A 62,456-nucleotide genomic window follows, 5' to 3' on the forward strand; every position below is an offset into this window, starting at 1 on the left:
CCCTCCTCTCCCTCCCTCCCCCCCTCCCTCTCCCCCCTCCCTCTCTCACTCCCCCCCTCCCACTCCCCCCTCCCTCTCCCCCCCCTCCCTCACTCCCCCCTCCCTCCCTCCCTCCCCCTCTCACTCCCCCCTCCCTCCCCCCCTCCCCCCTCCCTCTCCCCCCCCTCCCTCTCTCACTCCCCCTCCCTCTCCTCCCCTCCCCCTCTCCCCCCTCCCTCTCTCACTCCCCCCTCCCTCTCCCCCCCTCCCCTCTCACTCCCCCCTCCCCCTCTCACTCCCCCCTCCCTCCCTCACTCCCCCCTCCCTCTCTCACCGCCCCCCCTCCCCCTCTCACTCCCCCCTCCCCCTCTCACTCCCCCCCTCACCCCCCTCCCTCCCCCTCCCCCCCCTCCCTCTCCCCCCTCCCTCACTCCCCCTCCCTCCCCCCCTCCCCCTCCCTCTCCCCCCTCCCTCTCTCACTCCCCCCTCCTCTCACTCACCCCCCCCTCCCTCTCTCACTCCCCCCTCTCACTCCCCCTCTCACTCCCCCCTCCCTCTCCCCCCTCCCCTCTCACTCCCCCCTCTCACTCCCCCCTCTCACTCCCCCTCTCACTCCCCCCTCCTCTCTCACTCCCCCCTCCCTCTCCCCTCCCCCCTCCCCTCTCACTCCCCCCCCTCCCCCTCTCACTCCCCCTCCCTCCCTCACTCCCCCCTCCCCCCTCTCACTCCCCCCTCCCCCTCTCACTCCCCCCTCCCCCTCTCACTCCCCCCTCCCTCTCTCACTCCCCCCTCCCCCTCTCACTCCCCCCTCCCCCCTCTCACTCCCCCCTCCCCCTCTCACTCCCCCCCTCCCCCTCTCACTCCTCCCCCCCCCCCTCACTCCCCCCTCCCTCTCTCACTCCCCCCCTCCCCCTCTCACTCCTCCCTCCCCCCTCCTCTCATCCCCTCCCCCCTCACTCCCCCCTCCCCCTCTCACTCCCCCCTCCCCCTCTCACTCCCCCCTCCCCCTCTCACTCCCCCCTCCCTCCCTCTCCCCCCCTCTCCCTCCCTCCTCCCCCCTCCCTCTCTCCTCCCCCCATATCCCCTCTCTACTCCCCCCCTCCCTCTCTCACGTCCCCCCTCCCCCTCCCCCCTCCCTCCCTCACTCCCCCTCCCCCCGCACTCCCCTCCTTTCCCCTCCCTCACCCAGTCACTCCCCCCCTCCCTCTCTCACTCTCCCCCCTCCCAATCTCTCACTCCCTCTCCCCCTCCCCTCCCCCCCCTCCCCCCTCCCCCCCCTCCCTCCCTCCCCCTCCCTCCCTCCCCCTCCCCCTCCCTCTCCCTCCCTCTCTCACTCCCCCCCTCCCCTCTCTCCCCCTCCTCCCTCCCTCTCCCCCCTCTCACTCCCCCTCACTCCTCCCCCACTCCCTCTCTCACTCCCCCCTCCCCTCTCTCACTCCCCCCTGCCCCTCTCACTCCCTCCCCTCTCCCCCTCTCACTCCCCCTCCCCCTCTCACGTCCCCCCTCCCCCTCTCACTCCTCCCTCCCCCTCTCCTCCCCCCCCTCCCTCCCTCTCCTCCCTCCCTCCCCTCCCCCCTCCCTCTCTCACTCCCCCCTCCTCCTCTCACTCCCCCCTCCCTCTCTCACCCCCCCCTCCCCCTCCTCTCCCCCCTCCCTCCCTCTCCCCCCTCCCTCCCTCTCCTCCCTCCCTCCCCCCCTCCCCCTCCCTCTCCCCCCTCCCTCTCTCACTCCCCCCTCTCACTCCCCCCTCCCTCTCTCTCACTCCTCCCCCCTCTCACTCCCCCTCTCTCACTCCCCCCTCCCTCTCTCACTCCCCCCTCCCCTCTCACTCCCCCCTCTCACTCCCCCCTCTCACTCCCCCTCTCACTCCCCCCTCCCTCCTCTCACTCCCCCCTCCCTCTCCCCCCCCTCTCCCCCTCCCCTCTCACTCCCCCCTCCCCCTCTCTCACTCCCCCCTCCCTCCCTCACTCCCCCCTCCCTCTCTCACTCCCCCCTCCCCCTCTCACTCCCCCCTCCCCTCTCACTCCCCCCTCCCCCTCCTTCCCCCTCCCCTCTCCTCTCCCCCCTCCCTCCTCCCCCCCCTCCCTCTCTCACTCCCCCCTCCCCCCTCTCACTCCCCCTCCCTCTCCTCACTCCCCCCTCCCCTCATCTCCCCCTCCCCCTCCCTCCTCCTCCCTCCCTCCTCTCCCCCTCCCTCCCTCACTCCCCTTCCTTCCCTCCTCTCATCCCCCTCCCTCCTCCACTCCCCCCTCCCTCTCTCCCCCTCCCTCCCTCTCCTCCCTCCACTCCCCCTCCCTCTCTCATCCCCCCCTCCCTCTCCCCCCTCCCTCCCTCTCCCCCCTCCCTCACTCCCCCCTCCCTCTCTCCTCCCCCTCCCTCTCTCACTCCCCCCCTCCCCCTCCTCCTCCCCCCTCCCTCCCTCATCCTCCCCTCCCTCCCTCTCCCCCCTCCCTCCCTCACCCCCCTCCCTCTCTCACTCCCCCCTCCCTCTCTCACCTCCCCCTCCCTCCCCCCCTCCCTCCCTCTCCCCCCTCCCTCACTCCCCCTCCCTCTCCCCCTCCCTCCCTCTCCCCCCTCCCTCACTCCCCCCCTCCCTCTCTCCACTCCCCCCTCCCCCTCTCACTCCCCCCCTGCCCCTCTCACTCCCCCCTCCCTCTCTCACTCCCCCCTCCCCCTCTCACTCCCCCTCCCCCTCTCACTCCCCCCCTCCCTCCCTCACCCCCCCCCTCCCTCACCCCCCCCTCCCTCTCCCCCCTCCCTCTCTCACTCCCCCCTCCTCTCTCACTCCCCCCTCCCTCTCCCCCCTCCCTCCCTCACTCCCCCCTCCCTCTCTCACTCCGAAACGTCGTGATTTAATTTAGTTGTTTCATTATTTTTACCTACGTGACTTTACCGAAAAAACAAAGAGTATGAATCCTTGCAGTCACGAAGCTTCAAATCTAGAAGGAGTAGACAATTCCCCGACTCTCACTTGTACCTCATAGAACTACCTTTGAGATCCCGACCCTGACTATGCCTGCTGCTGCTGTGTATTTGGAGTTTGAGGTCTCTCTCCCCGTGGCCGCATGGATTTTTTTCTCCAGGTCCTCGGGGTTTCCCTCCACATTTATAATCAACATGCGTTCAGATCAATGAGATTATTTTGGCTGCGATCATTTTCCACATGGTGAGCTATTTCTTGAACTGTCATTTATTGCCAGATCGCTTTTGAAAAATAATCTGAAAGGTCATTGGGCTTTATCTGGTAAAGTAAAAATAATGTAATTCTAGATTTGCAGCTTTCGTGACTGCAAGGATTCATACTCTGAGTTGTTTCGGTACAGTCACGTGGGTAAAAAATGAAATTAAAAATAAGAATTAATTTTAATTTAATTTTTTACCTACGTGACTTTACCGAAAGAACAAAAAGTCACGTAGGTAAAAAATGAAATTAAAATTAATTATTATTTTTAAATTAATTTTTTACCTACGTGACTTTACCGAAAGAACTAAGAGTAAAAATAATGTAGTTTATTTGCATTCATGGGAGTGATTTGCTGAGCTTAGTGCTCCTATCGTGTTGTTGTATGGTTTGTTGTTGTAACGTTACGAGCCGCCCCCGACTGGACATGTGAAAAAGTAACCCGTAAAAACAAAGTTTTTCACTATAAATCCTTTATATGCGTGGCATCGGTTTTATTTTATTATTCATTTCTGTTTTTCTTGAGTAAGAGTTTCATTTTTATCACATTGGTATTTTAAATTAAATATGAAAAACATTTTTTCCTAAAAAGTGGAAAATTTAGGAAAATTTTTTTCACGAACATAAATTGTCACGCATAACGAGTCTGTGTGCAAATGTCAGCTCGATTGGATCACGGGAAGTGGGTTTAAAAAACGACCGAAAGATTTGCACGGTCGTAAGCAAGCAAGCAAGTGAACTTAATATAAAGGATTTAAAAAGAGCTTTACAGTTCATCGGATTCCTTCTGCAAGAAATTGTTCTCGATCATTCCCCCCCCACCCGCCGGTCTCTTTGGTTTCGTCCAGGAATCAGAGACGCAACTCCCCCCCCCCCCCCTTCTTAGGTGACGTCACGACGTAATGACGTCACAAGACGCGTGCCGAAGACGCTCGCGGGGACGTCACGCGGTCACAACCCGCTCTACAATGACGTCACGACGGGCGCGTTCCTGTGAAATGACGTCACGCTCGGATTTTTTTGCACAGCTATTCATGCCATTTGAAAACTGTTCATTAAGAAGCATTTTAACGTAACCCTTATACACTCTGCCCTATTTGTGTCGTGAAGAAGGGGCCATTGGCCGAAACGTCCCCAATTATATTTTTAAGGCCAATGTTATTGTCGGATGTGTTTAGTTTTATTTGATTTACATTTCCACATGAGAAAATAGAGTCCTGGAATGTTCGTTGCATGAGTCACAATGATTATGTTGTTAAATCTGAGAGCTGGATTTTATCCATATTAAGTGAGGAACCAAGCTGAATGTGTACCATGTCAATCTTAATTTAAGCGTATCTTTTTTCTCTCTCTGGTTTTTTGTTTTCTCTCTCTGCCTGTGTCCTCTCTTTGGAATTTTCACACTTAAATTCTAACTTAGCAATCTTTGAAATATGTAATCAACCGGGCTATGCGTTAATTGTGTGTTGACCGACTCTCTGTGTTGCATTACATTACATTTCGATATTTTGCTAGGTTATTTAATTTTAGTGTGTCTTTCTCCTAATTTTCAAGCTTGCGTACCGTACCACGTTGTGTTCTCTCTCTGTATCTTTATGATGTCTGTCTGCTTATATGTCCGTCTATAGTTTTCTGGTTAGATTTTTGTTGCAATTTATTTCATACCTGATGATGATTGCTTGTGTTGCAATCGAAACGTCGTAGTATGCTATTATTTAATTTATTATTTTATCTTTATACGTGACTTTACCGAAAGAACCAAAGAAGTGTACCATGTCCTCCAGTCATTACGTTACAAGGCTGAGACCAGCACATCGCTACACTGAAGAAGCAAGCTTAATCAGAAGCAGTGGCTGACATGCGGATCTTACTCAGTCTCATGGGTGCCAGCTCAAGTGTCTGGACCTCCGATCCACCCAGGCCACCTCGCGAAATATCAATATGAAAAAGAATGTTTACAGCATGGAAGTGGAGTCATTTCCCCTGTTCTGACGGGAAACGCTGCGATTGTTCATAGACCCGGCAGCATTGGTCACAGGACACTGCAACATCGCTCACACATTACGACAGCGACGGCCAACTTGTTATGGATATTGGTCGCGAAAGCCCAAGTGTGAAACTGGGGTTAAGTCAGTGACCCCTGACGATGCAGTAGCCCCGTGGCATCGAATTCCATCTGAAGTCGCTCCCTCGTGAGACTCGAGATGCGGAGTGGTTCCAGGACAGAAGAGTCCCCGCCTCACGTTGGGTTCTCCAGAAGCACAACTGGGACGACATTTCGTGATCGAATCTCAAGCGTGCAGTTTTCATGACTTTTAAAGAGCTGTGAAACGCTCGCGACTCCTGGCTGCATTTTCCATGTGAAACACCGCACGTGTAGAGACCCTGACAATGCTGCCAGACCCAGGCGACAGACAAGAGCACAATCACAGACATGTTCTTGTATCTTTCGGGGGAAATAATAAAATAATAAAACAATTAAATTCTCACGACGTTTCGGCCACAACACAAGCAGCCGTCCTTAGGTGAAGAACAGAGCTGTCGGAAAGCTGTTCTTCACCTGAGGACGGCTGCTTGTGTTGTGGCCGAAACGTCGTGAGAATTGTATTGTTTTATTATTTTATTATTTCCCCCGAAAGATACAAGACTTTACCGAAAGATCCAAGAATATGAATCCCTGCAGTCACGAAAGCTTTAAATCGAAATCACAGACATGTGACGTGAGTTACATTGAAAACATTATTCTGAAAGAGGGCACAAGGGTTGAAAATCCAAACGTAACCACTTTACAAATGTAAATAACCCTTTACAAACATTTACATAAACGTCTCACCACTTGCGAAGTAGTATCAGCCACGTGGTCTTTTGCGAGTGTATTTCAGCAGTATTGGATCAAAACAAGCAAACTCTGGCCCGGTTTTGACAGCATCTCATCAGCGAAATTTGGTTTGCCTGAACCAATGCTGAACTATATTCTTGGTTCTTTCGGTAGTCACGTAGAAGGGAAATAATAAAATAACGCAAATATATATTAATATAGAACAATATAATTAAATATTTATATTACTTTATTATTTCCCTTCTACGTGACTTTACCGAAAGAACCAAGAATATGAATCCCTGCAATCACGAAAGCTTTAAATCTAAATTCAATGCTGAACTGCTGGATGTTTCTTCTTGGTTCTTTCGGTAAAGTCACGTAGAAGGGAAGTAATAAAATAATAAAAATAAAACATAATAAAATAAAATAATTCTCACGACGTGTTGGCTACAACGCAAGCAGCCGTCTTCAGGTGAAGAATGAGACACTACCAAGCTAGGAGCTTATATATACGCTGGGTTGGAGGTGCAAGAAGAGCGCCTTAACAAAAAGAATGTGCATATGAAGAGGAATTTAGCATATTCATGGAAAATGCGTAGGAGGTGGGTGGGGGGGGGTTTCATAGTCATATTATGCCCATGGATGTTTATAGACAAATCACTCTCTCCGAATGTTGATCGGTGGCCCACATCAAATCCACGTGCAGGTGGCAGCCGGGAAACTCGGCGATCACATTCCTGAGCCGTCACTGAAGAGAACCTCGGTTCAAATCCAGGTACGAGCCACCTGTGCTAAGATTGAGTTCTCAAGTGAAGCCAGTTGCTAGCCTCGGACGAGTCACCAATAACACTGGTCAACACACTTTCTCTGGCATAAGGTATTCCAACGGTTTTAAGGTAATTTTGGGGTGCCGATTACAAATCTGGCATCAGTTTTTGTCTATCACATCAGGTTTTTGAGATATCAAGATTGCATTTTCAATAAAAACTGCAGAATAAAAATATTAAATAAATGTGGATATCTACATCAAATGATATTATAAACACACTATCCTAAAAATACAGCACCATATTTTAACACTAAAACAGTCACTGACTCGCAACAACTTGCAATCATAAGTGACAGAGTTAATTTCGGGTAAAATCAATGAAAATGGGGTATGCCGATAGCATAAAAATGAGATGTGATAGAGCAAATCTGAGATAATCAGATTTAGAATCAGCACCCTGAAATTAGTCTAAAACAGCTGCAAAAGTCCAGGCCAGAAAAAATGTTTTGTTGTTGTTGACCAGTGTAATGTCACAATGAATTTGGTACATTTGCATAGCAGAGTGCGTGGGAGAGTGCAGATAAGAAGTCCCCTGAAAGGGTCTCAGAGGTAGTTCTATTACATCCCCTTCTGTGGGCTCTTCTCTAACATGGGCCGCTGTATGTCTCTCCGAGATGCGGTGGCATTGTGACGCGTTATGGATCCACAATATTTCATGCTGCACATTAACCGATGGGACGTGACCTTCCCTCAAGCAGACTGTGACCTCCGATCCCTTTTGAGAAACACATAGACACACGTCAATGCAGGTAACAGTGCATTTTATTACACAGTGACAAAAACTGAAATCACGAACTTCAAACTCGGTCGTGTCGTGTGGGCAGACCGAGACGTTAAGGCTTGGTGTAAACCGGCACCTTCACACGCTCAATGTTACTGCAAAAAAAACCTCGCCGCTTCGCACAAGGCTATGCTGTTCACCTTTGGCCGGTCAGCTAGGCTTGCTTTTTTTTTCATACTTTACAACCAAATAACGATAACAACAAGAAAAACAATAAAATAGGCAGGCAAACGCATGAAGCATAATTACTCTAAAGATAATGTCACGTCTCGGCAAAGCGGAGTGAGGCTGGGGCTAAGGGCACGGCGTGGCCAGACTGACTACTCGGAATACAAACTGCCTCCTACGAGGGACACGAGGAATACATCTACCTGCCTGGGAACGAACTCGCCTAGCGCTTTGTGTAGAAATTCTAGATTTGAAGCTTTCGTGACTGCGAGGATTCATACTCTTAGGTTTTTCGGTAAGTCACGTAGGTAAAAAATAGAAAGTTAATAAAAGTAATAAAGGAATAAAATAATAAATCACGACGTTTCGGAGGCCAACACAAGTCTCCGTCATCAGGTGGGACCGTCACAGCTAAAATTACTGCATCAAGTGAGGAAAATTCCAAAAGACCAGCCCCCCCCCCCGCCCCCTTAACGTGTATTTAAGGGCTGGTCCTTTGGAATTTTCCTCACTTGATGCAGTAATTTTAGCTGTGACGGTCCCACCTGATGACGGAGACTTGCGTTGCCTCCGAAACGTCGTGATTTATTCTATTTCCATTATTACTTTAATTAACTTTAAATTTTATTTTCTACCTACGTGACTTTACCGGAAAAACCTTGTGTAGAAATCCATTTGGCTCGTCGTGTCAAACGTCATCGTGAGTCTCAAGAAGCAGCGGGCAGAGGTGGGGGCATCGAGCTAGATATGGTCACGGACGTCACCGATTGGTCAAATTTGACCAGGTGACGCCTTCTGTGCGGCGCACGATGCCACGCTTGGAATACGGCTCACCCCACGACTAGGCCACGTGGCTTTGGCAACAAATCAACACCCGTGCCGAGAGCTCAACACCAACTCCACAGAACCCACGACCGAGCTCACACCCCATCCATTCTGTCGTGGCGACTTCCTGTCTTTCCGACAGACCTGTTCTTCACCTGAGGACGGCTGCTTGCGTTGTGGCCGAAACGTCGTGAGAATTGTATTTGATTGTGTTATTTTTATTATTTTATTATTTCCATTCTACGTGACTTAACCGAAAGAACCAAGAAGATGAATCCCTGCAGTCACGAAAGCTTTAAATCGAAATTTAGACTTCCTTTTGATTTATATGAAGCGGTCACTCCTGGTTTGTACCACGGAGAGTCACTGAAATGCACAGAGGGGTCAGAGAATCGGATGGGGGTCGGTGAGGCGAGAGGTCACATTAAGAAGAAGCTGTGAAGGCATCACGGCTCTAGTGCGACTTGTCTCTGGTAGACCAATCTTCTGGTGTCCCTCGCACAAAGGCATCAAAACAACATGACCCTCTACTCCATTACCCTGTAAATACATGGACAAATACACGCTGGGCTTGAGACGAGATAAGTCATGAATGCAAAACAAAAACCCTTCATGAAAAACAAACTTCCGTATCAAAATGTCACAACTTCATTGATAAGCCGACGTGAAAGGCAGGCCACCAACACACGGGGCAGCGACGCGTCACAGCGCGACGCGCAGGGCACTGTGGGTGATACCGCTCGCAGCTGTTTCGGGGAATCCCACAATGCTCAGCGAGTCTCGGGGGCTTGCCGTGCTCGGAGTGGGGAGCCGAGCTGTCCGTGCCGTGGCGCCGCGTTTACTACTGCGGAGCGGGAAAGTCGCGGTTCCTACACGGCACGAACGCGGGGCGACGGTGGCACGGCGGGGGAGTGTGGCCGGAACGTGATTGCAACGATCGCACTGTTAAGCGATTTTTAACCGGTGCCAGAAAAATATAAACACGCGAGAGACCAACTTTGGCAGCAATATCTCTTTCCCCATCATAAAATAAGCACATGCTCCAACATGCTTTAGAAAAGTTGTACGAGCACTGCCTGATTTTGAGGACCGTGCGATGAACCAGGCTCCCTTTGCCCGAGGTCCCTTGTGAAGACTTAATCCTTCAGTGTGGAGTCAAAGGACACTTAGGTTTACTTGGGCTACGGAATAATCGTGCCGGATGATGAATTGTATTTCTCAGCAATGTGCCATTGCCGTCTGCAGGGATTTGTTCTGCCCGAGGCGCTGAGAAGCCACTGCTGATGCGCAACTACGGGAAATCCTCGCTAGCCGGGCCCAACACGGGAGGGAAACTCCCGCCAACGTTCAGGTGAACGTTCAGGCACCGAAAGCGAGACGTTTTTGACTCCAGCAAGGCGATCGTAGTCAGGCTCACCTCTCAAATGTCTCCACCGTGTGGGGACAGGCGTGGTTCGGGGAGAGGGTTGATGTCAACGTGGGCAGCTCAGTTTCCAATCCGACCGAGGGATCCACTGTTGTACGCAAAACTCTTCCAGCCACTCCCTCCCTCCCTCCCCTTTGTGGGGTCTACCTTCTCCCTGCTAAATCGGAAACTAGAGCTCGGGCGAGTGGTCGCATTCGATGATTAATCAGCGCATTTGAGATATTTCAATTTGAAAGGTGCTTTGTAAAATGGAGGTCATTGTTATAGTATAAAGCAGAAGGAAATCTGAATTCACAACTCTGTATGTGGTCGATTATTCAGGCACCTTTAAGAATGGCGGCCACCCCCACATCCTCCCTCGTGAAGGCAGGAAACCCCCTACGAGCCACACCCAACGTGACGTGGATGATGACATCACTGTCCAGTGAGCACACATGGCTACAAAAGTGAGGCTTCCCCCCCAACCCCCCAGACTAATTCGATATTATCTGTGTTCATCGAGTAAACGAACCAGTAATTTTTTGGGAAATCGATTAGTTAAGTAACTGGATATCCCACGTGTAGCGCAAACATCTCGCTAGTTGAATCAAACAATGGCGGGCCCCGACTTGTTTAGGATATCCATATTCCCAGCTGCCACGAGTGAGCTTAAGCAAAGGGGGTGATGAATTCTCAAATCAAGGCCAATAGCAAGAATGAATCCTCATCCATAGGCAGGGCAGATGTGATACTCAGAATCGCTGCCTTTCCACGTGTACACACATAACGGAGTCTCTCCATCATCTCCAGCTGGGCCTAACAAAGGCCAGCAAAATTAGAGGGTTGTGGGTCAACTCCTGGCCATGGTGCTTCTCGCCAGGATGCCAGAAGGTTGGGTTATGGCCAGGCGAAGGTCAAGAGGTGGATTCCGGAGGCAAAGGAGTCTCTCTCGCTTGGTTAAAAGCTAAAATGCAATACAAGGAACGCAACTCTCCTCTCTCGTGTCCACACGCTTAGGCTGCCTGATGCAGAATGTGCAACGCGATTTTGAGGTTTTCTTGACAGTAGAACTACGTTTCTGGCACTAAGGCCACGACTTTCATCTTCCCAAATACAGCTCTTGTTGACGGAATGGCAGCCAAACGAGAGAACAGATGACCGAGAGGATGACAACCGCGCAGATGGAACAACGACAATTCTTGCGCACGAGACGGATTGTTCAATTGCAATACTGTTAGGCACGGTGATGGCAAGGGGAGCCCCTCATCCAGCAGTAGGTAGGCCATGGACAATGATGTTCATGTTGATAGATCAAATGACAAGACTGACATTCAGGCTGCCTTGGGACCTTCCTCCAGCTGCTCTTAAGACGTCTGGATGGATTTTTCGATTTAAAGCTTTCGTGACTGCAGGGATTCATCTTCTTGGTTCTTTCGGTAAAGTCCGAATAGATTCAGACGCTGTCTCCCCGACAGACCTGTTCTTCACCTGAGGACGGCTGCTTGCGTTGTGGCCGAAACGTCGTGAGAATTATTTTATTATGTTTTATTTGTATTATTTTATTATTTCCCTTCTACGTGACTTTACCGAAAGAACCAAGAAGACGTCTGGGTGGGTTGCTTTAGTTTGGCTCCGAGTCTCGGGGAATGGCGCCGAGTCGTACAGACGCTCAACGTGCTTACGAGTTGAGTCGGGCAGCTCACGAGGGACTCACCACCACCACACAACGCTGAGGGCACTTCACTAAACAGCGCTACTCGCGTAACTCAAGCTCGAGTTCTGGGTGAACGCGAGTGCAGCGTCAGACCACGTGATATTCACGGCCAATTTTTTATTATCCCTTCCCCGTTATTAATGGCCATTGCGTCGTGGTTTGGAGAAACGGGCACACTTTACCGTACGAGCTTCCCCTTTTTACATTAAGGCTGCTTTATGAAGAGAATCCTACCGGCTACTACTTCTTCAATCTCATAAGCGCTGGCAGTCCGAGGTTCGGGGAGGCACGATGGGTGCGGCAATAGCCATCGTTCAGCGTAACACCGACAGGAGCGGGTGGGCTCGTTGGCGATGGACCAATAGCGATAGCCGACTGTAACCACGGCGATGGTGCGAGCAGCTCCAAGCAGGAGGACCTAAAATGTTTTACAAATGGCAAGTTGCTTCGACGCTGAACCACCAGTCCGGCACCACGAGCGAAGCCGAGGCCGAGAAAGGGGCGATGCGTGCCGTTACCGAGTCCGAATGTCGGCGTGAAGATGGCGACGCGGCAGGAGCCCGCCGAGAGGCGTCCCCCGTACCGCCAGCGAGATGCGCTGGCGGCGCGGCCTCGAGGCGCACGCAACGACCCTCGTGCTCACGGCACAAGCCGCAGCCTTGCGTGCGCGTGACCATCGATTGCTTAACACTGATGCTAATTTTATGCAAACGTGATTTTAAGGGGAATGGAACGTAACGAGTAATATTGAGACGGTGTAAATGAGACAAACGCTAATCGATCCTTCATTGGTATCGTGACCCAAAACCAAGATTCGTTAAGCTGCTGAGCGGGGTTCGGCATCTTGCGCGTCGTGATCAATTCTGCTAAAGATATTTCCCTTAAAGTAAAATTTTACTTTTGTGTCGTCAAAGCTGCAGTGTTGTCAAATCTAACCAATGAGACACAGTACCCGGTTGCCAAACCATATTGAATTAGCTTCGATGACGTTGTTTTACTGCAGTGTCATGTTCCAGCAAAGCACGTGGCAAAGGACAGCACCCGTTGTTGTGCAGATAAAGAGACAGGAGAAGGAATCTCAGTAGTTTGGTGACATCACCATCCACGGGCTGCCCTCTTCGTGACAAGCGGTGCCCTGCGGCCTGACAGTTCAAACCAAAAATCGCCTCGAGACAACGACATGAAGCCATCGCCGCAAGATGAATTCAATTGGGAAAATGGTAAAATATATTTATTTTAATCTGTCGCTGAACGGAATGCAATGCTGTCGCCAAAGTGAAGGTTAACTTTGAGCTCGTGTGGTGTTTGGGGTTAACAGTTTTTTAGTTCGGCAACAGAGGGCTTGGGACGGATGTTCACCGTTAGGCACGGACATTGACCCACGAACCCGGACCACTCCCTGCTCCATTTGCCACGACTCAGGGTTGTGATCAATTCAGAATCAAATTTCCTCGTCTCATTTACACCGTGTTAAAATTATGTCGTCTCGTTCGTGCTATTGGCCCTTCAGGTACACCAGGGTACAATTTACACAAATGCTCGACTCGAAGACGCACGATCCAAGATGCACGTATCGCGAGCGTGGGGAATCGTTCCACTGTACGAATCAATGAATCGTGACCAGTTCCGTACAGCGTCTACGCTCGATGCCGATTACACCGAGCGATAAACGATGCGGAGATTTACCACTTGAAATTCATTCTCACGCTCAAGACACAAGCGCGCGGACGTCGTGCGTACAAGGGTCGGCTATTCCGTGGGAATGCTGCAGGCACCCTGGGTCCTAGCGGCACAAGGGGAAGCGTCGTTTTGATCGATTCCACGCCGCGACGCGCGGAACGTCACCGAATGACGGAGCGATCCCGTGCTCCGAGCGGGACAAGCCGCTAAATCTGCCGGGATGAAAGGCGATGCCGATGCACAAGAGGCTCGTGCGCCACCCACCGTTCATCTCTATCGGCGGCAACGGTGCCGTCTCGTGGAACTTACGGGGGTAGTAGTGCCCACACGGGAGGCACTGACGGGCGGCTCGTCACGGTTAGGCACCTTAGTCGGGTACGGGGGGGGGGTGGGGGGGGGACACGCGGGGCTACGGCACGGGGCTACGGCACGGGGCTACGGCACGGGGCTACGGCACGGGGCTACGGTGGCAGGCGCCGGCGAGCTACAGCAAGCGGCAGAATCCGTTCTTCTTGCGCGTGCGGACCTGCAGGGCGGCGCGCGTCGCCAGCTCGAACACCTCGCGCACTCCCTCCTTGTTCTTGGCCGAGCACTCCATGTAGCCGAAGGCGCCGATTTTGTTGGCCATGTCGCGCCCCTCCTCCGACTTCACGGGCTCCTGGGGGGGCGGGGGATGAGGGTCAGGGGGGTTTCAAATTCCTCCACGCACTGATCCGGAGCAGATCCCACAATGCATCGCGGGGTGGCGACGTGACCCGGTGACGCTTTCGCACGTTCGTCGCCCGAGGTTCGAATCCGGCAGGCCGCCCGGATTAATACCGCGGGCTGATTCACCGTGAAACACACCGCGCCGCCCTTTTCACGGCGGAGGGTAAAGGTACGGTGGCGTCGTTCGAAAGACGAGCAGGCGTCGTGGTCAAGATTGAGCAAATTCGAAATGTTGCTCGCAAATGACTCGAATTGGGATTAAACACTCGGCAACATCGCCCCCTGCTGCCTGAAACCACCGTAGACTCGTGAAACATCGTGCCTCCTGCGCTGTAGCCAAGAGCGGCACAATACCAAACACACACGATTGTTACGATTAGCCGGGGTGCTATCGGGCCGTCCATAAATGACATCACGCACCTGGGGGGGGGGGGGGGGGGGTCAGACATTTGTAACGATGTGTGACGAGGGGGGGGTTTGAGAAATGTGACGTCACATCAAAATGCGCAACTTTAAATAAAATAGATAACACGTTCTACTTATCTTCTTGGTTCTTTCGGTAAAGTCACGTAGAATGGAAATAATAAAAAAACGTCGCGAGAATTATTTTATTGGTTTATTTTTATTATTTTATTATTTCCATTCTACGTGACTTTACCGAAAGAACCAAGAATATGAATCTCTGCAGTCACGAAAGCTTTAAATCGAAACGTTCTACTTAATGAAATAGACGCTTTAATAAATGTTTTCTCCTACAACATCAGAGTGCAGCGCCACATTACATACACACTACAATGACAATAGCTTAAAGCGATTTGAAACATGTTTCATTTTTTTGTCAAATTTGAGGGGGGGGTCTGACTTTTTATGACACCGTGTGACCAGGGGGGGGGGTCAAAAATCGTCCAAAATCGCGTGACGTCATTTATGGACGGCTCCTATGGCCCCCGCCGCATGACGGGAGAAAGGATTCCAGTGTGGCCGTGAGCCACGAGAGGGCGCTGTAGTGGCGCACATCACAAGGGGTGGCCCACGCGCAGATGTTGCTGTGGTCATTCGTCTCAATCACGAGGCAGCGAAGCTCAAATTCCGATCTGAGTCGACTCAACGCATCAGCCTTGTCGGGTCACCCTCACACTCGTTTGAACAGAGAGACACTGAAATTGAGATTTAAATTTCAAGGGACAACCTCCACTTTGGGCTGTGTCTCAGCAGCTTTGCGATATGAACTTGAGGCATCGTAGGGGTGCCCATCAGTGGTCAACTCATCACGACGAGGTAAAAAAATGAAATTAAAATTAATAAAATAAAATAATAAAAATCACGACGTTTCGGAGGCAACACAAGTCTCCGTCATCAGGTGGGACCGTCACAGCCAGATTTGCTTGATACAGCAAATCCCACCTGATGACGGAGACTTGTGTTGCCCTCCGAAACGTTGTGATTTTTATAATTTTATTTTATTAATTTTAATTTCATTTTTTTACCTACGTGACTTTACCGAAAAAACTAAGAGTATGAATCCTTGCAGTCACGAAAGCTTCAAATCTAGAATCATCACGACGACACCGAGATGAGATCAATCCCTCAAAATGTTCACTGGAACACTTCGCTATCATCTACACCACGTCCAGCACCTCCATAGAGAACACGCGGTGTTGAGGAGACCGATGCGGTTGTTAGCGAAGGGTCCTCTCTGGTCTATGTGCCGTGAAGGGCCATTGCCCGAAACGTCACCGATTATATACTTGAGTTGTGCTGGTGCACCAATGCCAACGCAGCAGTAGCTCATAAAGGTGGTGGTGAAACATTTGTGGTGGTGGTGATGGTGGTTTGCGGCAGAGCAATGATGAGAAAAATGTGGTCTGAATACACGTGGTAGATGGGTTCTGTAAGTTGTGTAATCTGCAATAATAACACTTTGCTATGTAATTTGGTATTCATCCCATTCACGAAGGCACCACGTTGCACAGACACGGTCTGCCAGTAGGAGGCGATGTTGCTGTGTGTAATCACAATTGAGAAATTCGCAGGTAATTTGTCAAATTTGCCACGCAATGGCCTACTCGTTTTGAATGACATTAAGGGTTTAATTTATTTCATTCCCTGCATTTTAATTTTAATTATTTTATTGTTATTATTTTTTCTATCTACGTGACTTTACCGAAAGACCCAAAGAATATAAAGGGTCTGTTGGATGTCCACTGTGATGCAAGTGGCGCGCATCTGTACGACGGATACACACACGCAGGAATAACCAGGGCAGCCTGTCACGACTCGCCGCGCAGGTCACCCGCCATGCGGCTCACTCGCCGTGTGGGTCACAGCGTGAGTGACGCGCCGTGTGGGTGACGCGCCGTGTGGGTCACAGCGTGAGTGACGCGCCGTGTGGGTGACGCGCCGTGTGGGTCACAGCGTGAGTGATGCGCCGTGTGGGTGACGCGCCGTGTGGGTCACAGCGTGAGTGACGCGCCGTGTGGGTGACGCGCCGTGTGGGTCACAGCGTGAGTGACGCGCCGTGTGGGTGACGCGCCGTGTGGGTCACAGCGTGAGTGATGCGCCGTGTGGGTGACGCGCCGTTTGGGTCACAGCGTGAGTGACGCGCCGTGTGGGTGACGCGCAGTGTGGGTCACAGCGTGAGTGACGCGCCGTGTGGGTGACGCGCCGTGTGGGTCACAGCGTGAGTGATGCGCCGTGTGGGTGACGCGCCGTGTGGGTCACAGCGTGAGTGACGCGCCGTGTGGGTGACGCGCAGTGTGGGTCACAGTGTGAGTGACGCGCCGTGTGGCTCACGCACGAGTGACGCGCCGTGTGGGTGACGCGCCGTGTGGCTCACGCACGAGTGACGCGCCGTGTGGGTGACGCGCCGTGTGGGTGACGCCCCTTCCTCACCTGCTTCATCTTGGCGAGCTCGCGGCGCGTGGCGTCGTCGTGCCTCAGGTCCCGTTTGTTCCCCACGAGGATGATGGGGACGTTGGGGCAGAAGTGCTTCACCTCCGGCGTCCACTTCTCCGGGATGTTCTCTGGGCGACGGCACGCACGGCCACGTTAGGCCTGCGCAGCTACGCCGGCCTCCGAGCGGGGCCCACACTTATCTTACATGGATGTTTATAGCGCCTTATTCCAATGAACTTCACAACAATTATAACATTGTACGTAAGATTAAAGTCGCTGAAATAAAGAGTTGGTTATTCAACGTGGTGGTGTAGTTATGGTGACAGGAGAACAGGCGGGAGTGATTAAGGAGGGGTGCGGGTAGTGATAGTGATTTGGGCAGTGATAGGGGTTGGGCTAGTGATGGTAGAGGTAGTGATGGGTGTTGCGCTAGTGATGGTCGAAGTAGTGATAGGTGTTGGGGTAGTGATGGTAGAGGTAGTGATAGGTGTTGGGGTAGTGATGGTCGAGGTAGTGATGGGGGTTGGGGTAGTGATGGTAGAGGTAGTGATGGGGGTTGGGGTAGTGATGGTAGAGGTAGTGATAGGGGTTGGGGTAGTGATGGTAGAGGTAGTGATAGGGGTTGGGGTAGTGATGGTAGAGGTAGTGATGGGGGTTGGAGTAGTGATGGTAGAGGTAGTGATGGGGGTTGGGGTAGTGATGGTAGAGGTAGTGATAGGTGTTGGGGTAGTGATGGTAGAGGTAGTGATAGGGGTTGGAGTAGTGATGGTAGAGGTAGTGATAGGGGTTGGGGTAGTGATGGTAGAGGTAGTGATGGGGGTTGGGGTAGTGATGGTAGAGGTATTGATAGGGGTTGGGGTAGTGATGGTAGAGGTAGTGATAGGTGTTGGGGTAGTGATGGTAGAGGTAGTGATGGGGGTTGAAGTAGTGATGGTAGAGGTAGTGATGGGGGTTGGGGTAGTGATGGTAGAGGTAGTGATAGGTGTTGGGGTAGTGATGGTAGAGGTAGTGATGGGGGTTGGGGTAGTGATGGTAGAGGTAGTGATAGGGGTTGGAGTAGTGATGGTAGAGGTAGTGATAGGGGTTGGGGTAGTGATGGTAGAGGTAGTGATGGGGGTTGGGGTAGTGATGGTAGAGGTAGTGATAGGGGTTGGGGTAGTGATGGTAGAGGTAGTGATAGGTGTTGGGGTAGTGATGGTAGAGGTAGTGATGGGGGTTGGGGTAGTGATGGTAGAGGTAGTGATAGGGGTTGGGGTAGTGATGGTAGAGGTAGTGATAGGTGTTGGGGTAGTGATGGTAGAGGTAGTGATGGGGGTTGGGGTAGTGATGGTAGAGGTAGTGATGGGGGTTGGGGTAGTGATGGTAGAGGTAGTGATAGGTGTTGGGGTAGTGATGGTAGAGGTAGTGATGGGGGTTGGGGTAGTGATGGTAGAGGTAGTGATAGGGGTTGGAGTAGTGATGGTAGAGGTAGTGATAGGGGTTGGGGTAGTGATGGTAGAGGTAGTGATGGGGGTTGGGGTAGTGATGGTAGAGGTAGTGATAGGGGTTGGGGTAGTGATGGTAGAGGTAGTGATAGGTGTTGGGGTAGTGATGGTAGAGGTAGTGATGGGGGTTGGGGTAGTGATGGTAGAGGTAGTGATAGGGGTTGGAGTAGTGATGGTATAGGTAGTGATAGGTGTTGGGGTAGTGATGGTAGAGGTAGTGATAGGGGTTGGGGTAGTGATGGTAGAGGTAGTGATAGGTGTTGGGGTAGTGATGGTAGAGGTAGTGATAGGGGTTGGGGTAGTGATGGTAGAGGTAGTGATAGGTGTTGGGGTAGTGATGGTAGAGGTAGTGATAGGGGTTGGGGTAGTGATGGTAGAGGTAGTGATAGGTGTTGGGCTAGTGATGGTAGAGGTAGTGATAGGGGTCGGAGTAGTGATGGTAGAGGTAGTGATGGGGGTTGGGGTAGTGATCGTAGAGGTAGTGATAGGGGTTGGAGTATGCCTGGTTGTAGCTGGGGGGCAGGGACTTGCAGTAGCAGGATGATGGCCTAGGAGAGAAGAGATGGGTTTAAGGGAGGATGGGAAATGGGAGAGTCAAGGTTTCATGTGCAGTGGGAGTTTGTTCCAGCGGAGGGCAGCAAAAGGGAAAATAAAGGAAAGCTGTGACTGGGCGCTTGTCATCTCAAAACATTTTGAAAAGGCACCACGAGTGGCGGCCGTCTCTTGCAGTCTGAGGAGGAGCTGTAAGGGGCATTCAGTCTGTTGTAATTCCAATCGAGTAATTTGGGGGATTTTTTTTTATTTCGCAAATTTGGACGACAACGCCAGCGCACAACGGGCAACCCGCCGGGAACCAGACGCAGGATATTTACCGTCGGCCGTGAAGCAAACGGCGCGCAGTCTTCTGTGGTTAACACAGCCGAAAATAATCACCGGGGCGGCCGCTGGATTCAAACCGTGAACCAACGCAACAAGCGGCGGACGCGCCGCCGCTTGGCAGAGGTCGCAATCGGGTACCCGATACCCGTACCCTACCTGATACCCGGCTACCCGGCCAGGTACGGGTACGGGTACCCGTTTGCGACCCTGGTGCGGGCGGGTACGGGTAGGCCATGAGTCACTGGTGAGTAACCGTTTGTCACTCATTTCCCAACATCTTGTCTCTTCTCACAATTCAAGTTCCTAGAATCAACCCACCCGCGCCTGCAACATTGCTTCATCCCAGAGGTTGCAATCAGGTACCTGATACCCGTACCCTACCCGATACCCGGCTGGGTACGGGTAGCCGGGTATCGGGTACGGGTACCCGTTTGCGACCCTGGTGCGGCCGGGTACGGGTACGGGTAAAGAACCAAAACCCGTTTGCGACCTCTGCCGCTTGGCCACGTCGCCGCGCATGTGAGAATCTGAGCAGGAGAAGTGCTGAGGGGAAGGGGCGTACGAACCGAGGCTGTCCGGGCTGTCTATGGAGAAGCACATGAGGATGACGTCGGTATCGGGATAGGAGAGGGGTCGAAGGCGATCGTAGTCCTCCTGGCCAGCCGTGTCCCACAGGGCCAGCTCCACCTGGTTCACCACGGAGGAGCCAACATCACAATCAGCATCATCATCATTACCATCATCGTCACCAGCAGCAGCATCATTATTCCTATCATAACCAGCAGAAGCATTACTCTTTTGTTCTTTCGGTAAAAGTCACGTAGGTAGAAACAAAATAAAACAAATCACGACGTTTCGATCGCAACACAAGCAATCTTCATCACCTGCTTGTGTTGCGATCGAAACGTCGTAATTTGTTTTGTTGTATTTCTACCTACGTAACTTTACCGAAAGAACCAAAGAGTATGGATTCCTGCCGTCACGAAAGCTTCAAATCAAAGCAGAAGCATTATCAGCACCACACTTTACCGTGCGGCATTAAAACTAACCCATTCCGTACCACATAGCGGTTGAGGTGTTACGCGCCTGTAGGCAGAGCTTTGGAGATGGGTGGGTGGATCACACAAGGATAATTTGGAAGAACCAACCAACCTACAGGATGTGGAATTGACCAGCAGCACAAGAATTAGTTTGTTACCCCGCATGTATTATACTAGCTGTGCTCGTGTTCTCTGGTCATACATGTTGGGTTTCTCCAGGTACTCTGGTTTCCCCAAACAGGACCTTCCTGTGAGAGAGCCTTGAGACTCACTGAGGACTTTAACACGTAAGCTTTCGAGACCAATATCATCCATAATACAGGTTTTTTTAGGATTAGATCGTTGGTTGAACGACACAGGCTGTCTTAAATTTCGATTTAAAGCTTTTGTGACTGCAGGGATTCATCTTCTTGGTTCTTTCGGTAAAGTCACGTAGAAAAATAAAATAATAAATTAAATAATAGCATACGACGTTTCGATTGCAACACAAGCAATCATCATCAGGTATAATGAAATAGCGACATAGAATATAACCAGAAAACTATAGACAGACATATAAGCAGACAGATATCACCAAGATACATAGAGAGAGCAACCCAGGTACAGAGAGAGGTGATCGTCTCTGTGGGGTGGCCTTAAATAGACAGAGGGGGCGGAGGCAGAGAGAGGGAGGGGGTAGGGAAAACATTTACATGTCAATGAGTACGAAGGGAGGGGAGTAAGGTAAGCAGGCTTAGAGGGAGACAGAACACACTAAATTAAATAACCTAACAAAGTATCGAAATGTTATGTAAAACGACAATTTACCTTTTTCTCTCTCTCTGGGTTTCTTGTTCTCTCTCTCTGCCTGTATATTTAGTGTAATTTTCTCTGTCTACACTCGTTTTGTATCGTTCTTAGGTTCTGCTCTGTCTGTGTGTCTCCGTTCCTCTTTTTTATGTTTTGTCTTTCTTTGGAATTTTCACACTTAAATTCTAACTTAGCAATCTTTGAAATACGTAATCGACCAGGCAATGCGTTAATTGTGTGTTGACCGACTCTCTGTGTCGTTTTACATAACATTTCGATACTTTGCTAGGTTATTTAATTTAGTGTGTTCTGTCTCCCTCTAAGCCTGCTTACCTTACTCCCCTCCCTTCGTACTCATTGACATGTAAATGTTTTCCCTACCCCCTCCCTCTCTCTGCCTCCGCCCCCCTCTGTCTATTTAAGGCCACCCCACAGAGACGATCACCTCTCTCTGTACCTGGGTTGCTCTCTCTATGTATCTTGGTGATATCTGTCTGCTTATATGTCTGTCTATAGTTTTCTGGTTATATTCTATGTCGCTATTTCATTATACCTGATGATGATTGCTTGTGTTGCAATCGAAACGTCGTATGCTATTATTTAATTTATTATTTTATTTTTATACGTGACTTTACCGAAAAAACCAAAGAATGACACAGGCTGTGTCGGGTGGAAACGGATTTAACGACACATTTATATATTTACAACCTGTGTTGGGTGGTGGTGGGTTTAACGACACATTAATATATTTACGTGATCTAACACAAAAAAACCTGTATTATGGATCACTAAGGGCTGTATGCAGGCAGCCAGACACGAATCCTATACTACTTGCTATGAGATTCAAAGGTCAATGCCGATGATGCCCCCAGACCTCGCCAGTGCTCACGACACACGACACACATTGCGCTGCTGTGCAGCAGTCTCTGGACACCCGAGGTCTGCTGACGGTTTCCCACAATGCAGTGCAACTGCGGCCCTCGTGACACCGTTGGCCGGGACGCCCAGCCGTGGTGGGAGCCAAACTGGGCAGCCCTCATCCCATTGGCAGAGATGCTGATGAGGTCACATTATTTATTATTACTAATAAATAATGTAACATGCTAATGGGCATATTTTTTTACGAGTAGCGCAGTGCGCTAACCACAAGACCACTGCTCCACTCCACCCCCTAGTGGGCTGTGCCTCTAACAGCACTTGCACCCGACAGTCTGTGGAAATGCTACATGGCGGATCTAACCTCTCTTCTGTCAAGCACACACACACACACACAAGCGCCAAACAGGGGCATGTGCACGCAGCTACATACAGAGATCAAAACAAAGATCCCCCTACGGCCTTAACAGACTGTTGGGGAAAGTCCTGTTCGAGCGAGCACCTACCAAGGCCGGCAACGCCCAAGAGGAAGTGGTGTGACCAGTACCACACTGAGTCACCATTGGCCCCCCAATGGTCATGTTAACACACTGCACCAGGTACTCATTTAAGGCTAAGACAACCTAAGGGAGGAGGCCTAGGACCAGTTAAAATATTCGTTATTGATCCTGCACGGGAATTGGTGCGTGAACCACGACACTACCACTCCCCGACATACACACACACACAGAGTCAACACCGACAACCGCCATTTGCCTCTAAGTGGCGGTGATGTCACCACGACACTTGTGCCAGGTTTGGTGCACTTATAGGCCACGTGAAGTGTCGAAGGTTCGCTGAAAGGAGGTCTCGGGACAGACTCAGTTGACAGATTATTGGCAAATGCACCACCCGCGATCCCTACTGCGACAACATTGTGCTTTGAGCCGCCCGGCACTCCGCTTATTGTTGAGAGCATCACTCCTCTGCCCTCCGCTGTTGCTGGAGGGCAACTGCATCTAACTGCCCAGTAGCAGCGTCTTTCACCGAGGCCTATCTTGACACTGCTTGTACGTCACCGACAAGTGCACTCAGCTCCACATCCTCCTCCCGTACTGCGTCAGCAAATCTCTTCTTCAACCCATGCTGTGCGCGTTTAGCCCCTCTATCCGGCCAAACAGGAGCTGCTTGGACATGTAATCGCTGGGAATGCGGGCTATTTGATTCAGCCAATGCGGCCTCGACAAGCAGCTCACCAATGGGACACAGACACACACATGGACGCATAGACACAGCGAGACACACACACACACAGATGCACACGGATGAATGCACGGCAGTCTCACCTGCTTGCCGTCCACCTCAATGTCGGCGACATAGTTCTCGAACACGGTGGGCACGTACACCTCGGGGAACTGGTCCTTGCTGAACACGATCAGCAGACACGTCTTTCCGCACGCGCCGTCACCCACGATCACCAGCTTCTTGCGGATTGCGGCCATTGCTGTGGCACACACCCGTGAGCGCGCGCCGTGTAAACAAGCACACAAAGACAAAGTTCCACAAATAGCCCACACCGACTTGTCGGGGCAAGAGTGCTGTTAGCGAGCACCCATTAAGGCCGGCACAACACACTTTGGGGAAGTTCGGCCGTCAGCGGTGTGGCCTTCAACCATACAAATTTGTATCCCCCCCCAGTGCTGGTATTGATGACACACCACATCAGGTACTCAGTTATGGCCGAGTCACTCTTGGGGAGGCCCAGACCAAGATCAGATATTTCCCAATGATGTTAGCCATGGCTGACATCATACAAAGCTAAATCACTTTTCATGTGACACGAGTGTAGGTACGTAGAACTTCTTTTGCACCGTACGTAGCCCAACGTGCTCACCTTAATAGTGCACCTATTAAGGTTAGCACTGCACACGACGAGGCTGTGGTGTAGTGCACCATACAGAGGTGCCGTTGCCTCCCAAATGCTGCTGTTCACAAACTACGCTGGGTACCCATGAGGGACTGAGACAACCTAGGAGGGCCAAGACAGCCTCAGATACCACTTGCCATTTACTAAGGCTTGCAATCGAACACATGTACATGTGCGCACACACACACACACACACTTGCGCTCACACTAACGGTGGCAATTCACCCTTTAGAAATGGAATTGTTGTTGTGATGCTGCTGGATTCTCCAGGAGCAAAATGCCTATTCTTAGGTTTTTTTGGTAAAGTCACGTAGGTAAAAAATTTAAATTAATAAAAGTTGAATAAAAAATAAAATAAAAATCACGACGTTTCGGAGGCAACACAAGCTTCCGTCTTCAGGTGGAACCGTCACAGCACGATTGCTGCATTAAGTAAGAGAAATTCCAAGAAAACAGTCCTTATATATATACTGGTTGAGGGTGGGAGGAGCCAAGGTAGGCCCTGGATATTATTATTGTGAGGTTCGGTGCGGCTGAAGCCTACCTTGGCTCCTCCCACCCTCAACCAGTATATATACAAGGACTGTTTTATTGGAATTTCTCTCACTTGATACAGCTATCGTGCTGTGACGGTTCCACCTGAAGACGGAAGCTTGTGTTGCCTCCGAAACGTCGTGATTTTTATTTTATTTTACTTTTATTAATTTAAATTTTTTACCTACGTGACTTTACCGAAAAAACCTAAGAATATGAATCCTTGCAGTCACGAAAGCTTCAAATCTAGAAGATGCCTCACCAGCGCCTGACCCCGAGCTCCACCTCGAGTTGTAGATGGCTCTTTCTACGCCACTGCTCGTTGCGCTTAGAACCAAATACAACGCAAACGCACTTCCTCAGCAGAGGCAATGGCCTCATTGGTTCAGCCTTTGCAATCGTGACCGATGCATACACCTGAACGCACAAACCACCATGGGATAATATTTCGAATGTATTTATTTTAAACCCTAAAATGAATGGACTGATATAACTCATTATGCTGAAATAAATTGTAAAGGTGATGATTGCACCTTGAAGAGGTTATCTGCTCTGATGAGGATGGTTCATAATCAGTAGTGACAATACAATGTCTCCCTGCCAGGGTCCAAGGTATTAATGTAATATCCAGCAGTCTCAAAAATGTGTAACGTTTGTAAATCCACACCATGAGACGCGTTCCCGAGCGTGACCAGAAGGTGTTGTACGGCGTGTTCACTAAACACGGGGAACGCCTTTAAAAAGTTGTATCATCTCCTGTAGATGCCACTGGTTCTTCGTGTTCTGCAGATGTAGATGCCACCACCGCCATCTATTGCGCGGTGATTTAACTTACAAACCCTCGATCGGAACAGGCATCTGAACATACGGACAGGTTTGTTTATACCTCTGATAGTTTTGAAGTCGAACGTTAGCAAGTCCAATGTTCACAAGTAGAGAAGTCCCCATATTTATTTATACAGGAGAATCCGATGAGCAATAAAGCTCTTTTTCACAGATGTCCACGTAGCGAGAAGAGACAACGCTGCCGAGTGACAATAATAATAATTTCCACTTATTATGGGCACCATTCACAATGTCTCAAGGCGCCGTGCACAAAAAACATAATGCAGTAGAAACTGCGCGGCAAAATCAGAAGCAAATAGGAACAAAGCAATGGTTTAAAAATATATATCGGAACTTAGAGACATCAACACTGTCCGAGAGCCAGATGTCCAACGGTTTGGAGTTCCACAACGTGGCAGCCCCCACAGAAAATGCCCGATGACCCCAAAATTGCAACCAAGAATGAGGTATATGTAAAACGGCATCATCGGCAGATCTTGAAGATCTTTAGGCGAGGCATAAGAGATGGCCAAATGCCCCGAGTCACTTTCTCTGTGAGCCCCGGGTTAAACAGACGAGATCAAGGCAGCCTTTGCAAGATAGAAAAGTATCAGGCAAAGGCATCTGGACCGAGACGTTGCTAGGACCCGGCTGGTCAACCCGCCACTAAACCCCGCGATGATCTCAGTACGAGCGAATGAAGCGCCACCACATATTCGGCACAAAGTCGCAACTCCCTGTGAGCTACGGGTCACTGCTACAAACGAGACTCTCATCCTGGTCTCATGAGGTCTCTCCTGGTTAAGAAAAATAAACATGAAAATGTGGTACTGAAATATCTTTCAAAATGTAGATAGGAACGTATAAACATTTAGAGGAGGAAAAAACTAGCCATCTCACATTTGTGGACAGCCATATAAAAATTATCTACAGGAAATTAATGAGGAACTTCACAAAAGCCACAAGTTAGCAAGCAAATAAATAAATATGCAAATAAAAAACTGTTGGGCAGAACTGGACGCAAAGAAGAATATGTAAACTTGTGGCAATTACTCGGTGAACCAACATCAAAATGATTCAATAGATGTGTAGATGAGAGCAGGTTGGGCTGCTCATGGTGGAAACAAATGAAAAACAGATAAACAATGTTAACAATAAATAATCAGTGTACATTTCGAGCTATGACAGACGGATCAGAACATTGACACTGACAACTAAAATTAAACAAGAGCTGAAATGCATGGCAAGGAGTATGCAGAGGTACATGCTGGAAAATACAGAGAGACAGAGAGAGGAACACGTGGATCAGGGAACAAACACTGAGAATAAACGTCAGATTGAATTTTTTTAAATTGCACTTGGGCAGGACATATTGCAAGAATGGGTGATGGCCAAGGGATGAGTGTGGCGATGGAATGGGAGGCTTTCGATTTAGAGCTTTCGTGACTGCAGGGATTCATCTTCTTGGTTCTTTCGGTAAAGTCACGTAGAATGGAAATAATAAAATAATAAAAATAAAACATAATAAACTATTGTCGCTCCAAGCCTGGAGTGTGTCATTCAGACTGTCTACTCGACAGACCTGCTCTACACCTGAGGACGGCTGCTTGCGTTGTGGCCGAAACGTCGTGAGAATAATTTTATTATGTTTTATTTATATTATTTTATTATTTACATTCCACGTGACTTTACCGAAAGAACCAAGAAGAGGAATGGGAGGCGTTTAGATGGAATGACATCGCGGGATTATGAGGGACGGTGATGACGTGGAGAGGCATCCAGCAGTGGGTAGACAATTGCTGACGATCATGAACACTGTAACATATGCCGTCCTGATCGTGGAAACGTTGAATTTCCATCACTACCGAGGGGTTGTCAACGGCGATGAATGAGACCCTCTCATAATTTTAGCAGAGGCTTGGCTTTGCCTTGAACATATGGCGAAATTAAATCCAGAAGGGGCAAGAAAACAGAAGCAACCTCCCAATGAGCTAAGTTTAACTGGCGGTGTCATTCGGAAAGCCTCGGATACTGGAATGGAGGGCATTGGGAGGAGCAAAGTTGTGTAAAAGAAAAATGCAGGAGGAGGCTAGTCCACGGAGTGTCCTCCAGTCAGTGAGGGCGATGTTGTAGTCGCTGCCTCGATTTGGAGTCAGTGGAGGGATCAGAAGGGCACAAAGCGACATGGGAAGTAAGGAATATGGCTGCTGCATTCTGCATAATTTGGAGCCATAGTCAGGACAGTACTCGAGCAGAGATGTGACAAGGCAAGGAAAGAGCCTCAGCTGCAGAGAGGATGAGGAAGTGGCGGATGTGGGGGGGGGGGGGTGGCGGTGTTGTGTAAGTGGAGGGAGGTTGGGAATGAGAGCTCAGGCTTGAGGCGAGATTAGATGCTTCACACACTCTTTGGGCAGCTTCATGCCAGAGTCCAGGAGTCAACCCAAACCTGGAGAGGAACGTTGCGACGAACAGTCGATCAAAATTTTATAATTACAGTAACTACTTTCTGTTATGTGACCACTCAGACCCTTTCTGAAATGGTGGCCACCCCCACATCCTCCCTCTCAGAGACAGGAAACGCTCCACAAAAACTAAGCCCAGAGTGACGCGAGGTGACGTCACCTAGCTCAGCCCATCACCTCCCATCCAGCAGCACATGTGGGAATAGAAGTTACTTTTACTAAAACTACAGTCGCTTCTGGTGTTGAGTGGATTCATGAAGCCAATAATCGGTAGAGTATTTGATTGTTTAGATAAGAGGTTAGTCCAGCGCTGAACCGGAGTCTTTACGAACGGTGAATGATTTGATGACCACAGCGATGTGGTGTTGAGTGTGTCTCGTTCGAGACCGTGTCAAGTGTAGCAGGAGATACGGATACCGAGGAGGAGGAGAAACTCCAACTCGTGTGACGTAACGAAGACACGGATAAGCTATCAAGTTATGTTAAGTAACATGGTGGTGAATAGTTGGCAATGTGACAAATGAAAAGTAGCGGTTTTGCCACAAAGTGGGACCCTTTTGGCAAAATAATTTGGTATTTAAGTCTACCAGTGTGTACGAGCCTTTTGTACCAATGTTTTTAGTTGTTTCATGGAGGCAAACTGGACTGGTTTAAATGTTTCTGAATCTTAACAGCCAAGTCTGCTAACTAGGGGCGATTCGATGAATTGACACAATTCAAATTCGATTTTACAACGTGAGTCTTGTTTAACACTGTGGTGAATGTAGTGTCCAGTTGGTGCTGCTTGGGTTACTATACGACGTGACAATTGATGGTTCTTAAAAGTGATCCACATCGAACGTATCAAACATCTCAGAATCTACAGCATATTTAATCGATGCATCCCGAGACTAATACTGTTAACTAAATTCAGCCACTAATTCTAGATTTGAAGCTTTCGTGACTGCAAGGATTCATATTCTTAGGTTTTTTCGGTATACCTACGTGACTTTACCGAAAAAACCTAAGAATAAATTCAGCCACGTTGCCAGATATTGCAGGGTGGTGGAAGCACAAGCAACAGTGAGGCCTCGACACGATGGCACAGCAAAGCAAAATTATAAACATGTACAGAAATTAGCTGTCAATATCGGGACACCCGGCAGCATTTAAAAGGTTATTGCACTGCTGACGGGACTGGAAACCAGCCCAGAGTTAACCGCCTTCATTCAACAATTATAACATTCATAACGCGCACACATTTCGCTTACAACGCTACGGAGGCGTGAGAGAACACATTTGAGAAAAAAAGAGGAGGCCTCATTCTGAGAGATTCTTCTGGAAAACATTTGTCCACATCATCAGGCACGATCAATCCACTGCTGAATGAAGGCCACCCTCTCACCATCTTTTTCTCTCGCATCGGGAGAAAAAAGAATCCATATTGTTTCTGCCACAAGAGGATTTATTTGATTCCATCTCCACAATCTAAGTTCTATTGGGCGTTCCCTTTTTTTGGCTGCCACTCTATATGGCCCAAAGGCTGATAAAGTAACATGATTTATTGTTAAGTAGGAAGACAGACCCGTCTCTATTCACGTATGATCGCATTGATAGGGCGTGTTATATTAAGTTACGACGATAACACTATTTAACATCAACAGTTGATGTTATCGGAATAAAAAAAAAGTTACTGCGGTTTTTTACTTATTGCAAAGTTAGACGACATTAACACTTAAAGTGCAAAAGTGCATTCGTGTCATTCGAAATGGAGTTGTCGCCACACGAATGAACATTAACACAATGACTACTGCGACACGAGATCACATGCTGCTTCTCTGTTGTACCTTTGAATAGTAACAACCGCGCGAATTAATGTCAATACATAATGAGTATTACTAGCTATCATTAACAGTTAATGGTATATAACAGTCGAAAACGTTATGTTAACACCACTGCTACAGTAATCGAGTAACATGAGTTACCATTCTAGAAGTTACGATGACACAAATAATTCACTCTTACCATTCTAACGTCAGTTCTTAACTTAGATCAACACCAGTAACGTTGATCACAGTAACACTAATTGACGTTGCCTCAATTCTAATGGTAACACGCGTTATCATTACCCAAAAAAAACCTGCATTATGGATCATTACCCTGTTTACAAAAGTAACCTTAACCTCGTTACCAGCGAAGCACCTGTTACCCGCATCAGCAATATCAGCAGTGGTCGTTACCTCCATCAGCACCGTCACTACCAGCTAACACTAACACAGTTAACGCCTCTAACCATTAACACCGGTGAAGGTTAACCAGGTTATCATGCTAACACGAGTTAAGTTAACCTCCATTCCCGCCGTAGAAATTGACACGTTACCTCCATCAGCACGTCACCACTGCCACCACTAACCCAGTCATCCGAACACTATTTAACGTTACCATGGCAACACGAGTTAATGCTATAACCAGGTTACCGGTACGCCACTAGTTAACGTTTACCCCCCATTAGTAAGTTTACGTTACTTTCATCACCAAGTCAACCCCCCCCCCCCGTAACACGAGCGAGCTTTATTTAGACCATGGTAACGCTTGTTAAAGGTTAAGCTTGTTAAAGGTAACCTTGGTAACGCGACTTTTAACCAACCCGTTATACCGCACCCCCCTGAGCGTATGGCAAGCTCGCCTTTGTTAAGTTGCTAAACTAAATAACGCGCAACAACTTGAGTGCGTGCGTCTACGCGTGGAGGTTTGTGCGCGCCGCGTGTGTTTAGCTGGTTAAGTATTAAATGTTTATTATTCAATTTGAGGGGAATTTGAAGCCTCGGCCTAGCGCCCGGGCCCAGCGGCGGAGGCTTCAGCAGCGGCTCCCCGAGCCGCGACGTCGCCACTCGCTCAGGCGGCGGCGACTCACGCAGCGCGACACTCTTCACAACCACAACAACCTACAACAACAACAACAACCTCAACAACAACCACAACAATAACAACAATAACCGCCACCACAGCGACCAGGGCCGCGCCTCCTACCTGAGCGGGGAGACTCCGACTGAGGGGCGGGGTCTGGGGGTAAAGGGCGGGGCCGGGGTGAGGGGCGGGGCTGGGGGTGAGGGGCGGGGCCGGGGGTGAGGGGCGGGGCCGGGGGTGAGGGGCGGGGCTGGGGGTGAGGGGCGGGGCCGGGGGTGAGGGGCGGGGCCGGGGTGAGGGGCGGGGCCGGGGGTGAGGGGCGTGGTCTGGGATGAGGGGCGGGGTCTAGGGGTGAGGGGCGGGGTCTAGGGGTGAGGGGCGGGGTTTGGGGGTGAGGGGCGGGGCCGGGGGTGAGGGGCGTGGTCTGGGATGAGGGGCGGGGTCTAGGGGTGAGGGGCGGGGTTTGGGGGTGAGGGGCGGGGCCGGGGGTGAGGGGCGGGGTCTAGGGGTGAGGGGCGGGGGCCGGGGGTGAGGGGCGGGGCCGGGGGTGAGGGGCGTGGTCTGGGATGAGGGGCGGGGTCTAGGGGTGAGGGGCGGGGTTTGGGGGTGAGGGGCGGGGTCTGGGGTGAGGGGCGGGGCCGGGGGTGAGGGGCGGGGCTGGGGGTGAGGGGCGGGGCCGGGGGTGAGGGGCGGGGCCGGGGGTGAGGGGCGGGGCCGGGGGTGAGGGGCGGGGCTGGGCGTGAGGGGCGGGGTATGGGGGTGAGGGGCGGGGCTGGGGGTGAGGGGCGGGGGTCTGGGGGTGAGGGGCAGGGCCGGGGGTGAGGGGCGGGGCTGGGGGTGAGGGGCGGGGCCGGGGGTGAGGGGCGGGGCTGGGGGTGAGGGGCGGGGCCGGGGGTGAGGGGCGGGGCCGGGGGTGAAGGGCGGGGTCTGGGGGTGAGGGGCGGGGCTGGGCGTGAGGGGCGGGGGTCTCTGGGGTGAGGGGTGGGGTCTGGGGTGAGGAGCGGGGCCGGGGGTGAGGGGCGGGGCCGGGGGTGAGGGGCGGGGCCGGGGGTGAGGGGTGGGGTCTGGGGGTGAGGGGCGGGGCCGGGGTGAGGGGCGGGGCCGGGGGTGAGGGGTGGGGTCTGGGGGTGAGGGGCGGGGCAGGGGGTGAGGGGCGGGGCCGGGGGTGAGGGGCGGGGCCGGGGGTGAGGGGCGGGGTCTGGGGGGTGAGGGGCGGGGTCTGGGGGTGAGGGGCGGGGCTGGGGGTGAGGGGCGGGGTCTGGGGATGAGGGGCGGGGTCTGGGGGTGAGGGGCGGGGTCTGGGTGTGAGGGGCGGGGTCTGGGTGTGAGGGGCGGGGCCGGGGGTGAGGGGTGGGGTCTGGGGGTGAGGGGCGGGGCCGGGGTGAGGGGCGGGGCGGGGGTGAGGGGTGGGGTCTGGGGGTGAGGGGCGGGGCGGGGGTGAGGGGCGGGGCGGGGGTGAGGGGCGGGGCCGGGGGTGAGGGGCGGGGCCGGGGGTGAGGGCGGGGTCTGGGGGTGAGGGCGGGGTCTGGGGGTGAGGGGCGGGGCTGGGGGTGAGGGGCGGGGTCTGGGGATGAGGGGCGGGGTCTGGGGGTGAGGGGCGGGGTCTGGGTGTGAGGGGCGGGGTCTGGGTGTGAGGGGCGGGGCCGGGGGTGAGGGCGGGGGTATGGGGTGAGGGGCGGGGATGGGGGTGAGGGCGGGGTCTGGGGGTGAGGGGCGGGGCTGGGGGTGAGGGGCGGGTCCGGGGGTGAGGGGCGGGGCCGGGGGTGAGGGGCGGGGCTGGGGGTAAAGGGCGGAGCCGGGGGTGAGGGGCGGGGTCTGGGGGTGAGGGGCGGGGCCGGGGGTGAGGGGTGGGGTCTGGGGGTGAGGGGCGGGGCCGGGGTGAGGGGCGGGGCCGGGGGTGAGGGGTGGGGTCTGGGGGTGAGGGGCGGGGCCGGGGGTGAGGGGCGGGGCCGGGGTGTGAGCGGCGGGGCCGGGGGTGAGGGGCGGGGTCTGGGGGTGAGGGGCGGGGTCTGGGGGTGAGGGGCGGGGTCTGGGGGTGAGGGGCGGGGCTGGGGGTGAGGGGCGGGGTCTGGGGATGAGGGGCGGGGTCTGGGGGTGAGGGGCGGGGTCTGGGTGTGAGGGGCGGGGTCTGGGGGTGAGGGGCGGGGTATGGGGGTGAGGGGCAGGGTCTGGGGGTGAGGGGCGGGGTCTGGGGTGAGGGGCGGGGTTTGGAGGGAGAGGGGCGGGGTCTGGGGGTGAGGGGTGGGGTCTGGGGGGCGAGGGGAGGGGTCTGGGGGTGAGGGGCGGGGTCTGGAAGTAAGAGGGGGGGGGGGGGTAGAGGCTGCGTCGTGGATACCGTGCAGGGAAAGTGTCTAATATTTGCTCATTGATCTTTGCGTGACCCCCTTAATTTTGACCGCGTCCCCGCACGAACTCTGCAATACGATGTCTAAAGAAGCAGAGTCAGAACGTGATGGAGTCGTGGGCACACGGTGATTACATCTGCTGTGGAATTGGGGGAAGCTGCCCCAGGACTGGAGGAAAACAATCAGTGATTGACCAAATATCCCAGTGTGAAATCCTTCTTCAACACAGCCTTGAGACTCAGGCTTTCCTGGGTAAATATACTGCAGTGACTGCCACGATTACAGCGTTACTATGGGAACCTCATTTGCCAGTAAAAATATGATAATTGTTTTTTTTACTCTTCTATCTGGACCAGATGACGCCATCTGGTCCAACCCATGTGAGACTAGGCTCTAAGGAAAGCTGTCTCGGGTGTGGACCAATCAACTAACAAGGACAGTGCATATATTATCAGAGTTATGTATTTTGTTTGTATTATGACTGCAGGTATTGCGGTCTATGCAAACATGACTCCTTGTAAAAAGGTGTCAGTTTTGTTGCCAGATAGAAGGGTATAAAAACAATTATGATTACAGCGTTGTTGTATCAAGGTCACGATGTAGGCGGGTTATGCCCCATCTCTGTTAGAAGCTGAAAAGCCCCTCCTCAATGACAAGGTTTGCTTGCATCAGCAGCTTTGGATATGATTACATCTTGATTTAATCAAAAGGTATTAATAAACATAGCATTGAAAAATGTTGATACTCCTACTGATGCTCCTGCTGTTGTGGAGTGACTCATTCAGCCAGCTATGGCTACAGAGTTTTGGTGGTACATGTTGTTTATGTTGTTTATTGTAAAATTTCGGTCACAGTTCCTATGGTCACTGTTACATTGCTTTTATGGCTTTATTTTGGTGATTTCGAAAACGTTTTTTTTGGTTTGGCCATGTTTGTTTGTTGTAGTACGGAGTTAGAATAATGGCTTTAATCTAAGTTGTCTTGTGGTTGTTGTTGTTTGACTTGCACTGGGATTCTTGCACACAGCGTTGGTGTACGGTGCTTTTTTCTGGAAGATTCTTTTGCAGTTTTTTCCTGGATTTTTCTATTTGCACATAGTCACTTTAAGATGTTTTCTTGTTCATGTTTTTGTTTTTTGTTTGTTGCGGTTGCACCCGATTCAAGAGCCGAATGGCTCACAGGGCTATACCTAATAAATGAAACTGAAAACTGAAACTTAACATGGCCCATAGAAGGGTTGCTCGTGATGGGTGTTAATGATTTACTGCTTTATAATTGGTTTTTTACCCTTCTATCTGGCAACCAAACTGACACCTTTTTACAAGGAGTCATGTTTGCATAGACCGCAATACCTGCAGTCATAATACAAACAAAATACATAACTCTGATAATGCGCACTGTCCTTGAAGTTGATTTTCTCGGGTGTGAACCAATCAACTTCAAAGACAGTGTCTCGGGTGTGAACCAATCAACTTCAAGGACAGTGCGCATTATCAGAGTTATGTATTTTGTTTGTATTATGACTGCAGGTATTGCGGTCTATGCAAACATGACTCCTTGTAAAAAGGTGTCAGTTTTGTTGCCAGATAGAAGGGTAAAAAACCAATTATCATATTTTTACTGGCAAATGAGGTTCCCATAATGATTTACTGCTTGCAGAGGGGACTGTGAGACATTGCGAGGTTGCCAGGTGACCTCCGATTATAACCCTGTTGGCCATGTACGGTGCGAAAGAAGTTCTACATACGTACACACATAAGCCATCATATACATATCTTGCTGGTTGGTGATGGTTCTGGTGGGCGCTCTCTTAGACTCGTTCCATTATTTGGCTGCCAATTCGTTGGTCATGACGTGTGTCCTATTGATGCCAAACTTCCCTTTATTAACTATTTGAATTACAATCATGTCCTCTTCTTGGTTTTTTCGGTATATTATGTTAATTTTTATTATTTTATTACTTCCCTTCTACGTGACTTTACCGAAAAAACCAAGATGAATCCCTGCAGTCACGAAAGCTTTAAATCGAAATACAATCATGTCCTATAAAATAATAAAAAAATGAAAATAAAGTGATTAAAAAATAATAAAAATATCACGTTTCGATCGCAACACAAGCAATCGTCACCAGGAGACGTGTTATTATTTTTTCTATCTATCTATCTAACGTGACGTTACCGAAAGAACCATAGAATATGAATTCCTGCAGTCACGAAAGTTTTAAGTCAACATTTACAATTATGATAATTTGTTTTTTTACCCTTCTATCTGGCAACAAAACTGACACCTTTTTTACAAGGAGTCATGTTTGCATAGACCACAATACCTGCAGTCATAATGCAAACAAAAAACACAACTCTGATCATGTATGCACTGTCCTTGAAGTTGATTGGTCCACACCCGAGACAGCTTTCCTTAGAGCCTAGTCTCACATGGGTTGGACCAGATGACGCCAAAAGGCGCACAACTCAAAGACAATGCACCATCAGAGTATGAGAGCTCGGGGTGAAGCATTTACACCATTGGAACCTCATTTGCCAGTAAAAAATAAGATAATTGGGTTTTTTTACCCTTCTATCTGCCAACAAAACTGACATCTTTTTTACAAGGAGTCATGTTTGTTGTGCTATGAAGAAGGGTAATGTCCCGAAACGTTGCCTGTAACATATTTATTTTCCTTTTAAGGCCACAGCATTATTGACAAATGTGTCGTTCACCCGGGGGCTATGCACGCCGGTAATCCGGCACTGCAGAGGCAGCGAGGATTGATTGGTGGATCACCGCGCAACTTTTGCGAGAATTCCCTCCCACGTGGGCACCGAGGTTTTGTTCCCTGGCTCGCCAGGAGGAGGCGCTAGAGCACAAATGTCGACTACACCCGCCCTTCTACCGTCTGTCTCAACGAAGGGATGTGGAGAGTCCCTTGGGGGCCGTCCATACATGACGTCACGGACCTAGGAGGAGGGGGGGGGTCAGACATTTGTGACGATGTGTGATAGGGGGGGGGGGGGGGTTGAGAAATGTGACGTCACGTAAAAATGCGCAACTTTCAATAAATATAGACAACACGTTCTATTTAATTCAATAGACTTTTTAATAAATGTTTTCTCCTGCAGCGGCACATTAAATACACACTACAATGACAATAGTTTAAAGCGATTTGAAGCATGTTTTATTTCTTGGGGAGGGTAGAGCTTTGTGATGTCATATTTGAAGGGGGTGGTCTAACTTTTTGTGACGCCGTGTGACGAGGGGGGGGGGGGGGTAAAAAATCGTCCAAAATCACGTGACGTCATTTATGGACGGCCCCTTGACCCCTTTCGTGCCTTATTTTTGTTCAGGTGCTCCGGTTTCCTCCCACTCGTAAACAATTATTAACCGACCCATAACGCCTTAATACATAGAGTACCGCAGAACTTGGGAAATATTTTGCGCCGGTTTGTCACGTGCCTGCCTTCTTGCTGCAGGTCTGCAGTTCCTCGACTGCGCCTCCAAGTCAATGTCTCACTACGAGAGTGAGCGGACACTCTGTGTGCGTTACAAGTTTTAATTTGTGATTATATTGTGCCTCTAAACCAGGGGTGGGGAACGTCCGGCCCGCGGGCCGTATGAGGCCCACGAAATCATTTGGTCTCTGGCCCTGCCAAGGCAACCGCAGGCAGGACTCGAAATTCAACAAATCTAGGAACAAACCTGGAAAAGCAGTTGCGAGTAGCAGCAACATCATCAATACCGGCTAACATTATACGCCTCGCCGAAGAGAAGCAGTTCCAGCCCATCGCATTAGGGGCGAGTTAATTAAATGTTTGACCAAATATAGCAGGCCAATTTTTAAGTTGATCATTTTGTATGGCCCGCGAATGATGTTATATAAATATCCAAATGGCCCTTGGCAGATAAAAAGGTTCCCCACCCCTGAAAGTCTAAACCATCACCACCACCCATTCATCCAGCAGTAGATAGACAATGGCTAAGGATGAATACGTACAAAATACAAATTCTTCCACGGGGTCTGGGGGGACCCCCCCCCCCAGACCCCGTGGAAGATTTGGTCCCCCCCAATGTTGACTCAATGGCTACGGCCTTGCTGCATTCACACACCGTGCAAAGGTAATTTATTCCTTCTAGATTTGAAGTGGCTTTGTCCTAATTCGAGATTTGAAGTTTTCGTGACTGCAAGGATCCATACTCTTTGATTTTTTCGGTAAAGTCACGTAGGTGAGAATACAAATAAAAATACCACGACGTTTCGGAGGCAACACACAAGCTTCTGCCTTCAGGTACAACTGTTACAGCCAAAAATGACTTGTGTTGCCTCCGAAACGTCGTGACATTTTTATTTGATTATCTCACCTACGTGAGTTTACCGAAAAAAACAAAAAAGAATGGCTTTGTCCTCTTAACTTTCACGGCTGCAGGAAGTTTACAAGCGAACGAGCGAGGTTGATGTCGTGATTTCGAAAAGTTTATTGGTTTGGCCATATTCTTAGGTTTTTTCGGTAAAGTCAGGTAGGTAAAAAATACATTTGAATTTTTAATTTTTTTTCGGTAAAGTCAGGTAGGTAAAAAATTAATTTTATTTTTACCTACGTGACTTTACCGAAAAAACCTAAGAATATGAATCCTTGCAGTCACGAAAGCTTCAAATCTAGAATGGTTTGGCCATGTTTGTTTGTTGTAGTACGGAGTAAGACTGATGGCCTTAATCTAAGTTGTCTTGTGGTTGTTGTTGTTGTTTGACTTGCATCCCACTGGGATTTGTGCACACAGCGTTGGTGTACGGTGCTTTTTTCTGCAATATTTTGCTGTCTTTTCTTGGATTTTCAGTTTGCACTTAGTCACATATTCACTTTAAGATGTTTAATTAAATTTTTTTATTTTTTACCTACGTGACTTTACCGAAAAAACCTAAGAATATGAATCTTTGCAGTCACGAAAGCCATGTTTGTTTTAGTATAGAGTAAGACTGATGGCCTTAATCTAAGTTGTCTTGTTGTGGTTGTTGTTGTTTGACTTGCACCCCACTGGGATTTCTGCACACAGCCTTGGTGTACGGTGATTTTTTTCTGCAATATTTTGCTGTCTTTTCTTGGATATTCTGTCTGCACTTAGTCACATATTCACTTTAAGATGTTTTCTTGTTCATGTTTTTTGTTTGTTGCGGTTGCACCCGATTCAAGAGCCGAATGGCTCACAGGGCTACACCTAATAAATGAAACTTGAAAACTTGTCTTGTATGCAAACAACCCACGGCCTCACATCAGCTGAAGCCGCGTGGCGTTGCCACGGTAACGGTTGCCATGCTAACGGTTGCCACGGTAACGGCAGCGCCCATCGCTTCCCCTCGCGGTCCCCGCTTTTCGTTCCCCTCATCGTCGTTCAACATCCTCCTCGTCCGCCTCCTCACACTCCTCCTCCTTCTCACACCCCTCCTCTTCATCGTCTGCACCACGCGCCTCTGCTTCGTCGTCCGCTTCGGGCCGCCGTCGTCCTCGTTTCGAATGAAGGCGACCGCGGCCTAGGGCCTCCCCGTGCAGCCTCGGCCTGGTCTGGACGCGCTGCCCGGCTTGGTGCGTGGAGCCCCCCCGGGAGCCCAGGCAAGTTGCTCCCTCCTCTAGTCGCGTCCGTAGTCAACTAAAGTTAGATTAAAAAAACCTCGACACGTTCGTCAATATCATGAATATATATATAATAGGCGATGTTTCGGGAAATAGCCCTCAGCAGAACGGAATTGAAACTCTTTTCATAGAGAAGGGCCTTTGTCCGAAACGTCACCCACTCGATATTGTTCATCTTTATGGCAGGGCAGTAATGGAGAGTGGTGAATGTGTCGAGTTGATGTTTGTTTGTTTGTGCACCACTGGCAACGCATTATCGTCGCATCCTTTATGGTCAAATGAAATTTAAATCGAACGCGATATCCGTGTGAGGTTGCGTGTAGTAACGCCACAGGGTTTTATACTTGCCACAGTAGTTCTGTGAATATGTAAGATGATGTGGTTGAACGTGATATTAAAGCATGGCAAATATATTAACACGAGCTTCAAACTCGTATCGGACACAGCCTACGTGTGTGTGGACGAAAGATAGGAGCTGCTGTTTTTAAATCCTTTATATTAAGTTCACTTGCTTGCTTGCTTGCACGCTTACGACCGTGCAAATCTTTTGATCGTTTTTTAACCCACTTCCCGTGATCCAATCGAGCTGACATTTTGCACACAGACTCGTTGTGCGTGACAATTTATTTTCGTGAAATTTTTTTTCCATAACTTTACACTTTTTAGGAATTTTTTTTATATTTAATTACCAATTGCTTAATGGTGACAGGCAATCATCCCACCCATAGGTGGCAGCCATCTCAAGCCAGAGGACGAGAGGACTCTAGCCGCCACGCATATAAAGGATTTATAGTGAAAAACTTTGTTTTTACGGGTTAATTTTTTTTGATCTGGTATTTAGTTCATCCAGCATCACCAACAAACGTCACTTTGGATGTTTGGGTGTCGCGTCTGGGGTTGGACCCACAGACACTGCGCCACACGATGATCATCTCACCGCTTCATCATGATAATAGAGAGGTTTTTTGGGTTAGATCGCGTAAATATATAAATGTGTCGTTAAAACCCTCCACCGCCCGACACAACCAACTAGTAAGGGTTGTCACGTAAACAGACCGTGGCCAATTCGTCACCTGTACAGCACACCGGTGTGTAAGCCTACGTGTTAAACCGCTTCATCATGATCAACCACGCACGGACCTGATTTCCACCTCCTGGATGAAGCCCTCTCCCCCCTGGGGCCCTCCCTGGAGCCCCCCCCCTCCTGGAGCCCCCCCCCCCTGGAGCCCCCCCCCCCTGGAGCCCCCCCCCCCGTCCCGGAGCCCCCCCCCCTCCTGGAGCCCCCCCCTCCTGGAGCCCCCCTCTCCTTGAGCCCCGCCCCCTCCTGGAGCCCCCCCCTCCTGGAGCCCCCCCCCCGCCTGGAGCCCCCCCCCTCCTGGAGCCCCCCCCTCCTTGAGCCCCCCCCTCCTGGAGCCCCCCCCCCTCCTTGAGCCCCGCCCCCTCCTGGAGCCCCCCCCCTCCTGGAGCCCCCCCCCTCCTGGAGCCCTCTCTCTCCTGGAGCCCCCCCTCCTGGAGCCCTCTCCCTCCTTGAGCCCCTCCCCCTTTTGGAGCCCCCCCTCCTCCTGGAGCCCCCCCCCCTCCTGGAGCCCCCCCCCCTCCTGGAGCCCCCCCCCCTCCTGGAGCCCCCCCCTTCCTGGAGCCCCCTCTCTCCTGGAGCCCCCCCCTCCTGGAGCCCTCTCTCTCCTGGAGCCCCCCCTCCTGGAGCCCCCCCCTCCTGGAGCCCTCTCTCTCCTGGAGCCCCCCCCTCCTGGAGCCCTCTCTCTCCTGGAGCCCCCCCCTCCTGGAGCCCTCTCTCTCCTGGAGCCCCCCCGTCCCGGAGCCCCCCCCCCTCTCCTGGAGCCCTCCCCCCCTCCTGGAGCCCCCCCCCCCTCCTGGAGCCCCCCCCTTCCTGGAGCCCTCTCTCTCCTGGAGCCCCCCCCCCTCCTGGAGCCCCCCCCCCTCCCGGAGCCCCCCCCCCTGGAGCCCCCTCCCTCCTGCCTTGGCAGACCTCTCTACATCGGCATTTAGCTCGTGACCATATTGCCGCCACCGTACGCAGGAATAGAAAGTTTCAGTCCAACGATGCAACAACAACAACAACCCACGTGCACACGAGATGGTTGTTACATCGCTCCCTCTCCAGCTCGGGTGGACATCCTCTCCGGCATGCTACCCTCCTCCTGTGGCTACCAGCTCGACCATCTGCCATTGTCAAGCAGTGAATACGACTCATTACCATCGTCAAGCAGTGAATACGACTCAATACCATCGTCAAGCAGTGAATACGACTCAATACCATCGTCAAGCAGTGAATACGACTCAATACCATCGTCAAGCGGTGAATACGACTCAATGCCATTGTCAAGCGGTGAATACGACTCATTGCCATCGTCAAGCAGTGAATACGACTCAATACCATCGTCAAGCAGTGAATACGACTCATTGCCATCGTCAAGCGGTGAATACGACTCAATGCCATTGTCAAGCGGTGAATACGACTCAATACCATTGTCAAGCGGTGAATACGACTCAATACCACGTACAAAGTGCCATCTTCATTGACGCCATATAGCGTAGTAATTGAACCTGCGCCAGGGTATAACGATTGGCAACGAGTGCGGTCGTAGAGCACTTTGTGGCCACAGTTAAGTGGACAATACAATAAGGTAATAAAGGCCCTGTGTGACTATGGGAACCAAAATACGTTTTGCAAAGCGGGTCATGAGACTCTTGCAAATGCAACTGCAATAAAGGTCGTTGCATGTACCAGTGAATTACAGTCAACAATGTACAGAATCAGAATACTGTATTGTATTCTCATTTAATTGCGACGAGCGGTGGCGCTGTGGTTAGCACACTGCTCATTGACCCCCACCACCAATGTAAGTGGCTGGTCATTGCTATCTGTCTGAACCAGCCCCAGCCACCCCCACTTTGCCAACCTGTACTGACTAGCGTGCGATATGGGGAGGGCCTCATTCAGCAATGGCTTGACAATGAAGCTGTATCTTCTTGGTTCTGTCGGTAAAGTCACGTAGAAGAGAAATAATAAAATAATAATAAAACATAATAAAATAATTCTCACGACGTTTCGGCCACAACGCAAGCAGCCGTCCTCAGGTGAAGAGTTTCAGACGCTGTCTCCCCGACAGACCTGGTCTTCACCTGAGGATGGCTGCTTGCGTTGTGGCCGAAACATCGTGAGAATTATTTATTATGTCTTATTTTTATTATTTTATTATTTCTCTTCTACGTGACTTTACCGAAAGAACCAAGAAGATGAATCCCTGCAGTCACGAAAGCGTTAAATCGAAAAATGAAGCTGTACATATTACTACTGTTGCAGGCGGTGGAGCGGTGGCAAAGTGGTTGATAATGCACTGGACTCAGAGCCAGCGAGCCCATTTAAATTCCTGGTCGCAGCTAACATCAGTGGCTCGTTCAAGTTCATGTATTAGGTATAGCCCTGTGAGCCATTCGGCTCTTGAATCGGGTGCAACCGCAACAAACAAAAAACAAAAACATGAACAAGAAAACATCTTAAAGTGAATATGTGACTGAGTGCAAACAGAAAATCCAAGAAAAGACAGCAAAATATTGCAGTGATATATACGAGCCAATCCTGGACTCTGTTTACCAGTATGCATAGACCAGTGCGCATTGGCCAGTGTGGTGAAGTCTGATATAACAACCCCCACGGTGGACACGACGTAGGGAGGCATTCATCCAGCAGTGGATTGACAGAGGGCTGTGAGTTGTTGCTGGCTCAAGAATGGATTGCCACCATTATCTAAATGTTATAATATACTACAGCTCAATGGAAACCGTACAGATCTCCACAAATACATGTACAGAGCAGGTTCGGGAGTTTGGTCATGGAAAATATGAATCGGCTCCGTGAGATATGTTGTCTATTGGGGCATAGACACACAGGGGATTCACGATGCTATTTTAGCGTTGCCGGGAGGTCTAATGAAAGATTGACCTCAATCCGGCTTGAGCAGTAGGCAGAGCAGTAGGCAGATGAACAGACGAGGGGCTTGCGGGCGGCACTTTCTCTGCCGAGATGGTTCGCACGGAACCCTAGACTCCATCCCCACTGTAGCCACTCGGTAATTTCTGTGGGGATTTACCAAAGCGCGTCTTCTTCTTCTGTTAACGATTCTCTGACTCCATCATTGGTAAAGGTGAGTCACGGTCCGTCAGTGTTGAATGCAATTCTCTTTATGACTGAAATTGCAAATATTGGCAACGTAAGTACAATTTAATCTTCTTGGTTTTTTCGGTAAAGTCACGTAGAAGGGAAGTAATAAAATAATAAAAATAAAACTTAATAAAATACAATTTAATCGTCATCCATGAAGAAGAATCATCATCCACTGTGTTTCATCATTGATGATGATTAAATTGTACTTACATTGGCAACATTTTTAATTTTAGTCGGAACATTTTTATTTTTTAACAAAAGGAGACTCAAATTTCGATTTAAAGCTTTCGTGACTGCAGGGATTCATCTTGGTTCTTTCGGTAAAGTCACGTAGAAGGGAAGTAATAAAATAATAAAAATAAAACATAATAAAATACAATTTAATCGTCATCCATGAAGAAGAATCATCATCCACTGTGTTTCATCATTGATGATGATTAAATTGTACTTACATTGGCAACATTTAAAATTTTAGTCGGATCATTTTTATTTTTTAACAAAAGGAGACTCAAATTTCGATTTAAAGCTTTCGTGACTGCAGGGATTCATCTTCTTGGTTCTTTCGGTAAAGTCACGTAGAATGGAAATAATAAAATAATAAAAATAAAACAATAAAATAATTCTCACGACGTTTCGGCCACAATGCAAGCAGCCGTCCTCAGGTGGAGAACAGGTCTGTCTTCTCTTCCACCTGAGGACGGCTGCTTGCGTTGTGGTCGAAACGTCGTGAGAATTATTTTATTGTTTTATTTTTATTACTTTATTATTTCCATTCTACGTGACTTTACCGAAATAACCAAGAAGATGAAAAGGAGACTCATAAAGCACAATTGTTTTTCCACTGCTGGAAGAAGGCCTCCCCACTCGAACCCTCTCACCATTCCTCATGGTCATTATTGCGATGCCACAGTCCATCTCACTCCTGTGCACCAGTTGATGTTATCTCACGAGCTGATGTCATCTCTATGGTGGTCATGTTCTTGGACGTTTTTTGTTATCCTTTGGCTGCCAATCTGTGTGTATGCATATTGAACTTCTTTTTCGCACCGTACGTAGCCAACCGCGCTAATCGGAGGTCACCAGTTTCATCCATCTGCCAGGATTCCTTCTAGTGATGTGTGCTGCCCAAGCCGACTTACTGAAGTCTTGATGATATTGTTGGTTTTCGTGACAAGGTGGTTTTTCGGATCTGTTTTGTATTAAGAATTGCAAATAGTGTATCTACAGCCATCCACTGTAGTACCCATGTTACTGGTAGGAACCTCCTGGTTACACCAGCCCACAGGGGATTATTGTGTCCGTCCGTCGTGCATCAAAAATGGGAGGGGTGGGGCTGGGTGGAGAGGGGAGGGTGGGGAGGGGCTGGGTAGGAAGGGGCTGGATGGGGAGGGGAGGGTGGGGCTGGGTGGGGGGTGGGAGGGGTGAGGATGGGTGGGGAGGGGCTGGTCACCCCGTGGTGCCCTTATAAAACTCAACGTTTAACCTACTCACGCCGGCTTGTGCCCGCCCTCACAGTCGGGCATATTTGTGGAATACACCACACCGCCGTTGACCCTGGCCATTGACCGAGCAACCCAACGTTCCTACCAGCTCCCTCCGCAGGAGGAATGTGTTTAGTCCGGACATTCGAACAAAACCTAAAACTGGAACTAGATTTAAGAATGTTTGAACCAATTCAAACAGTGATTATTGCATATTAGTTAAAACGTAGCAAAATTCTCAAACCAAGACCTCCTCTGTAACCTAAATTGTCGCCTGCAATGTATCTTAGGTGGAAGATATTTATTTAGATTTTTTTTTACAAATATGCAAATTAGAATTGGTTCAAACAAGTTTCTAACAATTAGTTAATCATCAACCTAACCTTTCTAAAACCATTCAGAGCCAATTGAACCATAACCAGTTTAAGCGGTTTTAACTGAATCCAAACGCAGACTCTTATGGCTCACTGAGTCCATAAAACGTGTTCATAATCAAGGCCTGCTTCAGAGGTTAAGTTTATTGTTTGTTTGTGTTTGTGTCAAAATTAGCGTGCCCAGAGTAAACGTCTGCACACAAGGGAAGGATGCTGAAACTCCAGGCAGATTGGTCAAAAACCTGCTGGTTGTGCAGCTGCCACAGGCACCACCTCGTTACCTATCAGGTGGGTGTCTCGCATACATCATCATCGTCATCATCGTGACTCTTAATAGAACTGATGGTTTGGGACTTGTATTCCTGCGTGGTTCACCAACTCCACTCCAGTGTCATTTAATTAAGGGGGAGGCGGAGAATCAATCTACCGCATATTCACTGAAGCTATTTCCTGGATAAGTAATATTAAAAAAAAACTTTTTTTTAAACACGCTTTAATTTAATGTACCGTACTCGTAATGGCAGAACTCCACGACTCCATTAAGTGGCCCCAAAGCTTGCCATAACGTAAGGGACCGTTGTGATTTACAGCCAACGTTAGTTGAGCGTGGACAATTAGACCCAAGCCGAAACATAACATATGAAAATGAATGTTTAAAAATACTTTTTTTTGATAGAATATAGTATTGTCATCAGAATGACATAAGTATACCAAGTTTGCAGTCGATACCACATTGGGAAGTGGGTTAAAATTGAGTTACAAGATTTGAGAATACGACAACAACAACAACATAGTGAGTTAATAGAAAGCGTGTAAAAAGATTGTTTAAAAATATTTTATTTTTATGATAGAATATAGTATTGTCATCAATAAGGCATAAATATACCAAGTTTGCAGTCGATACCACATTGGGAAGTGGGTTAAAATTGAGTTACAAGATTTGAAGATACAACAACGACAGACAGTGAGTTAAATATAAAAGCGTGTAAAATAATGTTTAAACATTTTTTAGATTTTATTAATGATAGAATATAGTATTGTCATCAGTATGACATAAGTATACCAAGTTTGCAGTCGATACCACATTGGGAAGTGGGTTAAAATTGAGTTACAAGATTTGAGGATACGACAACACCAACAACAGACGGAGTGAGTTAAATAAAAGCGTGTAATAATAAATGACCAAACACAGAAACGGAAACGCAAGTTGCTCTTCATCCGTCCATACGCGACAAGAAAGGGGTGCATCGACTTCTGGCACCTGATCAAACGATGGCAATATTCAGCTTGTGAATGCTGGTGCCTAGGTGACAGTGTTTGTTCGGATACTTGCTTTTCTTATACTGGTAAGAACCCACTGGTTCCACCAGCCCACAGGGGATTATTGTGTCCTTGTGTCCATCCGTCGTGCAGGGAGGGGCTGGGTGGGGAGGGAGGGGCTGGGTGGGGAGGGGCTGGGTGGGGAGGGGCTGGGTGGGGAGGGTGGAGCTGGGTGGTGGTGGGACTGGGTGGGGAGGGGCTGGTCACCCCGTGGTGCCCTTATAAAACTCAACGTTTAACCTACTCACGCCGGCTTGTGCCCGCCCTCACAGTCGGCCATATTTGCAGAATACACCACGCCGCCGTTGACCCTGCAGGCCATTGACCGAGCAACCCAACGTTCCTACCAGCTCCCTCCGCAGGAATGTGTTTCTAGCGTTCCAAGTTACATGCAATGTTAAATTGGTCACTGGGCTTCGAAGAGTGAGAAGCTGATCGTATAACCAGTGTGCCCGTAAAAGGTGCGAATGAGCACGGTGAATATGAAACCCGCGTAAACCGCCCGTGGTATAGTTGAGTTAATTCCGCAGTGAAACAAACTGCAGCTGTGTGCTGTAATGTGAATCTTCATCACCATGGCTGCCACGATTCTCACTCACCGCGGTTCAATATAATTCGCCGCCGTGATCCGGCCAGGTGGCAGCTCAGTGGTCAAGCGAGCGGCTCGCAATGAGAAGGTCGATTATCCCACGGGGACTGATACAATTAGGACCATTTTTCTGTGGGAAGGCAACATTGGTGGATAAACTCACGCCATCGGAATGTGGAATTTCCAGGGCTGTAAACGAGAGGTGAGCACCACCTCAGTGGCTTGACATGATCCTCGCTCACAATTCTTCTTCTCGTACTTTACCATTGTGGTAGCTGTAGAACCTTTAATTACAAACAACATACAGTATATGAATCACATTTAATTTTTGCCCACACACATACACACAATGTTACCCTAATCATGAGAATTTGAATCGAGGTGACCTGGTCTCAGCCAATTACTGAACAAAAAAATACACCATCACATTCAATTAGTTTTTTTGAAATTGGCAAAATTCCAGCTCTGAGAATTAAAAGCATCTGCAATTTGAATGTCATTGATCAATCTGACAGTAGAGTGCGTGTATAAGTGTGGACTCAAGCTGTGCGGTGACATTTCTACGTGTGTCGCACACTCTGTTTAAATGTTATCTGGAAGTCATGCAGCGTCTCTGGAGCGCTGTGTGCGACGCTCTAAGCCAGGGGTGGGGAACGTCCGGCCCGCGGGCCGTATAAGGCCCACAAAATAATTTAGGCTGGCCCTGCCAAGGCAACCGCAGACGGGACTCGAAATTCAATAAATCTAGGAGCAAACCTGGAAAAGCAGTTACGAGTAGCAACATCATCAATACCAGCTAACATCGCACGCCTCGCCAAAGAGAAGCAGTTCCAGCCATCACATTAGGGGTGTGAGTTTATTAAACCTTTGACCAAATATAACAGGCTAATTTTGAAGTTGATCATTTTGTATGGCCCGCGAATGATGTTATAAATATCCAAATGTCCCTTGGCAGAAACAAGGTTCCCCACCCCTGCCCTAAGCCCAAGGCCTCCATTCACTCCGCAGGTTTCAATGGCGCCCGTCGCCTGCCGAGGCTGAGTGCCCCACAGGTGTCGATGGGGAAGCTGCAGAGCAAGCCCAGCGTCCGCCCCCCGCACAAGTACAGGTGAGCGCTCAGCGCCAGAGGTCGCAAACGGGTTTTGATTCCTTACCCGTACCCGGCCGCACCAGGGTCGCAAATAGGTACCCGTACCCTACCCGATACCTGGCTACCAGAGGTCGCAACCGGGTACCCGATACCCGTACCCTACCCGATACCCGGCTTCCTTGTACCCGTTTGCGACCCTGGTGCGGCCGGGTACGGGTAGGCCGTGAGTCACTGGTGAGTAACCGTTTGTCACTTATTTCCCAACGTCTTGTCTCTTCTCACAATTCAAGTTCCTAGAATCAACCCACCCGCGCCTGCAACATGGCTTCATCCCAGAGGTCGCAATCAGGTACCCGATACCCGTACCCTACCCCTACCCGGCCGGGTACGGGTACGGCCGGGTACGGGTACGGGTACCCGTTTGCGACCCTGGTGCGGCCGGGTACGGGTAAGGAATTAAAACCCGTTTTCGACCTCTGCCGGCTACCCATACCCGGCCAGGTATCGGGTAGGGTACGGGTACGGGTACCCGATTGTGACCTCTGGGATGAAGCCATGTTGCAGGCGCGGGTGGGTTTATTCTAGGAACTTGAATTGTGAGAAGAGACAAGACGTTGGGAAATGAGTGACAAACGGTTACTCACCAGTGACTCATGGCCTACCCGTACCCGGCCGCACTAGGGTCGTTAACGGGTACCCGTACCTGTACCCGGCCGGGTACGGGTAGCCGTGTATCGGGTAGGGTACGGGTATCGGGTACCCGTTTGCGAACTCTGCTCAGCGCCTGGGAAACTGGCCGCTGAGAAGCGTCGTGACCTGCAGTGTGGTGACGGAGCACAGGGTGGCTGAGACGAAACGCTCTGGATAGATCGAGTCCTCAACATGGTAGGTGGAATCAATGAGTGAAGTTCACGGGAAGGGTCACCGTGGCCGTAGCGGTGTGTGCGTGCGTGTGCGGTTGTCACCGTGCCGTGTGTGTGTGTGTGCAGGGTCGAGTCTCCGGCATGTGTGCTGGGCGAAGCGTCGGTGCGGCACTTTCCCCGCGTTCACCGCGACGCCGTCGCCTCTCTCGCGCTGCTCGGCCCTGGACTCAGCCTCTCGGGCAGCAAGGACTGCGTACGCCACTCACAAAGACAAAGATCCCCCGTGTAGCCTTAACAGACTGTTGGGGCAAGTGCTGTTAGCGAGCACGTATGAATGCCGGCACGGCACATGAGCGCCTTTGTCTCCCCAGTGCCGATGTTTACACACTGCACATTTGAGGCTGAGTCGACCTAGGGGAAGCCCAGGACGGGTTCAGACATGTGTCACTGGTTTTCACTGTGTGTGGGAATCGAACTCGGGTCGTCAGGTTCTCAGCGCAGCACGCTAACCGCTGTCCCACCACTCTCACAATGTGATTGTTGTTGTTGTTGTTGTGCTGTAGACCGTGGTGCTGTATGATTGTTGTTGTTGTTGTGCTGTAGACGGTGGTGCTCTTTGATTGGGAGAGGGGGGAGCTGTCCGCACGACTGCTCGGCCACGCCCGTGATGTCACCAAGGTGAGAGAACACGTGACCCCACATTGCTGCCCACCTGCTGGGTCTGACACCTACACCGACCTGTACCAGCGTCCGGTCGTGTCCTCTGCGCTGTCACGTGGTGTAGGTGGCGTGTGTGCCGGGCGGCACTCACGTGTTCAGCGCGTCGCGCGACCGCACCGCGTGCATGTGGCACCGTGCACACCCCGCCGACGGCCCCGTCGCCACCTTCTCCGGCCACGAGCTCGTGCTCACGGGACTCTCCCTCAACCACGGTGACACAGAGACATGCAGCGCACGGTGGGGTGGGTGGGCGGGGATAAGAGTGATACACACAGACAGGGAGACACACAGACATCGAAACACGGCACGTGTAGACATGGAAAACGGAGAAACAGCACGTGGGCACAGGAGGACGTGAAACGGGGAGACCAGGCATACGGCACGTGGCCCATTATTGTTTAGACAGTGGCCTGCAGAGCGTGTACCCTGAGACATGTTGCATCATTGCGAGTGCAGACGGCAGTGTCCTGTGCACGGGTTCCCGTGACAACGCGCTCTGCTTCTGGGACGTGGACACGGGCGTCTGCGTGCGGCGAGCGTCCCTGCCTCGGAACCTGGTGAGTCCTCCCAGCCGCCCACTCCACTTACACACGCTCCACTTCCACACGCACACACACGCACACACACGCGCCTCACCATCTCTCAACTCCTGCACGCACACACACGCACACACACGCGCCTCTCTCAATCCCCCCGCGTCACTCCAGGGCTAGTGTGAGACATACGCCGGAGGGGGCAGCACTGCCCTATTCTTTCTAGATTTGAAGTTTTCGTGACTGCAAGGATCATACTGAAAATAATCTTATTATGTTTTATTTTTATTATTTTACTATTTCCCTTCTACGTGACTTTACTGAAAGAACCAAGAAAATTAATCCCTGCAGTCACGAAAGCTTTAAATCGAAATTTAAGGATCATACTCTTTGGTTTTTTCGGTAAAGTCACGTAGGTAAAAAATAAAATGAATAAAAAATGAAAACAACTCAATTAAATCGCGACGTTTTCGGGCGCAACACAAGCGTCCGTCTTCAGCGGGGGACAACGCAGCGGAAGCACAACCGCTTAAGTGTGTCTTTTAGTTGTTTTCATTTTTAATTTATTTTATTTTTTACACCTACGTGACTTTGCCCTATTCTTCTTAAACCACACGTCGGCTGAGCCGGGCGGCAGCGTCATCGTCTGCAGTGTCCAGTGCTCTCACTTCTGCATCCAGTCTGCTGAGAGAGTGATCGTCCACCTCGTGCACAGCATGCGACTGTGGCCAGACTTAGGCCACAGATACAGGGCGTGCGAGAGGAGCCTGGGAACAGTGAGGTTGGGCGGCAGGGTGGCACAGTCGTAACACTCCTACCTCGCAATAAGAAGAGCCTGGGTTCGATTCCCGACTTGAGCACTTTTCTGTTTGGAGTTTGGAGTTTGGAGTTTGGAGTTCTACCCCTGTTATGCAATGGGTCTCCTCAAGATTCTCCCATTTCCTCCCATAGCTAAAATAAATACAGCATAACCGGCAATGGCCAACTATCCCAATGCTGGAAAATGTACCTGGAAATTTCTCAGTTGGGATTACAAACACAGCAGCAACATCGCCCCCCTTACTGCGAAAACTTGGCAGGACCCTCCTGAAAAAGAGAGTTGAGACTCAGTGAGGGTGCCCTGAGTGAACAAGCTTAGCCGAGGTGTTCATTCGTGACCGGACCGAGACCATCATCTCACGCCACTAACCGTGTGTGGCTGCCTGGATTCGAAGCCTAAGTTCTCGGGGATGGCGGTGGCTCAGTGCAAGGATGGACGCAGGCCCCCTGAGTCGCTGGCCCTCCGCTCTGTGACTCTGGGTGATGCGGTTGCTTGTGGTGATTGCGCAGGTGACGGACTTGTGCTGGGTGCCTGGCAGCGCTCTGGTGGCCCAGGCATCCGAGGATAAAACTGTGCGGTCAGAGGAGCACCACGACCACGACCACACCACCAACACTACCACTTTCACCACGCCACTGCCACATCAATCACACCGTCATCACGTAACATACAACACGACTACATCAACCATATCAATAATACAGCAATCATACCACCACCGTGTCAAACAACACCACAATAACCACACCAACACTACATCACTCACACCGCTGTCACATCAATTGCACTAATACGATATTAGTCATACCACCACGCACCAAAAAACACAACAGTCGCCCCCCACCACATCAAACAAACTACCAAATCACTCACAACAATACTACATTGTCGTGTTGCGGTGTTGTGTCACCTTGTGGTGTTGTAATGTTACGGTGTTTTTGTGCATTGTGTTTCATTGTGTCTGTGGTGCTGTACGGCGGTCATGTTGTAGTGTCGTGTTGTGGTGTTGTGTCACCTTGTGGTGTTGTGTTGTAATGTTACGGTGTTGTTGTGCATTGTGTATGTGGTGCTGTACGGCGGTCATGTTGTAGTGTCGTGTTGTGGTGTTGTGTTGTAATGTTACGGTGTTGTTGTGCATTGTGTCTGTGGTGCTGTACGGCGGTCATGTTGTAGTGTCGTGTTGTGGTGAGGCGTTTCATTGCGGCGTTGGTGCTGTGCGGTGCTGCCATAGGCTGTGGGACAGCCGCACGGCGCAGGTGTCGGTGCTGTTTCCCCCCAAGTGCCACATCCAGACGAGCTGTGCGGTGTCCCCCAGCGCCACCCACCTCCTCAGCACCAGCGCCGGGGTCAACGCAGAGGGCTGCGAGGCCACGGTACGGTGGGGTTGCCACCTAGAGCCCCTATTCCAATCCACCTCGGAGTTTCAGCACTGTGCAGCATACTGCAATTAACGTCGACTCGGTGCCAACAGGTCTCGGTACAAATTAGTTCCTGCCATCCGAACACAGACGCTAATTCCCGGAGTGTCTTCGTCAAACCCAGAGAGGTGGTGACCCTACGATTCAGTGTAGAACCATCGCGAATAATTACAATTGTGACAACCCACCATCGCCACTATAATCTCTTCCTACCACTCACGACCACCGCTGCAACCACCATAAGCCCGCACTACCACCACCATAACCACCCACATCCACTACTGTAACTCCCGACTATAACACACTACCACTGCAAAAATCAACAACCACCCACGACCACAACAGCTACCACAACCCCACCATCATTCCCCACTGCCACCACATCCACAAGCCTACACCACACACCGCTACTTGCACAACTCCGCACTACCCAACATCACCACCACCCATTATTACCATTTATCACCACCAACATCTTTGCTGAAAACGTCATCAGCAGTAAATTTCGATTTAAAGCTTTCGTGACTGCAGGGATTCATCTTCTTGGTTCTTTCGGTAAAGTCACGTAGAAGGGAAATAATAAAATAATAAAAATAAAACATAATAAAATAATTTTCACGACGTTTCGGTCACAACGCAAGCAGCCGTCCTCAGGTGAAGAACAGGTCTGTCATTCAGACACTGTCTTTCCGACAGACCTGTTCTTCACCTGAGGACGGCTGCTTGCGTTGTGACCGAAACGTCGTGAGAATTATTTTATTATGTTTTATTATTATTATTTTATTATTTTCCTTCGATGTGACTTTACCGAAAGAACCAAGAAGAGTCATCAGCAGTATCGATACAGCCGTTTGACAATCCAGGGCTAGACGAAAGCCTCCCCACTGCCTGTTGGTGTTGGTGGGGGTCTTGATTCTGCTGGCCGGTGCGGGTTGGTAAAGGGGGAGATGGTTCAGGACAGGCAACCCGTCGTTGTTGTTACCTGCGGTCAGGAATTCAGATCGCAAACTTCAGATGCAAAAAAAACTATATCGTAAATATGAAATGCCTTGATAATTGGTTTTTTACCCTTTTACCCGGCAACAAAACTGACACCTTTTTTACGAGGAGTCATGTTTGCATAGACCACAATACCTGCAGTCATAATGCAAACAAAAAACACAACTCTGATAATGTATGCACTGTCAGAGTTATGTTTTTTGTTTGCATTATGACTGCAGGTATTGTGGTCTATGCAAACATGACTCCTCGTTAAAAAGGTGTCAATTTTGTTGCCAGATAAAAGGGTAAAAATCCAATTATCATATTTTTTACTGGCAAATGAGGTACCAATGGTGATGAAATGCCTTGCCATGCCCTGTCACGTACTGCCCGGCCCTGTGGCCGTGTGGCCTGCGCCAGCAGCTATGGGACGGGCGGCAACCGTGCGGTGCTGTGCGGGAGTTCCACGGACACAGCCAGAGCAGCAGCAGCTGCTGCTTCCTGCCCGGGGGCCTTTTGGGAACGGCCTCGCACGACGGCACCGCGCGCGTCTGGGAGCTGCACGCCACAGGCACGACGAGCCCACGTGCACACGAGCACGTGCACGCGAGCACGTGCACGCGAGCACGTGCACACGAGCACGTACATGCAGGCGCACGTGCACACGAGCACGTGCTCACGTGCACGCGAGCACGTGCACGTGCTCACGTGCACACGAGCACGTACATGCAGGAGCACGTGCACACGAGCACGTGCTCACGTGCACACGAGCACGTACATGCAGGAGCACGTGCACACGAGCACGTGCTCACGTGCACACGAGCACTTACATGCAGGAGCACGTGCACACGAGCACGTGCTCACGTGCACACGAGCACTTACATGCAGGAGCACGTGCACACGAGCACGTGCTCACGTGCACACGAGCACGTACATGCAGGAGCACGTGCACACGAGCACGTGCTCACGTGCACACGAGCACGTACATGCAGGAGCACGTGCACACGAGCACGTGCACATGAGCACGTGCACATGAGCACGTGCACATGAGCACGTGCACACGAGCACGTACATGCAGGCGCACGACAATGTACACATGGGCATGTCCGTGTTGCATACGGCGTGTGTGGCTTTCCTGCTGATGTGTTGTACAGACTGTGTGCGTAGCATTGAAGTGTAATTTCATGCTGTCGGGATTTGTGCACACTGTATGTAGCGATGCTGTGTCGTGACGCTGTGTCTGTGTGCAGGGTGTGTGTGTGACGCTGTGTCTGTGTGCAGGGTCTGTGTGTGACGCTGTGTCTGTGTGCAGGGTGTGTGTGTGACGCTGTGTGTGTGTGCAGGGTGTAGTGATGCTGTGTCTGTGTGGAGAATGTGTGTCGTGACGCTGTGTCTGTGTGTAGGGTGTGTGTGTGACGCCGTGTCTGTGTGCAGGGCGCGTGACGCCGTGTCTGTGTGCAGGGTGTGTGCGTGACGACGCTGTGTGTCTGTGTGCAGAGTGTGTGTGCGTAGCGATCCTGGGTGGCCCACTCACAGCGATGTGCTCGGGTGGCGATGGGCGCATCCTCTGTGGCGGATTCCACTCGGGCGTGCACGTCTTGGAGCTCATCAGCAGTCACGGCCCCACTGCCCTGCGCACGCTGGCGCGCTTCTGAAAGAGCAACCTGCCCTGCCGCACAGCGTTCGTGCCGTTGCAGACTTATCAGGTCACACACATTCAGCGAGTGTTTCTAGTGTCAGAGGTCAGAGGACTTAACTGGCACTGGCGAGACCCTGGGTTTGAATACAGACGGTCGCCCGCCATGAAACTGAGTTCGCAAAATGTAGCGAGAGCCGATGGTCTCTGCCCGAACAGCAATGGTTTCACACGTAAAAAAACATCGCGCGAAATTTGATTCTGAAACTTAATTTGGTTAATTTCCAGCTGTGGGAATTAGCGATATTCTCGATTTGAAGCTTTCATGACTGCAAGGATTCATACTCTTAGATTTTTTTCGGTAAAGTCACGTAGGTAAAAGATTAAATAAGACAAAATGAATGAAAACAACTAAATTAAATCACGCTGCAGCGGTTTTGCTGAGGCGGTCATACCTGATGACGGATGTTTGTGTTGCATTCGAAACGTCGTGATTTAATTGAGTTGTTTTCATTGATTTTGCTTTATTTTATCTTTTACCTCCGTGACTTTACCGAAAAAAAACAAAGAGAATGAACGATATAGGTTGATTGTCGTGTGATGAACATTACGGGCAGAGGCAGAATAGGCGAGAAAGCGATACTCCTTATTGTGTTGACGAAAGGTCTGTGAAGTGGTCTCAGATGTCGGATTGCACTGCACTGAGAGATATCTGAATGTATACATCATCTCAGAAGAATGGAGGCTGGGTCTCCACCAATTGTCTGTAGGGTTCAACAATGCAGTTATTTTTGTAACCTATTTTTGTTTAACATGAGCTCTAAAAGCATTTATCCCCCATTCCCCTAATAATAGTCAACGTGCAGGGTTAAAATGGCAGTAATGTCTAAGGTCTGAAGATATTTGTAAATTTGTACTATTTATTTCAGACCAACACGGTCTTTGGATCACATCAAAGATTTATTTTTACACCCTGGGGAAGGATTGATGATTAAACCCAGGACAGAGTGGTTTTTAGAACCAGGATGGAGTCTAGTTGCAGGCGCAGGAGAGGGTCTGGTTTTGGGTTCTATAACTAAACTATTTTGTATTTTACCAGGTCAGGCCCTCTGAGCGATGTAGCTCTTTTTCAGAAGCGACCTGGCCACAAATGATAGCTCAACGAAGTGGCTTATCACGTGGAAATGTACAGCAGTCAAATACTCTTAAACGCGTGCTTCTAAACGTGGAGGCAAAGACCGGAGTACCCGGATAAAAATCCACGCGACCACGGAGAGAGAGACACGCAGACTCCAAATGTACAGCAGCAGGCGTCAGGGTCGGGATCGAACCCACGACCTCCTGTGCACCAGGCGAGGTAGTTAACATCTCCTAGCCGCTGTGGCGCCCCCACAGTGACTCGGAGATGTTCAGCTCTCCTTTGAGTGGAGCCCCGTGACCACGAGTCGTGTGGACGCGTCCCCAGCCCCGCCACACTCTGCACACCTTCGTGGTTGCCGCGCTCACTTAAATATTTAAGCGTCACCTTTAACGAACGAGATGGAAACTCAGGTCCGCAGTAACATTTCAGGTTTTTTAAAGACGCAAACTCCGAGTCTCTAATAATTTCATAGATTTTTTACCTATTGCATGAAACTTGAAGTGACCGTTGTTGCGTTCTGAAGGATGCGACTAAAGCTGCCTGGAGCTTTCTATCCCGAGCAAATATTCACCTGCAAAGCACTGGATGGGAAGCCCTGCAGCTCTGCCGACTGAAAAGGCACTGATTATAATGTTGGTAACGTTATTGGTAACCACTGATTATAATGTTTGTAACGTTATTGGTAACCACTGATTACAATGTGTGTAACGTTATTGGTAACCACTGATTATAATGTTTGTAACGTTATTGGTAACCACTGCAAGCAGTGGTCGCGGAAGACATATCTGAGCCTAGTCAAATGCCCTCCCTGAAGTTTTCAATCCAGGGCAAAGCCTGCCAATCCATGCAAAAGCTGCCCCCTTTACAAGAGTTCCCAGACAATCCATCGTCCGGTCACCCATTAAATGATCAATACACTCCACATGTATTGATCACCTCGTAATTGACAGGCTGTTCTCATTATTATTATTATTTTCTCTACCACTGCTAACAACAGCGGTGAATGATATCTGAACAGGTCCTGGGCTCCGCCTCTGTTCCCCATGAAATCATATCTTAAAACTAAGCATCAGCCACAACGTGCACACTTTAAACTACCTCTCAATGCATTCTCTAAGCCCTGTTGGTACAGGTCCGCTATGCAAGACGCCAGCAATAAGACACCGAGCGCTCATCTTCTCCTGCAGTGGAGGAGGAGGGTGCAGCACGTGGTGCACCTTCACAACACACGAGCCAGCCAGCAGGGCCTTCCGCTGGCTCCGCTTGGGGCTCACAAATCACGCCGTCAACAATGTTCTCTGCGCATGGCATCGAAGTAGACCTGAGACGAAATGGCCGATTCACCCGGGACAACGGCCGATATCATCAGTTCTAGATTTGAAGCTTTCGTGACTGCAAGGATTCATACTCTTAGGTTCTTTCGGTAAAGTCACGTAGGTAAAAAATACAATTAAAAGTTAATAAAGTAATAATGGAAATAAAATAAAATAATAAATCACGACGTTTCGGAGGCAACACAAGTCTCCGTCATCAGGTGGGACTGTTACAGTTAAATGTATTGATACACCTGATGACGGAGACTTGTGTTGCATCCGAAACGTCGTGATTTATTTTATTTTATTTCCATTATTACTTTTATTAACTTTTAATTTTATTTTTTACCTACGTGACTTTACCGAAAAAACCTAAGAGTACGATATCATCAGGTCAAGGAGGGTTATTGACCACACCTCACCACGCTGCGTGTTTGCGTACGTGCGTACGTACGTTAAAACTTCTTTTAGCCAACCGTGCTAATATCTACATGGTAAATAAATGGTGAAGGTTGCCGGGAGCTTAGAGGTACTGTAGAAGAGTAGATTCCGCTGCCTTATGACAACCTGGTTGACGCATCGTGGCGTGCACCCATCCAAGCACTGTCCAGGCTTAGACCTGCTTAGCTTTCGAGATATTAATGAGATTGGCCACGTTTCGAGAGATTTGGACACAGGGACGTGTCATCTTTTACGTACCCCGATCGTTTAGCGCGACTCCCTCGTGTGAACACAGAATTACGTCGTGCGGGAACAGACCTACACTCTTTAGATTAAAAGCTTTCGTGACTGCAGGGATTCATCTTCTTGGTTATTTCGGTAAAGTCACGTAGAAGGAAAATAATAAAATAATAAAAATAAAACATAATAAAATAATTTCGATTTAAAGCTTTCGTGACTGCAGGGATTCATCTTTTTGGTTCTTTCGGTAAAGTCACGTAGGAGGAAAAGAATAAAATAATAAAAATAAAACATAACGACGTTTCGGCCACAACGCAAGCAGCCTTCTCGACAGACCTGTTCTCCACCTGAAGACGGCTGCTTGCGTTGTGGCCGAAACGTCGTGAGAATTATTTTATCATGTTTTATTATTATTTTATTATTTTCCTTCTACGTGACTTTACCGAAAGAACCAAGAAGAAGACCTACACTCGACATGCATCTTAGAGAAACGTGTGGAGTGCGCAGACGATTGCGTGTGTGTGCAGTGTACAAGGAGACGTATTTTGGAGATTGTTGCGGTTCAGATTACGTGGAAATGCACTTGGAACGTAGCATAACCCGAAGATGCAGTTAAATGTGCAACAGCACATTTCTATTCACAGCCTCCATGAAAGTGCTTGCACGTGAACACGTCTAAGATGCGAATGCTGTCACTGCAACGGGCATTGACCGGCACCTGTGACGTCACGCGCGTTCCCCTTGTTGCACTCTAGATTGCGTTTTATGATGCAAGATTCTGAATGGTCTATTTAGTTAGCTATCTATTTACGAATTAAGCGTGTAGTTTGCAAACAAATATCCGGGACAAAACTGTCCACTGCGTTTAACTGTGTCTCAGCATTTCAATGACCGTGTGTGAACATTTGCATTGTGCCTGTTGAGGATGTTACATATCACGCAAAAACACAGTACACGGTACTAAATCGTTCTCACGGTCGATCCATTCACACCGAACTACCTTCCAATGTAAGCAGCAACTCCCGCCTCTCGCAAGCCTGGCGAACAGCTACCTGAGCAAAATCCTAGCAGCTTTAAACGGCGTACAGCCGGAACATTCGGCACGCGTTCCGGAAAACATACCTCGTCAAGTAAACGGTGTAGAGCCGAAACACGCGTTAGATATAACGCGATAAAACGCGCGATAGATAGAACACGGCTTACATAGAACGCACAATAGTTAGAACACACGTTAGATAGAACATGGGTTAGATAGAACGCACAATAGTTAGAACACATGTTAGATAGAACACGTGTTAGATAGAACACGCGTTAGATAGAACACGCGTTAGATAGAACACGCGTTAGATAGAAAGCACGATAGAACACGCGTTAGATAGAAAGCACGATAGAACACGCGTTAGAACACGCGTTCGGCCAGGTTTTCATGTCCAGTAAAATCTTGTCACGGTGGCCCATTGGGAAGGGCATCCTCCAGCTGTCCTCGAACAATACGCGTTGTTCCTTTTGAGTTGTTGCACGAAAATCACAGCCCGCTGGGCATGTTATCAACTGTTCATGTTGAAATTTGATCAGGTGTGTATGCTGTGCTCAGTACGTCGGTGTCTAGGTAGGAATGTTGGTAAATCAATTGTCTTTCCGTAAATGATGAGAAACTCATCAGACTGTGTGTGCAGGCTGCAAAACAAATAAGACTAACAATACGCACGAAAGATGAGTAAACAACAACAGCAGGTTCGATTGTAACCAAAGGATCGGTCCTTCCATGATGCCTCGCATGGCACATCACCATTCTGCACGTCTAATGCACACACACACACACAGGGTCACGAGTTGTCTCTGAACAAGGATTGGTGCATTGCCTGGAGACCCGCTCAGTCAGTCGACTGAATGGAGGACTCCATCACAGATTGCTCGCTTGAGTAGAGACCTCATCAGAGGTCGCTCTGTCGCTCTCTTGAAGCGAGATCGTATCAGAGAGCGGCCTTCAAGGAGCGGTGGGCACTGGAGGAGGCCGTGTGCTCGGTGGCACAAGACGGAGTGCTCTGGATATGAGCTACCCGTCGGAGGCCGTAGGACTGCGAGCATGGCTGGGTGCAGATGCAGCACTTGTCGTAAAAAATATTAAATAAAAAAAATATTACAAATATTACATGGAAAACATAGCGGGGACATGGAGTATGGAGAGAGGGGGTAGAGAGAGAGGGGGGGGGGTAGAGAGAGAGGGGGGGGGGGTAGAGAGGGAGGGGGGTAGAGAGAGAGGGGGGGGGTAGAGAGAGAGGGGGAGGGTAGAGAGAGGGGGGTAGAGAGAGAGGGGGGTGGTAGAGAGGGGGGGGGGTAGAGAGAGGGGTAAGGAGAGCAGAGCGTGAAATATTTTGGGAAATATTTCATTAAAAAAGGGGGGGGGGGGGTTTACATAAAGCAAAGCTTTAAAAAAGAACCAGAAATGAACGAAGCAAAGTGCCGACTACACCGAGCATCTTCTTGTTTCCTCTGATCGTAAAAAGAGATAGGTTTGTCAGTCCATTGTCGAGAGACACAGACCAGTAATATCCTGATGGCCACACACAAAACAATCGCAACCTGCATTTTTTTGAAATAGTGCCAAACACCGGACGTTAGAAATAAATATAGACTCGTGAAATTGACGGGTATGTAAGTGATTGTTTACACCTGGACCTTATCACTGGTCATTTTAATATCAAAATCACTGTTTTAACCAAAATTATTTAAAACATTTCACAGAGAGAGAGAGTATGCTTCGTAATGTGCTGTGTGCTGTTTTGCAAATGTCTAATCTCTGAAGCAATCAACTTTGTCTTAGAATAAATTTCGTTTGGTTTCATCTTTTGTCTCGTGAGTGTGGGCGCTCCGAGCGAAGTTCGACGTCACGCAAACGCACGAGCAGACACGGCAGCGTCGCACTGGCCGCTGCGTTTGTCCGAGACGCTTCAAGAGCTCGGTGCCGATGTCAGCTGCTGCTGCTGCTGCTGGTGGTCACGACGAGAGGGCTTCAGCAGAGAGAGACACAGAGAGAGAGTTCATGTCCGTGTCGCTGTTCCTCCTCCTCCTCCTCTGTTGAAGGAGCGGCCAGACTGCAGTGTGTCGCCTTTGGCAGCGTCCTTCACTCATTTGCAGAGGAGGGGGGGGGGGGTGGGACACTTTCGCTGATGAGACATCATCAGTGTGAGGGTCCACCACACCTTCTTCTTGGTTCTTTCGGTAAAGTCACGTAGAAGGGAAATAATAAAATAATAAAAATAAAATATAAAATACAATTCTCACGACGTTTCGGCCACAACGCAAGCAGCCGTCCTCAGGTGAAGAACAGGTCTGTCGGAAAGACTGTCGGAAAGACAGACCTGTTCTTCACCCTGAGGACGGCTGCTTGCGTTGTGGCCGAAACGTCGTGAGAATTGTATTTAATTATGTTGTATTTTTATTATTTTATTATTTCCCTTCTACGTGACTTTACCGAAAGAACCAAGAAGATGAATCCCTGCAGTCACGAAAGCTTTACATCGAAATTATTATTGGTTCTTTTGGTAAAGTCACGTAGAAGGGAATTAATAAAATAATAAAAAATAAAACATAATAAAATACAATTCTCACGACGTTTCGGCCACAACGCAAGCAGCCGTCATCAGGGTGAAGAACAGGTCTGTCGGAAAGACAGCGTCTGAATGAGCACCACCACCAAGCTTATTTTATTATTTCCCTTCTACGTGACTTTACCGAAAGAACCAAGAAGATGAATCCCTGCAGTCACGAAAGAAGCTTCAAATCGAAAGGTCCCACCACACGTTTGAAACCATTGGGCGTCTGACAGCAGCACGATGACGATGATGATGGGGGCTGTCGTCACTCTGTGTGCATTGTCTGGGGGGGGGGGGGTCACACAAAAGGCCGCCAGGGGTCGCGAGCGGCTCGCGTGACCTTGCGACGAAGACCTCTGACCTCTGGCAGCAAGCACGGATCATGTCTGGGACGTGACTTCATGGACTCGTGTTTCCGTTGTGATCACTTCTGTTGTCGTTGTTGTTGTTTGTGCCTTTAGCCTTGGTGACAATTCTCTATCGAGTTTTAAATCCTTTATATTAAGTTCACTTGCTTGCGTGCTTGCTTGCTTACGACCGTGCAAATCTTTCGGTCGTTTTTTAACCCACTTCCCGTGATCCAATCGAGCTGACATTTTCCACACAGACTCCTTGTGCGTGACAATTAATTTTCGTGAAATTTTTGCTCCAAAATTTTACACTGTTTAGGGAATTTAAAAAAAATATTGAATTACCAATTGTTTAATTCTGGCAGACAATCATCTGACCCATAGGTGGCAGCCATCTCAAGCCAGAGGACGAGAGGACTCTCGCCGCCACGCATATAAAGGATTTAGAGTGAAAAACTTTGTTTTTACGGGTTAATTTTTTATTCTCTCGGACCGGTTTAATTTGCACCTCCGATTGGCACGGTTGGGGCTACGTACGGTGCGAAAGAAGTTCAACATACAGTGCATACGTACGTATGTAGGCTTTTACCTTCATGTATATTTAATGTACGGCTTTATGGAATGCAATTTGCATGAATGACGCTATACAAAAAACATCATTATTATTATTATTATGACGAGTACAATCTCAGCTGGCTGGACTAATAGGGGTACTGATCACCAATCCGGCGAGC

At 49.8% G+C, this 62,456-nt stretch overlaps 2 protein-coding genes across 2 annotated transcripts; one reads left to right on the forward strand and one right to left on the reverse strand.

The window, feature by feature from the left end:
- Positions 1 to 8,342: 8,342 nt before the first annotated feature.
- Positions 8,343 to 30,834, reverse strand: LOC133356580 (transforming protein RhoA-like). The gene is made up of 5 exons (XM_061574170.1): positions 30,791 to 30,834; positions 23,380 to 23,537; positions 19,916 to 20,036; positions 16,984 to 17,114; positions 8,343 to 14,041 (listed from the first exon to the last, which is right to left on the reverse strand). The coding sequence occupies exons 2-5, from the start codon at positions 23,533 to 23,535 to the stop codon at positions 13,868 to 13,870; spliced, it is 582 nt and encodes a 193-aa protein (XP_061430154.1). The 5' UTR covers positions 23,536 to 23,537; positions 30,791 to 30,834; the 3' UTR covers positions 8,343 to 13,867.
- Positions 30,835 to 35,738: 4,904 nt separating this feature from the next.
- LOC133356466 (WD repeat-containing protein 31-like) lies at positions 35,739 to 57,241 on the forward strand. The gene is made up of 13 exons (XM_061573997.1): positions 35,739 to 35,748; positions 36,480 to 36,513; positions 38,550 to 38,609; positions 44,847 to 44,959; positions 47,589 to 47,688; positions 48,660 to 48,786; positions 49,137 to 49,211; positions 49,318 to 49,465; positions 49,710 to 49,810; positions 51,116 to 51,183; positions 51,838 to 51,979; positions 53,429 to 53,576; positions 54,503 to 57,241. Exons 1-13 carry the CDS (start codon positions 35,739 to 35,741, stop codon positions 54,658 to 54,660), a joined length of 1,284 nt encoding a protein of 427 aa, XP_061429981.1. The 3' UTR covers positions 54,661 to 57,241.
- The last annotated feature ends 5,215 nt before the right edge of the window (positions 57,242 to 62,456 follow it).

The sequence above is a fragment of the Lethenteron reissneri genome, chromosome 54 (assembly GCF_015708825.2).
Source record: "Lethenteron reissneri isolate LAM-NWPU_2019-01 chromosome 54, ASM1570882v1, whole genome shotgun sequence".
NCBI classification, from domain to species: Eukaryota; Metazoa; Chordata; class Hyperoartia; order Petromyzontiformes; family Petromyzontidae; genus Lethenteron; species Lethenteron reissneri.

What these genes read in the sequence shown, in the direction of transcription:
- LOC133356580 (XM_061574170.1), bottom strand. Translation starts at nt 23,535, where the DNA reads ATGGCCGCAATCCGCAAGAAGCTGGTGATCGTGGGTGACGGCGCGTGC. An exon ending in TTGAGGTGGACGGCAAGCAG is followed by an intron (nt 20,037 to 23,379) that starts GTGAGACTGCCG and finishes GTGGTGAACCAG; the next exon opens with GTGGAGCTGGCCCTGTGGGA. An exon ending in AGACAGCCCGGACAGCCTCG is followed by an intron (nt 17,115 to 19,915) that starts GTTCGTACGCCC and finishes GCCGTCGCCCAG; the next exon opens with AGAACATCCCGGAGAAGTGG.
- LOC133356466 (XM_061573997.1), top strand. An exon ending in CGTCCCTGCCTCGGAACCTG is followed by an intron (nt 49,811 to 51,115) that starts GTGAGTCCTCCC and finishes GTGATTGCGCAG; the next exon opens with GTGACGGACTTGTGCTGGGT. An exon ending in CTGGGAGCTGCACGCCACAG is followed by an intron (nt 53,577 to 54,502) that starts GCACGACGAGCC and finishes GTCTGTGTGCAG; the next exon opens with AGTGTGTGTGCGTAGCGATC.